General features: G+C 42.8%; 1 protein-coding gene and 1 long non-coding RNA gene across 3 annotated transcripts; both read left to right on the top strand.

The window, feature by feature from the left end:
• The first annotated feature begins 865 nt into the window (after positions 1-865).
• Positions 866-4,083, top strand: LOC113618679 (uncharacterized). The gene is made up of 3 exons (XR_003432085.1): positions 866-1,062; positions 3,679-3,773; positions 3,947-4,083. It is a non-coding gene; the product is annotated as an uncharacterized LOC113618679 (long non-coding RNA).
• A 14,282-nt stretch (positions 4,084-18,365) lies between these two features.
• Positions 18,366-41,466, top strand: CHRNA9 (cholinergic receptor nicotinic alpha 9 subunit). Of its 2 annotated transcripts, none has more exons than XM_027103109.1 (6): positions 18,366-18,456; positions 26,638-26,757; positions 27,044-27,189; positions 28,443-28,597; positions 37,088-37,620; positions 40,745-41,466. In XM_027103109.1, exons 2-6 carry the CDS (start codon positions 26,694-26,696, stop codon positions 41,287-41,289), a joined length of 1,443 nt encoding a protein of 480 aa, XP_026958910.1. In that variant the 5' UTR covers positions 18,366-18,456; positions 26,638-26,693; the 3' UTR covers positions 41,290-41,466. The 2 variants fall into 2 exon arrangements, with proteins under 2 accessions (XP_026958910.1, XP_026958909.1); XM_027103108.1 differs by having other exon boundaries at positions 18,370-18,492.
• The last annotated feature ends 16,450 nt before the right edge of the window (positions 41,467-57,916 follow it).

Below are 57,916 nucleotides of genomic sequence, written 5' to 3'. Positions count from 1 at the left end.
TAATACAACCCTGTTTGCAATTGAGTCTGTAGCACTTGGCTTAATTGGAATTGAGGTATATAAAGGAAAAGAAAATGTATGATTCTGCAAGTTGTTTTTCCTTGTAAATGGAACCTATGTGGCCAGCATTTAATTGCAAATCAAATTTCACTGACAGCTGAGCTGGGACATAGTTTTTTTAATGGTTAAAGCAATATTGGAAAGCCCTGGCCATGTCTCACAGGCTCTGTTTGCAGGTGGTACCATTTTCTGTCTGTGGATGATTTGTCCACATGGCTCCTCAGGGGCTACTATATCCACAGCTACATGTCTCAGGTCCACAGGCTACATTCTCACCTCTTCTTCACCTCCACCTCGTCTTTGAAGGCCTCACTTGAGCAGGCAGCCCTCCCACCTTTTCTAGGCACTGCCCTCTGAGTGAAAGAGAAGTAGAAACTTCTTGGTTGGTACTGTTCTGGCTTCCAGGGGTCCAAGAGAGGCTTCTAGTAAGTGTGAAACCACTGAGGATCCTCACAGTTTTGATCTGAGCAGACCCTGCTGTATTATGTGAGGGTAAAGGGCTGTTTATGAAAATGATGTATGACAAAAAAAGAACTTACTACTCCCCAGAGGCAGGTGCCAAAAATGGCATGTTATTGTGTCCTTTAGAATGATGAATGAAAGTACTGAATGAAATTTGGGTAATAATAATGCCAAACTATTTAGTTTTCCTGTGACGGAGGTCTCCAAACTGGGACTATTTTGGGGAACAGAACAGGAGAAGAAAAATTATTGATTAATGAGCACTTAATGTGCCATAAATGTTATGTACATTTTCTCATTTAATTATCTGAAAAATCCTATGAGGTAGCATAACTCTTTTTTTCTTAAAGCAGAAGTGCTAAGAAAAGTTAACTTGACAAAGATCACACAGTTAGGAAGTAAAAAGCCAGAGTTTTGACTCTCTGGTGACCTATGTTCATTCCACATCATGCAGCCTTATGGATGCTCTAAGGCTGACCTGATCAGAAAGAGGAGATAAGCGAGATCATGGACCAAACTGCTGGGGACGGAAGTATCTGGGTAAGGAGGGTAACCTGTAATGGAGGCAGGAAAACAAGAAAAGAAAGTAGGAGAGGGACACGTTGAAAAGACTATATACCTACATCAGATCGTCCTAAGGCCTCCATGCTGTACAGAAGATCAGGATGAGTGCAACTCTCTGGGGAGGGATTACCTGGCAGCAAGATGAGAAAAATCTGAAAAATAAATTTTACTACGCTCTTTACATTGAAGGATATTGCTGATTAATTGGTTGGTGTGATATGGAGTAGCAAAGGAACTACAACTTAATCGTTAGCCAGACAGAGGAGTTAAAGTTTCTACTTATTGAAAGAACTATCCTTTTCCCACACCTGGCAGATTCTTTTGTTTGGACATATGTATCCTTGTTATTCTTTTATATGGATGCCTCTATGTCCATTCACACTGTTCTGCAAGATCAAAGGGGGAGATAATTCCCAAAGCAATGTTCTGGGACAAGTAATGCCATCAAACGTGAAGCAAAATTGTATCATTTTTCCTTTTTGTTTAATGACCTCTTACCTTCTGCCTCTTCAGAGAAATGGTTCACCTCTATTCACATTTAGTGGTAAAATATTTTCTAACAGCATCAGCAAAACCCCATTCAAAGTCAATGACCAGCTTTTTAGACATAAGACACATGCCAGTTCTGTTTGGCACAAAGTAACTACTAACAGATCTAATGTAGTTCCTTCTCTCTGGGCCACTGACGGGTGTCTGACAGCTCCAAACTCCCTCAATATTAAGTCAATTAGTTAGATGGATAAAATCCTCAGAAATGGAGAGGTTGTCTAAGATGTAGCTGTTTACATTTCAGTGGTGGTGGGGTCCCAGCCTGGGGTCCCATTCAGGCTGTAAGGAGAATGGTGTCCTCTCCCCTGTGTCAATCAGGCTCTTTCTACAGAATGAGTCTCAATTGACCGAATACCATTCTCCAGACAGGAGCAGGGAAGGATATAAATAGAAACATTGAAATGAAAAATGCATTCAATACACCTAACCTACTGAACTTCCTAGCTTAGCCTAGCCTAACTTAAATGTGCTCAGAACACTTCTTTTAGCCTACAGTTGGGCAAAATCATCTAACATAAAGCCTATTTTATAATGAAGTGTTACATAGCTCATGTAATTTATTGAATACTGTACTGAAAGTGAAAAACAGAATGGCTGTCTGGATACAAAATGGTTGTAAGTGCATCGGTTGTTTACCCGTGAGATCGAGGGGCTGATGGGAGCTGAGGCTCGCTGCCCATGCCCAGCATCACAAGAGGATAATGCTACCCTGGAAAATATCAAAATTCAGCATTTGAAATTACAGTTTCTACTGGATGCGTATCACTTTTGCAACATCATAAAGTTGAAAAATCATAACTCGAACCATCGTTAAGTCTGGGACTGTATGTAGCTGGGAACCGGAAAATACATTGCCTCACCAAGCTCTCTGACTTAAGTCTCTTGCCTGCCTTGTACTGATAAAAACAGAAATGCAACCCTCAGGTCCATGGACAACAGTTCTCCATCACCGTGACCCTGACCTAGTGGAGAGGAAGTGAAACTAATTTGGGCAAAGACATGTTCCGTCTGTCCTGTCCGTTCTTCCTGTGTGGCCCTGGGGTAGAAGCAAAGGGTTTTGCATGTTGGGCTAGAATACTAGGGAAAGAGGAAACAGTGTCTAAAGAGGGACTTTGAGGTCAGGGATAGTTCAAATATAAAAATTTCCTTTTGCTCTTTCACCTCACCTTTTCTTTTCTTTTTTAAAGTGAAGTTTCCAAGTAGAAAAGGCAATATTTGCCAAGTGTTACAGTTTACTTTATGCTGATTCGGTTCTGAAAATGAAGGCCCTCTTTACTCTGGCAGTAATTTAAAATAATAATAATGGTAGTGTATTTTAGCACTAGGTTATAGGGTCCTCATTTAATGCTGTGATAACCCTCTGAAATGGGGATTGTTATCCTCTCTTACGGATGGGGAAACTGTAAGCTGGTCAGTGGCAGAGTCTGGGGTTTACTCTTTCTACCACACCTGTCACCATAATTCTCAGGTATGAGCAGCTACTTCGTGTTAAGGTTTCTATTCCCAGCAGTCCTCGGGGCTCAACGTGATAAGCACATGTTACTCTGCTTCCCACAGGTGTGTTGTGAGGCTCCCCAGAAACTTCAGTCCCTCCTCTCTCCTGGTGCAGGCAGAACTACAGACAGCTGAATTTCTTTATCATTACCTTAGATACGATAAAAATTCCCAAAGGGAATTTTCTTCCTGACGTGGAGTTGGCAGCCTTTATTCATAAGGGATGCATTGGAATGTTCTGTCTTGGTGAGGAGACATTCTTAGAAATTGAAGACGAAGAAGAAAAGGGAGGAAGTGGGGGGAGAGCTGAAGGGAGGATGTTCACGTAGGGCCGGGAGTCTTGGCTCTTCTTCCTCCTTCTCTTTAGCTTTAAGGGTCTCTGCCTTCCTTCTCTGGGGAGAAAGCAAGGACCACTGCCTTTTAAATCAAACAGACCTTGGTTCTGTTAAAAAAGAGACAACAGGCCCCAAATGGAGTCACCTGTGCTAAGCCCACGTCATCAAACTGAAACTTAATACCTAACCTAATTGCAGTTTCAATATCCCCCAGGAATGTCATCTCAATTCCAGTTTGGGATTTTCTGGTCAGCACCAATGAAGTAATCTGCCAAGTAGACCCTTTTTCATTCCCCAAAGGAAGATGAGGTAATTGCTCTTTCCTTATCCCTTCCCTGTCCTGCCTGTAAAAGTCTTCCATTTTGTACAGCTCCTTGGAGCTGCTTTTTATTTGCTAGATGGGATGCTGTCTGATTCATGAACTGTTGAATAAAGCTAATTTGATATTCAAATTTACTCAGTTGAATTTTGTTTCTTAACAGTTCAAATCTCAGCTCTGGTGAAAACTCTTGAGGAAGCTATTTAACCTCAGTTTTCTCATCTGTAAAATGGGCTAGGGACTTCCCCCGTGGCTCAGTGGTTAAGGATCTGTCTGCCAATGCAGGGGACGTGGGTTTGAGCCCTGGTCTGGGAAGATCCCACATGCCACGGAGCAACTAAGCCCATGTGCCACAACTACTAAAGCCCACGTGCCTAGAGCCTGTGCTCTGCAACAAGAGAAGCCACCGCAATGAGAAGGCCACGCACCGCAACGAAGAGTAGCCCCCGCTCGCCGCAACTGGAGAAAGCCTGCACACAGCAACAAAGACACAACGCAGCCAAAAATCAATAAATAAATAAATAAACTTAAAAATAAAATAAAATAAAATGGGCTAATATTTGTATCTTCTTTGTTGGGTCATTGGGGAGACTGATTGCAATGTTTCTCTAAGCACGATATGCATATGGTTTTTCTGGTGATACATTTTTTAATGTAATAATTAAGCCACGTATAGATAACTATCACGCCAAACGTGTCATTTCACGGGTCGTATTGCTTAGGGCAAGGCTAAGTTAAAAAAGCAATCCAATTTAAGTCTATTTTGATAAAATATTAAACGTGTGATGTGGAGATGGCAAAACGTGGTAGGGAGGGAACCCTGGGCCAGTATGAAAGCTGCTGGGAAGTGACTCCTTCCCCACTCCTCCTGGTTAAGGAGGGCTACTTTGGACAAAGAAAACCTGGGAGACCCAGGTTGAATGGGAAGGCTGGGTTACTCTGGGGCCCTGGAGTTAGCTGCCCTGTGGAGTCCCTGGAATTTCACCTCCCACTGCTGCCCTCTCTTGGTCGTGGGCTGGCTCCAGTGTCCTGAGTACAAGTCAAAGTTGACCCAGGGCGATCTAGCACCCAGCACCCATGCACTGCCCTTTCTGGCCCCTTTCTCACCTCTTCTCACACTGCTTCCGAAACTCCCCCACCCCCATCAGTCCCACCCCACCTTGGCCTACCCTCCCCAGTGTCACTGTCTCCCCCAGATAGTCACAACAACTGCCCTTTCCCAGACTCCTTACAAATCAGCAGAGGACCTTCTGATTCTCAGGTGTGAACCACCAATGAGCTTAGCTTTCCCAGGCGACATTTGTTTTAAAAGAGGAACTGGTTTAAACTAAATGAAGTCAAATTGACAAGAAGTGCAGTGGCTGTATTTTGGGGATGGGGATCCTTCTTTGGCTCTCACCTTTCTTTATGAAACATACCCTTCTCTTTAAGTAGGCATCTAGATCCAGGAAATGAAATCCGTTCATTTCTTTCCAAGAAATTCTACAAGCTTTCAAAATAGTTTTACTGCTGGTGTAAGAGTTACATTATTTTGCTTGAGACTAACAACCCGAAATAACACTGGTTTAAAAAAGATTTTAAAATATTTCTCTCTTATGTAAATAGAGGCAACCCAGGGCTGGTATGGTGGGTCCCTGAACACCAGGTTCCTTCTATTTTGTTTTTTCACCCTCTTCAGTGTGTGGCTTCCACCTTGTGGCCCAAGATGGCTGCTCCAGCTCCAGACCTTGGGTCGGCATTCCAGTCACTGGTCAGGAAGGACGGTCCAGAGAAGGGTACCCTCTAGCCCTTTAAAGCACTCACCACCTTCCTTTACATCTTGCTGGCCAGGACTCGGAAGTGAATTCATCGTAAAGCATACTAGTAAATGTGACATTTTTTCCTGAGCACCTATGCCCTGCTAACATTTGGTATTTTATTACTGAAGAATGGGAGACTGGGTTTTGGAGGCAATTAACATCTCTTCCATAAGCCTATTCCTAGGGTTGTGAGAAATGTTCAGACCCAAGTAGGAATGGATCCCAGGACTAAAATTAGGCTCTCACAGTTCTCTTCTGCCATTGTGAAAATGCCACTGGTGCAAGGGACAATGCTTTAGACCACAGCCAGGTCACCGAGGGTCTAGTTCCAGCTCTGCTGCTAGCCAATGTCATGGCCTTGAGAGAGAAGTCTAACATTCCAGGGCCTCAGTTTCTCTAAAATAAGGTTACATAATTTGATCTCCAGGGTCCCTTCCTGCTCTAATATTATGATTTCATATAACAGTGTCTTGATGTCTGTAACCAAGCAGTTAAATAGAAAATAACATATGCTTTTTTCTTTTGTCTGTGATCATTAAATGCTGTGGGTAACTAAGGGTAGATTACCAATTGTTGGCTCCCAGGTATCCTTTTTTTTTGGCGCGGGGTGCGGTACGCGGGCCTCTCACTGTTGTGGCCTCTCCCGTTGCGGAGCACAGGCTCCGGACGCCCAGGCTCAGCGGCCATGGCTCACGGACCCAGCAGCTCCGTGGCATGTGGGATCTTCCCAGACCGGGGCATGAACCCCTGTCCCCTGCATCGGCAGGCGGACTCTCAACCACTGCGCCACCAGGGAAGCCCCCAGGTATCCTTTTAACCTTGTCATCCTTCCACAAGACTCCTTCCTGCAGGAACTAGCTTGAGATGGAGTTGCTGGCCAGGAGACCCACTTTATTTTCCATTGAGTTTTGGAAGCTGGAGAGCTAAAGCCACCGACAAGGAAATTCATGGTTGTAAAGTTTCTGTTTATATCCGGTAGTAGTGGCTGAAATTGCCCATCTCAAACAGCTGGGACAGGAAGCATATGCAGCCAATTGATAAAGAGGGTATCTGCTGTAAGCATGCTAATCTTGAGGAAATGGGGATCTCAAGGCACCTGGATTAGCCACAGACCAGAAAGGGGCCCTTTTAGTGTTCCTTTCAGTTGCTAAGACACACACTATGTTTGAAAAAACACCTCCTCCGCCACCCAGATGGAGAAAAACATAAGCTGCCATTGCTTAACTGCCTTACAAATAACCAACCAACACTAGCATCTGTGCCTTAATACATGGCTAATCTGCAAACAAAAATGCCACCTTGTCTGCTTCTTGGGGCCAGAAAGTGGACCAGTTCACTGGCTGGTCACCAGGGCTATGAGATATTACTTTTCTAGCTCTGTGTGACATAGTGGATGAGCTATACATGGCGGCAGGAAGAGGACAAAATTGGAGATCCAACCAGGAAATGAGGCACCAGTCTACATGCCTGTTGGACCGTCAGCCCCAGGGAGCCTTGCTCCTGATTTGAGAGAAACTCCCCAGAGACTGGCCTGTCTCATGAGGAGGACGGGCACTCCCACATGTAGCATCTGGAATCACATCTTCCTTTTGACTAGGATGAAGGCTCAGGGTTAGGAAGACAACTTTGCATATTTGGTGAGCAGGACTCTAAGAGGGGCCAGCAACACTTCTCTTCCGTTTGGATCTACATATCTGTGTGAAGCGTCTCTTCCTGCAATGACAGTCCTTAAAATCAACCACTGAAATAAGCTGAACCCCAGAATAACTGTAATAGAAGATGTTAAGCTAATATTTTTAAATATAATGAAGCATAGTCAATCACATTGCTCTTATCAAAAGAGTAAAATGGGGCTTCCCTGGTGGCACAGTGGTTGAGAGTCCGCCTGCCGATGCAGGGGACAGGGGTTTGTGCCCCGGTCTGGGATCCCACGTGCTGCGGAGCAGCTAGGCCCGTGAGCCATGGCCGCTGAGCCTGCGCGTCCGGAGCCTGTGCTCCGCAACGGGAGAGGCCACAACAGTGAGAGGTCCGCGTACCGCAAAAAAACAAACAAACAAAAAACCACAGTGAGGGACTTCTCTGGTGGTCCAGTGGGTAAGAATCTGCCTTCCAATGCAGGGCACTCAGGTTCGATCCCTGGTCGGGGAACTAAGATCCCATGTGCTCCGGGGCGACTAAGCCCGCCCCCCACTACTAGAGAAGCCCATGCGCCGCAACAAAGAGCCCGCGCGCTGCAACGAAGCAAAGACCCAGCATAGCCAAAATAAAAACAAACAAACAATAAACAACAACAAAAACCTCACAATGAGATGTCAGTTCACGCCTCTTAGGATGTTATTTCAAAAAGACAATAGGTAACAAATGCTGGAGTGGATGTGGAGAAAAAGGAACGCTTGGGCACTGTTGGTGGGAATATAAACTGGTGCAACCACTATGGAAAACAGCATGGAGGTTCCTCAAGAAATTCAAAATAGAACTACTGTATGATTCAGCAATCCCACTCCTGGGTATATATGCAAAGGAAATGAAATCATTATCTCAAAGAGATATCTGAACTCCCATGTTCATTGCAGTGTTATTCACAATAGCCAAGTTATGGAAACAACCTAAGCGTCTGTTGATGGATGAGTGGATAAAGAAAATGTGATATATACATATATATATATGGATTATTATTATTATTGAATATTATTCAACCTTTAAAAAGAAGGAAATCCTGCTATTTCCAGATTCATCCCAGGTATTATGCTAAGTAAAATAAGCCAGACAGAGACAACATGGTATCACTTATGTATGGAATCAAATAAATAAATAAATAAGGTCTCAGAAACAGAGGGTAGAATTGTGGTTGCCAGAGCCTGGGGAGTAGGGAAAATAGGGGAGGGATTAGTAAAAGAGTAGCGACTTTAGGTTTAAAAAAAAAAAGAACAAAAACAGAAATTCTGGAGACCTCCGTAGACCATAATACTAATTCCAGGGGTAGAGCTGTTGCTTTTGTCACCATCTGTTCCCTCTGCCAGCAAAGGTATGATGTGAGTGTAGCAGTGTAGATTCAGATCCACCACTGGGAGCCCAGCTCACTGAATATATAAGAAGTTCTGTTCACAACAAATAAGTGATAGTACGTCATCTAGTGGAATATTATCAACTCCTAAAAAGAATAGATCAATTTAGGTTGATGTAGAAAGATGTCCAAGATACAATAAGTGAAAAAAGCAAGTGGTAGAACAATGTACCGTGTCAAATAAACAAACAATATATATGTTCTTCTATATTCATAGAAAATTTCTGGTAGCAGTGGTTACCTCTAGGAAATGGTACTAGACAGAATAGAGACAGAAATTTATGTTTTAATGTACTGTTTAAATGTTTTTAAAAAAATCATAAATAGGGAGTTCCCTGGAGGTCCAGTGGTTGGGACTTTCATGGCTGAGGGTCCAGGTTCGATCCCTGGTCCGGGGAGCTGGGATCCCACAGGCCACACAGCGGAGCCTAAATAAATAAATAAATAGGGCTTCCCTGGTGGCACAGTGGTTAAGAATCCACTTGCCAATGCAGGAGACACGGGTTCGAGCCCTGGTCTGGGAAGATCCCACATGCCACGGAGCACACAACTGCTGAAGCCCCGGGTGCCCTAGAGCCCGTGCTCTGCAACAAGAGAAGCCACCGCAGTGAGAAGCCGGCGCACCACAACGAAGAGCAGCCCCCGCTCGCCGCAACTAGAGAAAGCCCACACGCAGCAACGAGGACCCAATGCAGCCAAAAATAAATAAATAAATTTATAAAAATAAACAAATAAATAATAAACCATAAAAGGTTCAATTTTTTTTTTGGTTCAATATTTTTAAAAAAGGTTTTAAAATGATCAGGCTTCTTGAAACTCCTTTTATGATTTTATCCTAAGGAAATACACAGTAAATGTTTTATACTAAGATGATCATGACAACATTTATTTTAATGGTGTAAGACTGGAAATAACCTAAATGTCTAGCATGAAAAGAATGGTTAAGTAAATAATAGAAAATGGACTGTAATATAATGCAGTCATTTAAAAAACAAATTTTCTGAAAATTTTAGCCAGATGGGGAAAGGCTGACACTATGTTAAGTGGAAAAAAGCAAGTTGCTCTGTGTAAATTCAGTATTGTATCAATGACGTTACAAATGCATAGGAAAAAAATAGCCTGGAAGAAAATATTCCCAAATGACAAGAGTGATTGCCTCTGATAGTAAGATTATGGGGGATTTTTCTCTTTCTGGACCTTTATATTTTCATATTCTTCTCAATTTTTGTGCAATGAGCATGCGTTATTTTGTAATGTGGGAGAAAAAGAAAGTAAAATACTGAGAAAACCATTACATGCATTCCTGGCATGAGTCAGGAACTGAATTTTCATGTTTAAATTAGCTTCAGAAACACAGGAGTGGTTTCTAGGCAACCTGCTTGGGAAATCATGTTCCTTTCCATTGTTGCTGGAGTGTGCATGAGTGTCTCAAAGAAAATGTAAGAGATGAACCCTTGCGAAAGCGGTCTCCTTCAAGGAAAAACAAGCTTTGTCACCGGGGCTTGAGTAATTGTGACCCCAGTCACATAGGGATCTGAGATATTTTGGGGTTTTTTTCTGACGAATGAGTGCTTGATTTTAATGAGGATTGCCATAGGTAAGTAGAGTAGGATAGCTATTCAAGTCTCTGCAAATGGTGTGGGAAATTGGGGTAGGGGGTGGGGGTGGGGAACAGGAGCCCAAACCAATAACCCCAGGTAGATGGCTTTCCTAAGAATCCAGGGCTGTGGATTCAGACAGTGGTGAGGCTTTACAAGATGGATTGCAGCGCAAGATGTGAAAAGATTGCCTCGTCATCCGGTGAGCCATTTACCGTCATTATAGACAATCCTGCTGAGCCAAAGGGCTTTTAATCAGGAGGAAACACTGAAAAATGGAACCAGAACTAAGAAACCCTTGGCCCATCAGACTGGGCTGAGTCAAGAATGATTTTTTAGCTTTAAGGGAGCCATGTTCTTTACAAAGAGTTTGTACAAGATGCAGAAAGTACTGTTCTCAGCCCACAATGTATGCTTTGTGGACCTCAACTACATTTTTCAGCAAGAAAACAAAAGGCATTCTGCCTGCTAAATGGGATCAGAGCTCAGTTTCTTGCTCCTACACCCCCTAGTGGTTGCCTTTTGTAATTACAAAAATTAAGTGAGGAAGTAAATAGCAGGCATTTGGGGTAAGGAGAGCAGTTGACTAAGGGTTAGTGCCTTTGACCTTGGCTCCCTCTAGATTTCATCAAAGCTCAAGGGGGAAGCTGTGGCCTCAAGAGGTACAGATGCACTTCCTAATAGAAGGTGGGACCGGAGGGCAGGAATCCTCCACAGAGGATGTTAAGAGCTTATTTTGTCTCCAAACTTGTGAACCCATGTCCTGAATTCCACCTAGTTGTGGTCCACTGGGTCTGGCCACCTCTCCTTTAAAGTGACAGATACCTGGAGGGTAAAGGAAGAGGGGGACTAATATTTACCTACCCTTCCTCATGTGGTAGCCCTTGAGGGCAAGACCCTTTTCTTTCTGTCTTTGTACTCCAGGGCTTAGCACATGTGTTTGTGTGAAATGTTTGTGGTCTTGAATGCTATATGTAGCCCATGAGGTAGATAATACTACCCTTGTTTTTCCAGTGAGGAAACTAAAGTGCAGAGAGGTTCAAGAATGCCTGAGCTATCTATCTAATAAATAGCAGAATAGAAATTCAAACCCCAAGTTCCAAAGGACCTGCTCTTTTCTTTCTACCAAGATGCCCCCTCCTGACACCTCATGCCCTCTGTCTTGCTGGTCCAAACTGTCAGGTGAAAGCCCCACTGTCTCTCTCCTTTGAGTCAGTCCACCCTGGGGGGCCAATGTCTTCCTTCTTCTCTGAACTTCTCATTTGTCAGTGAGTCACCCCTTTAACTCTCTTACTATCATTCAACTTTCCTCAGAAGTTTGCTTTTTTCTCCAAACAGTCCATAAGCATCTTGAAGGACGGGGTAATATATTAATTTTTCTGTAAACTCTCTGCCCAGCATTCAGTAAATATTTGCGGGAAGAGTGAATTTAACAGCAGAGTGTTGGTCAAAATATACCTCCCAGGGCCTGTTTGTACTAGGAAACTAGCAAAAAATTTTAATTTTTATCTGAAAACATTTATTCTCATCAAAAACACCTAATTAAGTGACTTTTTACCCCCCACCGAGGGGCTTGCAACCTAAGATAAATTAAATGCAGGTCTCTTTCTCTAGGAGCTTAGAATCTTGAGAACATACATAACTGGGCTGTTACAACACTGGATTTGGGTCAAAGGTGGAATCTAAATTCACTTAGACTCTTCTGTTCTAACTGGAATCTTTTGGTTCCCAGGACAAATACAGGGTCCTGCTCTGACAAGCTGGGACACTGACGGACCTGGGAACAAGTAGCTGGCTTCCTTGCCAGATGTATTTATTGCATTATGTACTGCAATATACCCAGGTTTGTTTCATCTTCCTCCTACGGCTGCCCTCCAGGGAGCCATGCCTGGTACAGGTACATGCACAGTAAGATTAAGACCCAAAGCACTCAGCTCCCACTGTCCTCCCACAGTTGACATCTGACAGTGCCAGTCCTCAGGGGAAGCAGGCCAAGACTGCCAGGGGCAAGTGTGATGTGGGGGGATGTCAACTGTTATATATTTCATGAACATTTATTGGGCACCTCTTTTATGCCAGACACTGGGGATATGGTGACAAATAGGGCATTTTAGAGGTGCTCAGTCTCATTGCAGGGGCAAACATGTAAACAAACGATTGGTTACATATTAGAATAGAAGTGCTTACGAGAAACCTCAAGAACACAGAGGAAATAGTACAGAATTCTGCCCCAGGAGGTTGGAAAAATCTTCATTGATTAGGTGACTCTCAAAATGTCTTGAAAGAGAAGTTGTTCACTGGTTGGCAAAGGCGGGATGAGTGTTCCAGGCCCAGGGAACAGCATGTACAAGAGCAAGGAGGCAGAAGGAGTGTAGGAAATCCACCTTGTTATGAACGCTACACGGAGGTGGCCCGAGATGAGTCTGGTGGGGAAGGCGCTGAGAATAGGAAGGTTCTCATCTATTTAGGGTGGGGCTCTGGCTCCGTCCTATGGGTGATGGGGGAACCTGGAAGGATTTCAAACCACAGGGGGTATAACACAGATTTCTAAATATCTACATAATGTGAGGGCAGGACTAGAGGAGGCAGAGCCTGAAGTAGAGGGACCAGCGCGAGGCTGGCAATCACAGAAATCCAGGCCGTACTACTCTGTGCCAGGAGAGATAAGAGAGGCCATGTGGCCTTAGCTGATGGGACTGATGAAGCCTGGTGACAGATGGGCTGTGGTGGTTTGCTGGGGGGAGTCTAGGACACTCCCAGTTTTGGCATGGGCAGATGGGACTGGTGGCCCCATTCACCAAAATCAGGAACACACGGCTGGGGTCGGAGAAGAAGGTCAGGGGAGCGGATGAGTTACATTTTGGCCGTGTCTAAAATTGCATGTGGGACGTCCAAGCAGAGCTGCCTAGTAAGTGGTTGGTATGTGGGAGTCTGAGCTCCAGGAAGACGCTGGTTTCTGAGGGAAGAAGGCTGGATCAGGCTTCTCTCTCTGCAGACATTCAATAAACATTGTTTTGAGAAGCTAATTAATGATTACAGGGCACTGGGAAAACAGAACGATGTTGCAATGTAAATGTGGATGCTCTTACAGTAATGGACTGGTGGTTGCAGAAAAGCTCAGGCTAAATAACACTAATTTTTTCCAGCTATAAATAGACCTTCTTCTGCAGTTGGGGTTTTCAATTTCACAGTGAAAAGAAATGCAGCAGTGGAAGCGAGAAAGAGGGGCAGAGAGATGGCATCTCGTGCCTACTGGGTACACATGTTAGCAAGGTCCAGCCACAGTGGATAAGGCAGGGATCTGATCTGGTGCCAAAGAGCTTAGAGTCTAATATCATAGGTTCAAGTACTGATTCCTCAACTAACTGGTTAGGTGTCTGTAATAGATTATCAGATGTGTAGTAGATGTTTACTAACTGCTTTTAGAGATATAGTCACAGTTTTAAGCTCCTTCAAATCTCAGAACAGCCTCATGGTAGGTCCTTTATTAGGCTTCTTTTGGGGATGAGTAAACTGAACACAGAGAGTTTAAGTGACTTACCCAAGCCCACTCAGCTAGAAAGTGGCAGTTCCAAGATTTGAACCCAGACAGTCTGGGGCCAGAGTCCTTTCAGAGGCAATTAACTACTGTGTTATGCTGCCTTGCCATGTAAAAAAGTGCTTTGCAGAACTTTCAGTTTCTTATCACTGCATGGATTTTGTGAAGGGAAAGTTGCATAATTTACATTAAGGCCTAAATCATAGGTAAATGTTTTCACTGTGTTCTCCCATAATTGTTCCTTCAAGGGAGAAGTGTTCAATGATTTGTCCCCGATCTTCTTTTTGGAGAAAGCTCTAGGGGTTCCTGTCATTGTGTGACTTTGTGTTCGCAGACCACAGAAGTCTCCCTGACCAGCATTACCATTCAGCAGTAGAGACCGCTGTCTATTAAATTCAGCGTAATCATAATGGTCATGGGCTCACGAGTCAGAGAGACTTTGGCTCCATCCCAGCTCTGCCACTTGGGTGTGTTACTTGAAACTCTCCAAGCCTGCTTCCTCTGTCTGTTCATGGGATAATACTAATAACTCCTTAGGGCTATGAGGATTACAGACAGTGGTAAGGAGATCACTATCTAGGGTAAGAGTCATTAAGTGCTCTAAGACACAAATAGACATGTGAAATGGGGGAAGCACACATTCTAGGAGAAGGGAACTGCAGAAGTCTTGCTTTGACAGGGAACTCGGAGTGGCTGATACACTAAAAGAATCAGCAAGGGGACTTCCCTGCTTGTGCAGTGGTTAAGAATCCACCTGCCAATGAAGGGGACACAGGTTCGATCCCTGGTCCAGGAAGATCCCACATGCCACGGAGCAACTAAGCCCTTGCCCCAGAGCTACTGACCCCGCGTGCCTAGAGCCCGTGCTCTGCAACAAGAGAAGCCACTGCAATGAGAAGCCTGCGCATGGCAACGAAGTGTAGCCCCCACTCGCTGCAACTAGAGAAAGCCTGCGCACAGCAACGAAGATCCAATGCAGCCAGAGGGGAAAAAAAAAAAAGAATCAATGAGACTGTCTCGTAAACTTATTAAGCAATTAGCAATTCTTTTAATTCTTCAACAGTCAGTATTTCTCTCTCTATAGGACGTATATAACTAACAAAGCAAAACTTATGACTTTAAGAAAATAATTTTCCCTAAACATTTAAGCATTGATTCCAAACCTAAATTAAATTCTTTCATCCATTTAATTAAAATCACAACATGACACGCTGGATTTTCATAAATGCGTCAAACGCCTTCAAAAACTGACAAAACACACACTAAGTATTGTAATGGCTACAGAAATAATCATGTACAATTTATTTAAAAATTGCTATCATCAAGGATTTAAGGTTGTTTGTTCTCATCTCCATTGTTAGCCGTATTTTAATTTTTATTTTATACCTTCCTGGAATTTCTATACCAATTTATGGTGGCAATAATCATACACCTCACCCCTCCCCTACCAATACCAAAAAAAATCAGACGAGCCAAAGTTGCAGATTCTGAGTTATCACATGATTGATTCTTAGTGAGGAAACTGGACTAGCAACTCAAACCCTCACAGTTAGTCTTTAGGTCGAGCCTTTTAAAGACAATCAAGTCTCATTTCTGATGTCACGGAACTTTTAAGTCCCTTTTAAGTTCAAAGGGATTCTGAGTTTTGGAGACCAGAAGCACTCATTCTTTAAAATGTTCACAATCAATATTCCCCATCCCATAATTCAGCCATTATAATATATTGATCTGGTCTGTTGCTGTAATTGGCAACTTAGGCATGTTTTATATCTAAAGCGTATGCACTGTAATGATGCTCATTATAATGATAGCATCACCTAGAACCTTGCTACTTAAAGTGTGGTCCATGGACCAGCAGCATCAGCATCCTATGGACAAAGAATCTCACTTCAGACCAGCAGGCTTAGAATCTGCATTCTAACAAGACCTCCTTCTACCTTGTGATTTGGTTGCATTTTAACATTGAGAAGCCCTAATATAAAGAATTCATCTACCTGGAGATGATGGATCAAGCCTGCAGTTGGCACTCCTCTTTGGGTCATGTAATTCATTTATCCTCCTGAAACCCACTATTGCTCCCCCTCTTTTCTTATAGTTTGAGACTTTATTTTAACTGCTAAGATTTCTACTACATTGACCGAGAGAAGTGGGCCTGGGACTGAATCTGAGGAATCCAATATTGAAGGAGCGGGGAGATGAGGACAAGTTGCCCAGAAATCTAGGAAAAAACCAACAGAGTCATGGGAAAGGTCTTATCACACTGAGGAGCATGTAGTAAGCCCTCCACAAACATTAGACATTGTTCCTGTTGTGCTTATTAGTAGTAGTAATTAAAAAATGAAGAACAGGGCTTCCCTGGTGGCGCAGTGGTTGGGGGTCCGCCTGCCGGTGCGGGGGGACACGGGTTCGTGCCCCGGTCCGGGAGGGTGCCGCATGCCGCGGAGCGGCTGGGCCCGTAGGCCGTGGACACTGAGCCTGCGCGTCCGGAGCCTGTTCTCCGCAACGGGAGAGGCCGCAATGGTGAGAGGCCCGCGTACCGCAAAAAAAAAAAAAAAAAAAAAAAAATGAAGAACCGAGGCTATGTTGGACAAGCTGAGGAAACCCAAGAAGCATCATCACTGAGATTTCCCATAAGAGCAATATTTCCGGACCCTTTGAGGAAGGATCTATGGTCCCTCTAGGGTGTTGAATGAAGAAGGGCTGATTTGTAGAATAAACTCAGAAAAAAATTAAGGTCAGAGGAAATAGTCTGTTCACTGGAGTGTTTACATTTCTTTCTGAGGGCAGGGTGAGTGGTGTGAAGGGAGAGGATGATAACATGTCTAAGTAAACTGATTTTTAACAAATGGCATGACTTTTCCACCACTTTGTTTTCTGGACCTTGACCGTAGCATTTCATGCATTTTTTAAAAACATAAGCAAATGGTTTGAATACTGTTTTCAAAATTCCCTGCCCAAAAGAAGTGAGATATCTAGTCCTACAAACCCCGTGAAGAGTTAGTTCCTCTGAGACCTGATTGTGCTCTGTTAGAAATTGATCTGGCTAAGAGATGAGGACAGAATAACGCAGGAACATTCTAGAAAGTATATTGATTAGGACACACTAACTCTAATAATCTACTTCATAGCTTAAATCTATTGGTAGGCTGTAGTATCATAAGCATTTAGCTATTAGTCAGAAATCCTAGATAAACGGATGGATCTCTAAAGAGTTGGCATTTGACACTGTTACATTTCAAGCTGTTTTTTTGTGCCATCTCTTTAGAGCTGGTTAAAAACTAGATTTCGGTCATGACGTCATCTTCAAGGCCCTGTGTCAGGACATGCGGGGAGTTTACAGCGACACCTGGTGGCTGGAAAGGTGAAGTACCCTGGCTTTGTTAGAAAAGGATAAAGGATAAATTGTGTCTAAAATTTGGTTTATTTTTGTGGTAGAGAATTTCATTCTTTGTTCCAATTCTTTTTGTAGGATTGCAGTTACGTATTTAAAAAATGGACTTTGATTCTTTTAGATTATTTTTATAGCCTCCAGCCTTTCTTTCCTAAAGAAACCATCAACCAGGTGAACTGACCAGTACTATCAGCTGGTCTAGATCTACCCAAGGCCAGGACTAGGGTGATGCAAATTTAAGGAGGTGGTAAAAACGTCAGTAATGAGTATAGATCACATTCTAATGCAGTAATTTAAAAAGTCAAAATTAATGCCAAAAATTCCTTATAAACAAAAATATCAAAATCGTAAATACAGGATCAGTATTATTGATTTTCCCTTTTGATCCCATGCCCTAATACGGCTCCAAAAGGCCTGAAAAGAGGCAATGAACTCGATGGCCTAGCACCTGACAGGGCTCACACATGTTCAATGAATGCACAGCCACCACTCCCACCCCGACCCATGGTTTCCCTGTCCTTCCTGGGTCTCTCCCTGTCTCCTCTCATCTTGGTCAAGAGTAAGGAGCCTAGGTCAAGGGCAATGATAGAGAAGAAGAAAAAACAGAGAATAGAAAACTTAAATGTGGCCCTGGGGAAACAAATTGGGAATGGACTCTTCCATTTCTCCTGTTTTCCTTTTCAGCACCCTCCTTCATCTGCTTCTTCCAAAACCTGCTTCTCAGGAACAGGGCCTAAATTACTCATTCATGCCTAGCGGCTCTCTGCTAAGCGGGCCTGAGCCGATGAGACTCAGACACTGAGGGCAGGTGGGAATGGAGATGAAGGAGGACATTGCGCTGGTGAGAAAGCCCCTCTCACCTCTTTCTGGGTTTAACACGGCCCCCCTAGTTCCCATGCACCAGGACCAGGGCAGGACATGGGAGTGGGCTTGTTGAGGATCTGGGACCTTGGGGCCATGTTGCTTCTCGGGGGTGCACGTCTGTGGAAGACGTCAGTAGCTAGGAGAGAGTCCCCCTCCTGCATCCTCCACGCTTGTCTTTCACCTAACTCTGCGCGGTCATTAGATAGACGGTGACTGCAAATAGCAGGAAAAGATTGTGCAATTGGAAACACACAAGCCGCTGTGAAAAGAGGAAATAAAACCAGTGGGCTGAGAACATATTGGGGTGAAAAAGGATCAGAAACTCAAGAACAAAGAAGAACTTCAAAAAAGCCCTGAGAAGCAAGTGGCCTTGCAAAGGAGGCTCAACGGGTCTCATGGATGGGGCTCCTCAGCACACAGTGAGTCGAACCCCCAGAATAAGAGGAATCTAGAAGGTACTCACCTTATACAACTGTGTAAAGTGTTATGGCTTTCAAATATACCCCCCTGGGGGATTTCAGGGAGAAGAGCATGCGCCCTCTGACAAAGCACAGACACCAGAGCCGGCCCCAGTCCCCAGATCCTTCGCCGGGACACATCGGATACCCTAGATCAAGTATCAGCCCAGATACTCCCAGATACTCTCCTGACCCAGAAAACTGCACATCCCTTATCACCTGCTTACGGCTCTTCTGCCGGCTACGTAATGGCTCTCTTTTTACCAGTAGAGGTTTTGCTGATTGCTGGAGCCCACGTGGTTCAGCAGGGGAATCATATTGACATTTATCAAGACCCTGCTATACACCAAGTATGTGTTTGGCACTTTATCTGTTTTCTCTTTAATCCTCACAATAAGCCTTTTAAGTAAAGGTTACAGTTATCATTTTTACAAATGAGAAAACTGAGACTCAAAGAAGTTCTGTGACTTACTCAAGCTCACATAAATAGTGAGTGGTGGTCCCAAGATTTGAACCTGGGCCACAGGACTCCTTCTGTGTCTTTACGTCCTTTCTGTTGCATTAGGTCAGCAGAGACATGGGGGAGATGCCTCCCTGCCCTCCTCCTGCATCCATGGCAGATGCTGCTGATGACCTTGGTGGTTGTTCCCTCTGATCCAGGATTATGTACAAGGCACAGGCTACATATAGAGAAGTTATGATCCATGTTCTCAAGGAGTTTGCTTTGACATAGGTTAAAATATAATACGGCAGTAGACTAGGAATGTAAGGCTGTAAATAACACAAGTGCTAAAAAGATTCTGGTAAGCTTATAAATCATAGGAAATATATTCACCATCCTTTGTCTGAAAGCTGACCTTTTCCCTGCTTTCTAATTCCTTGGATTTCTTTTCTCATTCTAGATATTACTCATTTATTCAATCAAAAAGTGTCTTCTCTGGGTCTAGGAGTACAGCATAAAACAAGACCAAGCCCCCGCTCTCAGGGAGCTTAATCTCTAGTAGGAAGACAGACAAGAAACAAGCAAGTGCACACAGACATGCACATACTTCAGCTGGTCACAGTGGGATGAGACAGTAAAGCAGGGAAGATGAGTAGATTGGAGTGGAGTGTTGTTTTATGTACGGTTGTCTGGCAAGGGACTTCTGATAAGGCGGCATTTGAACTGAACCAAGAAGGAAGAGAGAGAGGGAGCTGAGAGGATATGGCCAAGGGCACCGCAGGCAGAAGGAACAGAGGCCCTGAGCAGGGGTGGCGTCGTGCTTGTGGGATGGCAGAGGCCAGCCTGACTGGAGTGCAGTGAGTGAGGGGCGAGGGTTAGAGATGGAAAGCTGGTAAGGATTTGGGCTTTTACTCTAATTGTCACTACAGGGAAGTGAGGAGACCTGTCCAGCCTCCAGACATCAAGCAGGGCTGCTGTGGACTCTCCAGTTCCCATGTGTTTCTGGTTCTGCAGGTTCTTCCTTTTATGTGGGAGAGCTCCCTCTCTGGGGATCTGTACGGGGCTCCCGGGCTCCTGCACTGGAAGACAGGTGGGATTTAATGGAACCAGCTGAGCTGCACTCAATGTCGGCCCTGGCCTCCCCACGCACCTGCCCACATCAAGCTTTTGCATCGTGACTCTCTTTTCCCTTCAGGCTGTGCTCTGTCTTCATCTGGGATGCTGACCCCTATTGCAGTGCTTGAGCCTGGTTAAGTGGATTTAAGGGTTTGATGACATATATCAAGGGTCAGCAAACTCTGGCCAGCCACCTATTTTTATAAAGAAAGTTTTATTGGAACACAGCCATGCCTATTCATTCACATATTGCCTTTGGCCGCTTTCACAACACAACAGCAGAGAAGAGTGGTTGCTACAGAGACCATTTGGCCTGCAAAGCTGAAAACATTTACTATCTGGCCCTTTACCTAAAGAGTTTGCCAACCTCTGTAATAGATTTAGATCTGCTAACTCTCACAAAGCAGAAAAGAAGATATTAAAAGACTGCTACAAAAATATGTAAGTAATTAAATCCACAGCGGATTGACAATAATATTAATATTGCAGTGAAAAAGAAGACAAGACAATGGCAGGACTGATGTTCTCCCACTCATAGTACAAACTGCTTGTCAGATAAGATAATAGCCTCTAATCAGTTCTGTCAAGAAGTTGGTGGAGAGAGAGAGAGAAGGGCAGGGGGCAGGGGGTAGGAGAGAGAAATGGATAGATAGATAGGTAAATGGTGGCTACAGGTTACATGCTCAAGTTTTAATGCTGGGGTTGCATTTTCCCCCTTTAATCATCAACTTGTTTAGCACTTTTTATGGTCACACACTGTTCTTAGGGTGTTACCAAGCCCATTTTGTATCTGCTTACCCAACTCAAAGCAGAGCCAATCTACTGACACAGGGTTGTGCTGAAGAAATGTTTAACGTTTATTGCAAGGTGTCAAACAAGGAAAATGGGCAACTGATGCTCAAAAGACCTAAACTCCCCAATGGCTTTCAGGGAAACGTTTTTAAGAGCAACATGAAGGGTGAGGGTTGCGGGATGCCTAATCAGCTCATGGACATTCTTCTGATTGGTTGGTGGTGAGGTAACTGGGTGGTATTTCAGAAGTCAGCATCATCAGCCTTCTGTTTCCAACCAGTCTGGGGTCTGTGTGCTAATGTCTTCCTCCTGGTAGGGGTTTCAGTACCTGCAAAACAACTCAGAGATATGGCTCAGGATGTTACCTATAGCCCTTGAGGAGGAACTAAAGATCCTTGACTTTGTTTTATGGCTAAACTTTGTCTTGCTTGATTTCTTTCCTTTTTTCCTCATGTTCTCACTTCTCTCATTAAATTTGCTCTTTGGAACTCATGGAAGGCCTAGAAGGCTATAGCTTTTCTACAAACAAGAGGTGGGGACATAGTGGGGGAGCATCTATCCCTGGGAAGGCCCTGAAAGGTACTGCTTGGTTTCAAGGGTTTCACATATGTTAACTCATTTAGTTCTCAAAACAACCCTAAGAGGCAGATACTATTATAATTGTCCCCATTTTATAGATGGAGAAACAGAGGCACAGAGAGGTTAAGGAATGTCTCCAGAGTTACACAGCTAGGAAGTGGCAGGAAGGCTTGAATCCAAGCAGTTTGACTCCAGAGTTTATGTTCTTAAATTCTACTTTATACTGCTTTTCTTGATTATGAAAACAAAGACAAAACAAACTGGAACATGTTCAGTGAGTATAGCCTCAGTGGGTAGTAGCCCTTTTGGCATGATTTGACATCTTAGCTACCAGCCCTTATCCCAAACCTTGGTGCATGGTAAAAGAATTTGGAGATTACTCCTTTAAAAAAGTTCTGATTTTTTAATTTCGAGACACATGTCCAGGATGAGTCCATTAGAAAGTAGTGTGAAATAGGGCATCAGAAGCCCATCGGGGAACCTCCTGAGATTTCAGTGAGTTGGGAGGCATTGGTTAGCAGTTGCCACAGCTCTGAGCACCCAGGACAGCTCTCCTCTGCTAAGAGCTTGGGCTCCTAGGGAGGCTGAGGGTCTCTGGCTTGGCTCTCAGTGGAGAGTTGTCATCCTGTCCTGTCTACCCCCTCTCTGGGTGGACCGCAGACTTTTCATCTGTAAAACAAGGGAGATCAGCTAGTTGGTCTCCATGAGCTTTTCAAAGGTTAAAAATATTCTGATTCTAGATTTAATGAAATGGAGAAAATATCCATGCCATATTAATTTGTAGGGGGGAAATCCTTTACAAAGCATTATGTTTGATTTTTGCTAAAAAAATACATGTAACAGAATGAAGGTATTTGTGCTTTTCACTCCTTTGTCTTTCCCCCTCCCTCCCCCTCTGCTACTGGGGAGAAGGTCTTTTTGCAAAAATTTCACTAGGATTCTCTGTCAGTCAGGAGCTCTATTCCAAACAGCAGAAGCACTGCCATCCTTCTCCTGGAATGGAGCCCTAATTTCCTGCATTTATTTCTTTTGCATTAGTTTTTGTAGTGAAACATTTAAATTCCTTTCTCATTTCCTTTTGTGTATATTATTATTATTTTTAGCCATGCCTCACGGCATGCAGGATCTTAGTTACCCGACCAGGGATCGAACCCGTGCCCCCTACAGTGGCAGCACAGAATCTTAACCACTGGACGGCCAGGGTAGTCCCTTGTGTATATTCTTTAGCTAATTTTTTTGTGGTTACCATGGAGATTACATTTAACATACTAAAGTTAAAACACTCTAATTTGAATTTATATCAGTTTACCTTCAATAACACATAAAAACTCTGCTCCTTTCACAGATTTGTTCTCACCCCTTTCAATTGTTGATGTTACAAAATTATATCTTTATACATTGTGTGTAATGGTTATTTTTTTACTACAAAAAGAAACTAACAGTTGGAATAGGCAATAAAATGAATAAATCTCCAGAGAATTATGCTGAGTGAAAAAAGCCAATTGCAGAAGGTTACATACTGTATGATTCCGTTTATATAACATTCTTGAAATGACAAAGTTATAGAAATGGAAAACACAGATTAGTGGTTGTCTGGGGTTACAGAGGGGGTAAGGGAGTAGGGAAGTGGGTGTGGCATCTGGGATGCCCCCAGAAGGCATGAGCTCAATGGGCAAAGGGTTCTCAGCAGCTTCAGCCAAAAAGGGTTGAGCTGGGACCCTGAGGGAGGGAGAAGGTAGGAAAGGATGGGAAACCATTCAAGGAAGATCCTGCGTGAACTACAATGCAACACCATGAGAACAGGAAAGGAGTGTTTAGAAGCACCCTCCGCGCTTCTTTGTACTCATAATCTTCATGGAGTGAGGCAGAGTTCTGCTACTGACCTGGGTCCCTCCAGATCTCACAGGACATGACAACACAGTTCCGTGACCATTGAAAAAGGTGGCTGCCGCATGAACACTGTCTGTCTCTGCCTGGTTGGATTCTTCTGGGTGACCTTTCTTTTCCTTCATTGTGCTTTTCTATACTTCCTAATCTTGCTACACTAGACATGTATTTCTTATACAACAAAAATTGTGTTAAAACATATTAAGGGGCTTCCCTGGTGGCGCAGTGGTTGAGAATCCGATGCAGGGGAGGCGGGTTTGTGCCCCGGTCCGGGAAGATCCCACATGCCGCAGAGCGTCTGGGCCCATGAGCCATGGCCTCTGAGCCTGCGCGTCCGGAGCCTGTGCTCCACAACGGGAGAGGCCACAACAGTGAGAGGCCTGCGTACCCCCCCCCCAAAAAAATTAAGATCTTACAGAATGTCTCTAATAGCCTAATATTATATTTTGGGAATAGACAAGTCCCTCAAGATTGGTCCATAGAGGAGGATTTGGCTCCCAGCGACTCTGAAATGACTGGAATCCTTTATTGTGGCAAGGAAGGCTGCTTCTCAAAAGGTGCAGACATTGAAAGGGTTATTGTGTTCTCTAGAAATTTTCTGAATTGTGGGTCCCTTTTTTCTGGCCAGAATATACTCCCTCAGATAGTGATACCACACAAACTGTGGTGAAATGCTGCTCAGAATTTCTACCCATGAGCTGGGGGAAGGTAGCTGCTGGCATGAATATCGTGAACTTCCCAACTTATTTAGGACTCTGTGAACCTGAATTAACATGCCAACAGATATGACCATTCCTGTTAATGGGCTCTCAGGAAATAGGGTGTACTCTGGAGGTTCCAAATTTCTAGATGACTGAGGTTTATTCAGATTATTTTCATTGTCTGAATCCGTATTTTAGAAAATCAGTCTAAAGCATATCTGCCTGCTTTTTAGCCTTATTGAGCTCTAAGTGGTGAACTCAACGGATTACTTCTTCCATAATTTTCCTACAAGCTACAGGACCACTATGTTAAAGGTCTCTCTCTCTCTCTCTCTCTGGTTTTTTTTTTTTTCTTTCTTTCTTTTTCTTTTTTTTTTGCGGTACGCGGGCCTCTCACTGTTGTGGCCCCTCCTGTTGCAGAGCACAGGCTCCGGACGCGCAGGCTCAGCGGCCATGGCTCACGGGCCCAGCCGCTCCGCGGCATGTGGGATCTTCCCGGACCGGGGCACGAACCCGTGTCCCCTGAATCGGCAGGCGGACTCTCAACCACTGCGCCACCAGGGAAGCCCTCTGTTTTTGTTTTTGTTTTTTGGTGTGTTTTGGAGCTAAGGGAAACAGTAAAAGTGCACCGGTCCCAGGGAAAACACCTAGTGGTTGTTTTTAGAATGAATTTGAGAATTCATTTGAGAATTTGAATTCTCAATTCAGAATTTGAAAATTCTGAATGAATTTGAGAATTCATTCTATACTTTCTAATTTCGAAATTTCAAATTTTGAAATTTCTAATTTCAGAATTTCAAAATTCATTCAGAATTTTCCCCCCAAAAGTATTGGTTTAATTTGGTTTGTGTTAACATTGACAGGTGAGCATCAAGTATTACCATCTTTTTTTATATTTAAAGTGACCAACTGAATGAACTGAGTTAATCAAAAGCAATCAGACTACCAGAGATGATTACTTTCGAGGCAGGTTTCAAGCAGCAGCTGCAGTAGCTAACACCACGTGTTCACTGAGCACTTATTCCCAGGGGCTGTTCTCAGTGATGTGAGGCATCAAAGACACATAAGACAGAGCTTCTCTCACCATGAGAAGGAGAGGCTGCACTAACGTGGGGAGCACATCAGACTGGTGTGGGTGGCCTGGAGTCTGTCTCCGGCCAAGTGCTGCTGGAAGGAAGCCATTCGAATCTCTAGACATCAGTTTCCTCAGGAGAAAATGAGGCATTCAACTCAATTTCAAAAGGACCTTCAGCCTCTGAGATTCCAGAGCCGATGGTTTTTGGGAGGAGGAAGGCCTGTGCGTGGGCACTGGGAACTGTGTCATGTGATGAGTGAGTCAGACTCAGGGCGTCAGAAAAATAACGTCTTCACAATCAACACAAGGGCATAGGCAATTAGGAAACGCACTTAGCTGAGGCTTGAGTGTCTGTTCCATTCGGAAGATATGTTCCTGAAGAGGGACAGGGTGACTCATCAGAAGGCTGTAACTTGATGAAGTACAGCTATCCAATTTCCTTGCTCTGATTCCAGGCAACTGAATGATCTTAATTTGGTTTCCCAAGGCAGTTTCCCCAGGCAAGAGAAGGGACAGGCTGTGGCAACTGGAAACTGACATTCTTTTGTGTGAGCAAAATTAGATCACATATGAGAAATGACTGAAATTATAAGAAGTAGCATTCAAATGCAAAGCATCCTTAGTAATTTCATCACCAGTTATGAATCATTTTCATGCTGATTTGGTTAGCCTTTGTAACTTTTTTTTTTTAAGAGCTAGTAAACACTGGGTGACTTGGTAAATATAGAAATTCTGTATCTGCAAAGCTGATCAGAGGTGAAAATTACTAACATTTACATAGTGCTTTACAATTTACAAAGTGCTTCTCTATACAGTATCCCAGTAGCTCTGGGAGACAGGGGATATTATTTTCCCAGTTTCTAGTTCAAGAAAGCTCTGTATTGTGAGGGAGGATTTGGGCTGGAAGTCAAACCTAGGTCCTGCACTGCTAATCCAAATCATAGTGCCGCTGCTTCTGAAGCAAGCGAATGCTCTTCTGCCCCCCATCCACCTGCATACACACACACACACACACACACACAGACACACCTTCCTATACAAGATCTGTGCTCAGTGGGACAACGGAATGAGTGGTGAGAAGCAGAAGCACAGAAGAAACCCAAATGCCAGTCTATTCCGGAGATTGTGGAACTGCTTCTCTTTCCCTCTTCAAAAGCCACTCCAAGTGCATAGGGCCTTTCCAGAGTCCCTGCTTTTCTTAGTCCCTGCCTGAGTCTTCTTGCTGCAGGTATAGAAAGTGTCCTGTCTGCTTAGGTGGAATCTCAGGGAGTGTCAGACTCCTATCTCTCTTCCCCTGAATGTTTGGTCTGGATATTCCTGCTGAAGGTAGCTAGGGATGCTCAACAAGGGTGGCTCCCCAGAACAGCACTGCCTGACCTAACACACCTGGGGCTCCTGACTTCTCAGCTACTGGAGCTGCCAGTCTCAGATTACCAGTGGGGAGGGATCTCAGGACCTAGGGCCCTCCGTGCACTGCAAGCCTGAGCTCTTTGCTGTGCAGAGACAGTGGCAGAGTAGGTGCTTTGTGACCAGACCCTTCCCATTCACAGAGAGAACTGGAAGACCGCACTGCCTGGCTGGGAATTTACAGAGGCTTAGGGAAAAGATGAACTGGCCCCACTTCTGCATCTCCTTTTGCTGGATTTACTTTGCTAGCTCCAGACTGAGAGGTAAGAGGCTGGTGGGCGTGTAACCATTGTCACTCATCTGGGGCCACTTCTTTGGGTTTTAGGGTGGGCCAGGAAAAAGAACAAATGTTCTAACTGCAAGGAAGTACTTCGTCTTCTTACTGACTCATACTAATCCTGTAGGGTGTGCCAGAAAAATAACTCCCGTCAACCTAGAGCTTGTCCCCAGCTGATGCTAGGTTATCCCCAACGCTAGTCCTTGGACTGTTGTTCTTTGCCTTGAAATATACATGACACTGAATGTTGATCAGGTCCCTCTTTTGAGCAGCTGGAGAAACAGCAGATGGAAAATATGCTCACAAGTTGTTTAATGACATTTTTGAAGATTATTCCAATGCTCTTCGTCCAGTAGAGGATACAGATAAAGTTCTGAATGTCACGCTCCAGATTACACTTTCTCAGATTAAGGATATGGTGAGTAACATAGTGGTAACTCTGAAATGTTTAGAATGAAAGTAACAGTGCTTTCCAACGGGAATGTCTGAACTGGGAATTTGAGAGAAAGTGAGAACAGAGAGCTCTGTGTGCAAGCTGATGGGAGAAGGGAACTCCAGGGGAAGAAAGCTTTCTACAAAATTAATTTCACTAAATTATGTAATCCCGGCCATTAACACTAACAGTCTTAGATCATCTAAAGAAAGTTGATTACACATTACATGTTCCATCTCTATGAAATGTGCAAAATCAGCAAAACCATAGAGACAGAAAGCAGAGTAGGGGCTGTGGGAATAATGGGGGAATAGTGATAGACTGCTTGATGGTCATAGGCTTCCTCTTTTGGGGTGAAAAAATGTTCTGGAAGTAGAGAATGGTGATGGTTCCACAACATTGTGAATAAACTGAAAGTCGCTGAACTGTACACTTTAAAATGGTTTAAGTGGTGAGTTTCATGTAATGTGAATTTTATCCCCAGTTTTTAAAAGGTGGGTTTTTTTTAAATTAATTAATTAATTGATTTTTGGCTGCATTGGGTCTTTGTTGGTGAGTGTGGGTTTTCTCTAGTTGCTGCGAGCGGGGGCTACTCTTCGTTGCGGTGCACAGGCTTCTCATTGCGGTGTCTTCTCTTGTTGCGGAGCATGGGCTCTAGGCGCACAGGCTTCAGTAGTTGTGGCTCATGGGCTCTAAAGCGCAGGCTCAGTAGTTGTGGCGCACGGGCTTAGTTGCTCCACGGCATGTGGGATCTTCCTGGACCAGCACTCGAACCTGTGTCCCCTGCATTGTCAGGTGGATTCTTAACCACTGCACCACCAGGGAAGCCCAAAAGCTGTTGTTTTAAGATGACTTACCTTATATAATGCTTATATGTGTTTAATTACATGAAGTTATGAAACTTGAAAGACTTTTCTTTAGTACATTATCGATGTTTGCCGACTTTTTCATTCAAAAGAATCATCGGTTGATCTATTTTCAGAGAAATTTGGGCAGTTGATCCATGCAGAGATCTGATGATTTAAATATTTGTCCACTTTACATTCCGAACACTAAATCACAGAAAAAAACATTTCCCTGGCAGTCAGTCAAGGGGATAGACTGGAAAAATTCTCACTTTCTTATTGGAAATAGACTAGTGCTCTTGGAATTCCTGTTTTAAAGATGAGTGTTCTAGAGACAAGTGCATTCGGTTGAGGTGTTGATGGGATAAAGTTGTATCTGGGTTAATTGTGCAGGATGAAAGAAATCAAATTCTGACTGCCTATTTGTGGATCCGCCAAATCTGGCACGATGCGTATCTCACGTGGGATCGAGACCAGTATGATGGACTGGACTCCATCAGGATCCCCAGCGACCTGGTGTGGAGGCCAGATATTGTCCTGTATAACAAGTAAGTGCAAGTCAGTAGTTTCTCAGGAATGAATTTATTGATGTAACAGAATGTAAACATAATGGAAAAGGAATGTTTAAAACTTGCATGAGGTTAAGTCTATTCATGTTCCTAGTCCCTGAAGTGAAGGTCATAAAACCTCAGATAATAAAACAATAGGTCATAAAATCTTAGAGTTACAGCCCCCTTTTCAGATGAGAAACTGTATTAGAAGCCGTGTTAGTTTTCTAGGCCTACTGTAACAAAGTACCACATACTGGGTGGCTTAAATGACAGAAACTTATTGTCTCACAGTTCTGGACGCTAGAAGTGCAAGATAAAGGTACTGGAGCTTCCCTGGTGGCGCAGTGGTTGAGAGTCCGCCTGCCGATGCAGGGGACACAGGTTCGTGCCCCGGTCGGGGAAGATCCCACATGCCGCGGAGCGGCTAGGCCCGTGAGCCATGGCCGCTGAGCCTGCGCGTCCGGAGCCTGTGCTCTGCAACGGGTGAGGCCACAACAGTGAGAGGCCCGCGTACCGCAAAACAAACAAACAAACAAAAAAAGATAAAGGTACTGGTAAGGTTGGTTCCTTCTGAGGCCTGTGAGGAACACTCTGTTCCCTGTCTCTCCCCTAGCTTCTCAGGTGTTTGCTGGCAATCTTCAGTTTCTTGACTTGTAGAAGCATCCCCACAATCTCTGCCTTCTTCTTCACATGGTGTTCTCCCTGTGTGTTGTCTGTGTCCATATTTTCCCTTGTATAAGGACACCAGTCTTGTTGAATTAGGGTTTACACCACACCAGTATGACCTCTTCTAGACTAATTACATCTGCAATGACCCTGTTCCAAATTAGGTCACATTGTGAAGTGCCAGGGGCTAGGATTTCAACATACGAAGTCTTCACAGATGCAATTCAACCCTTAACAGTGGTGCTCCCTTGTCTAAGATCATGTATCAAAAATACATGATACGAATAAGATTAAATCAGAATGGGCCTGCTAGAAGCTGGCCTATGGAATTTGGACCTTGTATGGAGTGGAAGATGAACTAGATCATAAGATCACCAGTTGGCCTTTTCCTGGTCCGAGAGCAAGGGGCCTTGGTGAGTGGGTAGGTAAGGTTTAAGTTTCTCAAATTGTAAAGTGTGCACGAATCATCTGAGGAGGTTTTGCTCAAATACAGATTCTGATTCAGTAGGTCTGGGGTAGAGTCTGACGCTCTGCCTTTCTATAAGCGCCAGACGGTACTGCTGCTGTTCCACGGATCACACTTTGAGAAGGAAACAGATAGCTGTCTCAATTCAGGTTCAGATGCTCCACCTGTTGTCAAAGGGGCTCCTCTCTCTTTTTATTCTGGAACTCAAGTTTCTCAGGGCTGGGAAAGGTTCCTCTGAGCAGAGCCATATGAATGAGGAGCAGCTCAGGGGGACTCTCCGGAGAGCTCAGCCTTCTACTGGACGTGTTTCCCTTCAAGAAGCAACTGGTAGGTTGCAGCCTGGATTTTAGTCTCAGTCCTTACTCAGAGAGCTTGTCCGAGGGTCATGACCTCATGAATCATAGTCCTGATGCTGCTGTCCATTCCCCACTCTGGAATGGCAACTCTTCCATACCCCTTCCCAAGCAAGATCACATCCAAGTGCTGGTGCTTTAGTACTCTGGTTCACACCCCCCTCAACACACACACACACACACACACACACACACGTACATAACAGGCAAGAGAATGAGCCAGGATGTCCATTACCTCGTCCCACACACAGGGTGCAGGAGAGTAATCAGAGGATACACTTTACATAGAACACTTACAGCATTCTATAAGTTCAAAATTCTCCCTGGAGGAAAACAGAAGGCTGGTTCTCCTTTTCCTCCTGCTTTGATTGACTGAAGCAGTGCCCAGCCCTTACCGAAACACTTCTTTCCGAGCTGGCATGACCTAAGTTAAGCCTATCCCAGTCCCCCTTTATCAGAGAAGCCAGCTATGCACTCATGAGCTCACACAAGCCTGCTGTGTCTTTGGTAAATTTTGTCCCCGTTCTCCGTCCTTTCCTCCCGAGATCGCTGGCTTTGAGAAGTGTGAGTTCTGATCCCCTTTTCTTTCACACACAGACCCTTTTCACCACACTGATTCATCAACTCTTTTCTTTTCCTCTGGATTGACTCTTTAGTCTTCTTTCCCCTCCTATCATGGACAGTTCTGTTTTGGATCCTCTATTTTCCTGTGTGTTCTCCTTCTCAGTAACATCAGAGTTTTACTATTCAGAGGAAACCCTAAATGGACTTATAGTTGGATGTCATTTGCATTCCTTTAAACAACTGAAATGAGAATAGAAGAGAGTTAGAGGACCAGGCAAAGGAGAGACCCCAGTCCTTTGGGGTCCCCAGGAAGGACCCTGACCCTGGTCCTTCTACCTGAATCCCTGGACCTGCAGAATCTTCTGCTCCCTGATATAATATAAATACTTCTCAGAAACTGGTACAGAAACTTGTAGACCACAAAATGGGCTTCCTGAGTGGTGGTAGGGAGAATAAAGAGGGGTATAAGGCAGGTGATCCAGTCATGTGTGATAGAGTTAGTTTGGGCAGGAAGATGCTTAACAGCTAGATTCGCCATTGGTGCCTGAATCCATGGGTTAGACTTGCTGAGGATTGATGAGGATGGTCCTGGGCCTGGAAGCTATTTCATATGAGGAGCAGTCGAATTTATTGATGCTTAGTTTGGAAGAGAGAGGTCCTTAGGAAGACTTGATGGCTGTCATAGGCAATCATAGGAAAAATAAGGTAGAGAAAAAAGAGAAAATTCCTCCAGAGGACAAAACCCAAAACACTGAGTAGAAGTTAAAGGGTTTTTTAATTGCATTTTAATGCAATTAAAAAAAAACTAATAATTTGAATAATGAATTTTCCCAAGAGGTAGTGAGCTCTTTCACAATATAATGACTCAAGCAGATATTGGCTGTTACCAAGTCAGTAAAGGAATAAAGTTCTGGTGGGGTTGTTTAGTATAGGTATATGGCCAATATAATGGTTAGTATAAGAGGGTGCAAGGATTCCTGACATTTTTAGGTTAGGTAAAGAGTGGATTACAGAAATTTCAGAAGTGTGTTTATTATGAGGGAGTTTTAATGGTTGGATTTTAATGGAACGGTTTAATACTTGGATTTTAGACCTGGTGAGAAATTGGGTACCCTGTTGTACTCAGAAAGATTTGTCTACAATTTAGCTTTAAGTTCTGCTTAAGTAGCTTAGAGAATTGAAAGGATGGAAAAACTGTAAGATGAGATTGGATATACATATGTCAAATTTTATGAGATTGTATACCTTAAATGTATGCAATTTATTGTATGCCAATCATACATCAATAAAGTGCCTTAAAAAGAAAAAAAAGATGACATTGGAAATAAAGGAGGCAGAAGAGGAACAGGTTTGGAGAAAAAGATGATGAGTTTGGTGTGAGACCTGTTCAGTTTGGGAGACCAAAGGAACAGAGGAGACAACCAACAAAGAGATTGCAAAGGCAAGTTTTCAGCCTGGAAAGAAGGTCACGGCTAGAGCTATCAAAAGCCCTTTAAGCCCTTATAGAACTGCTCAAGGAGGGAAAGAAAATGGCTGAGGATAAAGTTGGAGAATTTCTTCACTGAAGAAATTTACAGAGAACATTCAGAAGAAATGGTTAAAGGGGTAGAAGGAGAACTGAGAGAATTGCCTCATAGAAACCAAAGGAAGAAACGATGTCTAGGAACAACTCAAAGTGAAGTGCTTGGGAAGGGTTGACAGACTCTTAGAAGAGTCTTTAGATTTGCCCATTTGCAAGTCATGAGTGACCTTTGAAAGAGCACACTTTGAAAGCTGGGAAGAAGCCAAATTGCAAGAATACAAGCAAGATGGGGAAGTGAAAGCAGCAGGCACCAATTACTCTTGAGAGCGGTGTGCAGAGAGGAGAGAGGTGGGAGGGGCCTGGGAGGAAGGGAAGTTGGTAGGGAGACTTGGGAACAGAACTGGGAGGGGATTAGAGGAGCCAGAGAGAATAAGAGAGACCAAGAGAGGCGAAATCCTGAAAGAGACTTGGAAGGAAAGAAGTCACAGTACAAGAAGAGAAGTTAGCCTTGAAAAGAAAGAGAAGGACCTCTTTTTTTTTTTTTAATTTATTTATTAATTTATTTATTTTTGGCTGCGTTGGGTCTTCATTGTGGTGCGTGGGCTTTTCATTGCGGTGGCTTCTCTTGTTGCAGAGCACGGGCTCTAGGCGCACAGGCTTCAGTAGTTGTGGCTCGCAGGCTCTAGAGAGCAAGCTCAGTAGTTGTGGCACACGGGCTTAATTGCTCCGTGGCATGTGGGACCTTCCTGGACCAGGGCTCGAACCCGTGTCCCCTACATTGGCAGGCGGATTCTTAACCACTGCGCCACCAGGGGAGCCCGAGAGGGACTTCTTTTTGACGTGGAAGGGAAGATAAGGGGGACACACGAAAGACGGAGAGACTGGAGATAGGAAAAAGGGTGGATTGTGGGACTGAGTAAGGAGACAAGCCTATGTCGAGGTTCCAGGCACTGTCTGGTACCAGAAAAACTGGCTGATTCTCACTGTTCTCTCCTTCACCAGCCCACACTTCTCCAGTTCTGGAGATCTTGCTTCTTACAGCCCCTGCTGGGAAAGGTCTTTCTGCTCAAGTGCGAAGCTGAAGTCAGCTCAGTCTTTGATCAGGGGAGAAGGGACTGCGTGAAGGGCACTAAGGGTTGGAGGAAAGGGAAGGTAAGAGGAAAACAATTTAAATAATCTCTTAGGGTCATATTATTGAACGCTGCCCTCTCGACCTCCATTTTGAAATTTTGTCCCTGTAATTTTTTTCATTTTCTAGTTGGGAAAATAGAACACAGTTAGAAACAGAGGGAAGGGAAAGAGAAGAAACTCATATGTATTGGACACTTACTGTGTGTCAGGCAGTGAATTGGGGCTCTACATAGTGTGGTAGACAAAATAATTGCCCCCAGAGTGTCTCCATCTCAATCCCTGAAGTCTGTGAATATGTCACCTTACATGGCAAAAGGGACTTTGCAGGTGTGATTAAATTAAGGATTTGAGAGGAGATTACCCTGCTGGGGCCAATGGAAACAACCTTACAAGTCCTTATAAGAGAGAGAGGTGGGAGAGTCAGATGCCACAAAGGAAGCAGATATCAGAGTGATGGAAGGAAGGAGTCCTAAACCGAAGAATGCAGGCAGCCTCTAGAAGCTGGAAAAGGCAAGGAAATGGACTCTCCTTTAGAGCCTCTAGAAAGAACGCAGCCCTGCCTAAACCTTGATTTTCGGATTTTTGACCTCTACAACTGTAGAGATGCTAAATTTGTATTATTTTAAGACACTTGGTTTGTGGTAATTTTTTACAGCAGCAATAAGAAATTAATAGATTAATTATTTACTTAATATCACATTTAAAAAGAAACCTTAAGGTATTATAGCCTCTACTTTTACAGGTGGGTGACAGAAATGTTACTTGCTCAAGGTTACAGCAACTGACCAAGATTTTAACCCAAATCTCTCTGTGATATTTCTGTGATGTCGTTGCTACTTTCTAAAGGAGAATGAGCCATATTGATCCAATCAACCCACTTACCTTTCTTTGTTAAATCCTTCTTCTGCGCAAGGCATTCAGTCATGTGTTGAGGGGTTAGGATTTTAAGACTCAGTCTCTGACCTCAATGAACAGTCCAATAAGAAATGTATGTAAAATGTAAGCCCCTCATAACACAGAAATAAAGTACCAGAGCCCTTCAAAGGTGAAGGGATTTCATCAGACTGGAGGGGCAGGCGGGGCTTCTCAGAGGGGTAGGCATCTGAGCTGTCTTGAAGGATGTATTAGATTTATATTTGCAGAAAGTGGGGCGGGTATTATAGATAGAAGAAAGAGTTTGAGTAAAGGAGAGACAATCACAGGATCTGTTAGGGTTTCAGTCTTGACTGGTGGTGTGCGAGTGAAGGAGACCAGTGGGAGACATCAGAGACCAGTGGGAGGCTACAGAGTGGGATGGGAGTAGATCATGGAACGTCTAGGACACTGAACTTAGGAGGTTTGGAAGTATTTGGTCGGCCATAGGAAACCAGTGCAAGTGCTGAGCTGTAAAAAGATGTGATCAGAGAAACCAGGGAGATAAAACAAGATATTGGTCATGAAGTAATTAAATAGTAATGTCTTTAAACTCCTCCTGAGTAGCTGGGGTGATGTTTTCAGACAGTGGGCTCCTTTGCCCTCTGGCTTCTGGTTGGGTTGGGTCAATGAGAAGCACCAGTGAGCAATTGGAGGGAGAAAAGGGAGTGAGGTTAGGGCATGTATTCCCTTGCTCTCTTCCTATAGAGTTATTATCTTTGGCTTGCTGTGTCCCTTGACAGAAAGGTATAGCTCCTGTCATGGTGACCCTCTTAAGCAAGTCTTTCCTTCCAGGTGTTGGTAACTGCACCTTCCCTTCACCTCTTTGGGCCCAGGAATGGTAATAGCTCTGCTGTTACTAGCCCTGGAGTGGTTGCCCTACACCTTATCCATACCTTTGTAAATAGTCCCTGCATTAAACACTCCTCAAATTATCTAATTTGAGTGGGCCATCCACTTTCTGCAGGGACCATGACTAATACAATTATTCTAGCTCCAGATAGATTCTCTCTGACCCCGAGATCTCTTACACCAAGGAAGGTAGGATGGGTGAGTTCCCATCCTCCAGTTCTCACTTCTCGTATAGCTAACTATATATATTTCTCATTGTTACAGAGGGTAGGTTCAGGCATTTTCAAAATATTCATTTTGTTCTCTTCACAAGACCACGTTAAAGATCCCCTCTCTAGACCTCCATTAAAAATCGAGTGCCACAATTCAGCTGTAATGCTCTGATTAGAGTGGACCCAATCAGACCATTACAGTTAACATTGTGGTACCTAAATTTTAATAAGTAGGAAAAAAACTTTTAAAACATGCCAGTTCTTTGATCTAACACACCCTCTTCTAGCAATTTAACCTAAGGAAAGAGTCAGTGGATAAACGCAACAATTTGACTACAGAGATGTTCACTGCGGCATTGCTTGTAAATGTAAAAAGTGGAAACAACCATAATGTTGAAAATAGGTGAATTGGTTAAATAACTATGGCACATCTCTATAATGGAATGTAATTGAATACCATTTAGCCACAAAAATAAAGTTGCAAAAGAATATGAACAGATGATCATAAATGTTTTTAAATTGTCTCAATGTTATTTTGTAAATTAACTTTTTTATTTTGAGATTATTTTACAGAAAAGTTGCAAAGATGGTACAGAGTTCTTGTTTATTCTTCACCCAGTTTCCCTTAATGTTACATCTATGTAACCATAGTACATTTGTCAAGACTAATACAATACTATTAACTAAACTACAGACTATTTGGACTTCACCAGTTTTTCCACTAATGTACTTTTTCTGTAAGAATCTAATTCAGCAAACCACATTACATTTAGCCATAATATATTTTGTAGGGAAAAAATCATAAGGAACACTTGGAAAAATGTGCATTAAAATATTAACAGAAACATACCAGTTAAGGCTGTAAGCATTAGAAACTGACTTTGTCTACCTTGTGACAAAGGGAATCTGTTGGAAGGATATCGTACAGCTCACTGAATTAAAGGAAAAAAAATCAATGACCAGGTCTTGGAAAGGACAAACCAGGACTACTCTACAGTTCAAGACAGTGGGGAATATTGAGATTTTTTTAAACAAAATAATAATAATTAATTGACTTTTATAGGGAGCCATCACCAGTGTGAGTCTTTTTGGTCTTTGGGTCACTCTGCTTAAGATCTAAACTGCAGGGAGAGTGAATCACTTGGACCTAGCTCAGGTCACACAGCCAGCCGCTGGCCAAGGGTGGCTGAGGAACCTTGATCATTGTTTCATCTGCCTTACAATGGTCATGGAGAAAGAGTCATTCCCCAAAGTGAAACAGAAATTCTGTACCCTCAAGATGTAAGGCATAAATGTTGATAAAGCAAAAAGAAATTATATCTAGAATAAATTATTATCTCTTAGATTATGGGTGAATAATCTTTTCTCTGTGTTTTTCAAATGTTCTACTGTAAACATGTACAACTCTTTCAACAGCAACAAAAAGTTACTTTAATATTCTTGTGCCCACAGTTAACAAAATCAGGTAAGCAGAGCCCCCTGTTAGATTTTAGCCTCGTTCACTTTTTGTCTGGGTGTCTGAATCATTATACCTGGACCAAGAGAGTGGCACTGGGAATGGAGAGGAAGGGACGTAAAGCAGAGATGCTTTAAAGAAAGAATCCAAGAGAACTCGGCCCTAACTATTCACAGGAAATGGAGAAGAGGGCAAATTAGAGTTGATTCCAGACTTTCAAGCCAGGGTGACAGGAATGGTGATCCACTACCAAGACACTGAAGTGATGGGCACAGGGTGCTGAGCTATCGGGGGTAAGGAGTTCGGTGAGTTGTCCTGGCGAGCAGCTCTCATCTTCCTCCTCTGACCTCCAGGGCTGATGATGAATCTTCTGAGCCTGTGAACACCAACGTGGTCCTGCGGTATGATGGGCTGATCACCTGGGATGCACCAGCCATCACCAAAAGCTCCTGTGTGGTGGATGTCACCTACTTCCCCTTTGATAACCAGCAGTGCAACCTGACCTTTGGTTCCTGGACCTACAATGGCAATCAGGTGGATATATTCAACGCCCTGGACAGCGGAGACCTCTCAGACTTCATCGAAGATGTAGAGTGGGAGGTGCATGGCATGCCTGCTGTGAAGAATGTGATCTCCTATGGCTGCTGCTCTGAGCCTTACCCGGATGTGACATTCACTCTCCTTCTAAAGAGGCGGTCCTCTTTCTATATCGTCAACCTCCTCATCCCATGTGTCCTCATATCTTTTCTGGCTCCCTTGAGTTTTTATCTCCCAGCAGCCTCTGGGGAAAAGGTCTCCCTGGGAGTGACCATACTGTTGGCCATGACTGTATTTCAGCTCATGGTGGCAGAGATCATGCCAGCCTCAGAAAATGTCCCTCTGATAGGTGAGTTCAAGTGTCTTACACTTTGAGTCAGCACTGTGGTAACTGGGGTTGTATCTGTATCTTTAAACTCCTAACAATGAGGTCAACTTCAGACTCAACACAGGCTGTCACATACTTCATTTGGTGTCTTCAATTGGCATCTTTGAAAAGAGATGTGGCTGTTGGAAACAAAGCTGGTCTTGTTGTCTCCAGGTTCACCCAAAAGAGGAATGAGAACAATGTGGTTTAGAGCAGTGGTTCTCACAGTATGGTCTTTGGACCCACAGCATAAGCATCATTTTAGAAATGCAAATTCTCAGGGCCCACCCTAGATCTACTTAATTAGAAACTCTGGCCGTAAAGCCTGGCAAAATGTTTTTAAAAGCTTTCTAGGTGATTTCGATGAGCTTTTTGTTCAAGTCTAATAACCACTGGCTTATAGATTAAGACCCTGATTTTGAAGTCAAAGAAATCTGCGTTTGAACTCTGACTTCACCACTCATTCTTTGATCAGCCTTAAGAGAGTTACTTAGTTTTTGAGTCTCTACTTCATCATCAGCAAAATTTGTGTAATTGCTACCTCATTGTGCCACTGTTTAACACAGAGCCTGGCATATGGTGAGGACTGAGAGAAAAGTGACTATTATTATCACGTTACAAGGGATTTCTTCTTGGGAAGAGTGATAAACGTGTTGAAAATGATGAGCTGGATTTTTAAGCCTGACGTCTACCCTTGATAGAATAATTCTCAACCTTTACTGGGTATAGTAGGTGTGGAAGAGCTTGTTAAAAATGCAAGTTCCTACACCCAAAGAGGTTGTTTTTCTTTTTAAGCAATCTTGGGCAAGATTTGGGAATCTGAGGTGATTCTCAAGTGGAACACACTTTCAAAATTTTGCAATAATGAAATGTCCCTCTAAGGGAAGGAGTGTAGACTGTGGCTGCCATCCCTGCTTCCCCTTTCCTTTACCTCCCTTGTTCTGAGATCCTTCCTAACACCTTTAATACCTACTTCCTGCCACCAAGGATAACACCCAGATCAATACGTCTATCTCAATGACTTGCTGTTGTAATAGATGCTTATGAGAATCAGAAGCTAGACCTAATTTTTAGTTCTTTAATGTAATCAATGAGGAGAAATTTCAGAACACCAGGAGACTTAGAAAGCAATATAAAAGGGGTATTGTACTGCCCTTTTACCCTCTCCTGTATCCAGTATTACCCAGTATTTAGACGTTACTACATTGGTTTCTCTGTTTGGAGATCTCTTCCTTGTTACGTCTCTCCCAGCAACACCTCCCCCCCCCCCCCCCCCCCACACACACTCACGTACACCTTTTTGAGAAATAGACACAGAAGGTTCTCTCCTTTCTCACCACCACTAATAAAGAGGAAGACGTTTATTGGTACTTTTATCACCTCTCCTGAGGCAGAAATGATTGACAGTGACAACATCTAATAATAACCCTGTTTGAGGCAAGATCAGTTGACAGATCCCTCTCTCTTCTTTAGAAGTAAGATTCAAAAGCAAGTTGGATCAATTTCTAAAGAAAGATGTCTCAGAACATGTCTCAAGAATTTTACAAGCATTACTTTTTCTGTGTCTGTGATAATATGAAATGTATCTTTTTTGGAAGGGTGTACACAGATCTTGAGAACTTTATTAATTGTCACAATTTGTTATTGTAGCACCTATGAAATAGAGTTACAATCCCATAGAAGTGTGTTGAAGTTTCCTGCATCAAGTGTAGCATTTGATCCAGGCTTTTGGCCCACAGCCTTGACAATGTTAAGAAAGATTCCATTTATTTTTAGTTTACTCAAAGCTTTTAACAAATAATAAACAGATGATAATCATTATCAAATGCATTGTCTTCATCTGTTAAGATGATCGTGTGAGTTTTTTTCTTTTCCCCCATTAAGTTAGTGAATTATATTACAGTTTTCTGATGTTGAACTAAACTCTTCTTTATCATGATGAATTATCAATTAAAGACACTGTAGTATTTAGTTAGCCAATGATTTTTATAGGACTTTCTCAAATGTGTCTATGAATGAAATGGCCTTAATATTTCCTTTCTTGCTACTTTTGGAACCAAGGCTGAATTTACTTCATAAAATGAGATTTTCTAGGCAGTTTTCCCACTTTTCTATTTTTGGAACAACTTGCATAAGATATGAGTTATCTGTTCCTTAAAAATACGGTGAAACTCACCTGTAAAACCTTTTGGCTCTAGAGCTTTTCGGAAGGTGGGTGGGTAGAGGTATTTGGTTAATTCCTATTTCTATTTAAGTGTTCTTTCTTCTTACACTAAATTTGACATCTTATATATTCGCAGAAATTTCATCTAGGTTTTCAAATGTATTATCATACAGCTATTTGTAATATTATTTTATTGTTTTCTAAATTTCTATTCTCTTATTTTTTTCTTTTGCATCCCTTTTTCTTTCTTTCTCCCACCTCTATTCCATGAGTGGCCTCATCAAAGGTTTATCAATTTTATTACACTTTTCAAAAAGCTTGCTTTTGGTTTTGTTCAACTTCTAGGTTCTTTGTTCTACATTTCAGAAATTTGTACCCTCATCTTTATTGTTTCCTTCCTTAATTTTCCTTTTTCATGAATATTTGCTTTACGCAATCACATGTTAAAGACTGAGAGTGACGCAGTCTCCTTTCTTCCCCAATGGTAATGAGCTTTCATATTAACAAGGTCCAAAGACAATTCTGAAAACTGACCAAGATCATTCATTGTTTACTTATTTGTTCGTTGAAAGTGGAAGTTTTTCACAACATGACCTCAGCAAAAATTTACAAACCTTTTAACTCAGGGCAGGGGACAGTGCTGAAAACTTTTCCTGTGTTTTCTCAGTTAAGCCTCGTCATAGTCCTATGAGTTAGATACTAATATTATAGTCATTTTATTAAGAAGGAAGCCGAGGCTTACCAGAATTATATAACTTGCTCTAGGTCACAAGTCTAGTGATGACAGAGCTGGGATTTGAACCCACTTTTATTCAAAAGTCTATAATAGTATATAGCTTCCTTAGAAAAGGTGTATATAGCTTCCTTAGAAAAGGTGTTTGTTTCTTTTTGAGCCAAACACAAGGACAGTTTTAAGCTAACTTGGTTGTTGTTATTTTCCAGGCAAATACTACATAGCCACAATGGCCTTGATCACAGCCTCCACTGCCTTGACCATTATGGTGATGAATATCCACTTCTGCGGGGCTGAGGCCCGGCCAGTGCCACACTGGGCCAGGGTAGTCATCCTGAAATACATGTCTAGGATCTTGTTTGTCTACGACGTGGGTGAGAGCTGCCTTAGACCCCGCCAAGACAGGGAGGAGGACCACCTCACGAAGGTTTATGGCAACCTTCCAGAGGCTAATCTGAAGACGACCAGAAATAAAGACCTTCCCAGAAAGAAGGAAATGAACAAACTCTTAAAGAATGACTTGAGGTACCAGGGTGAAAACCCTCAGGATGTTGACAGTTACTGTGCACAGTACAAAGTGCTGACGAGGAATATCGAATACATTGCCAAATGCCTCAAAGACCATAAGGCCACCAATTCCAAGGGCAGCGAATGGAAAAAGGTTGCAAAAGTCATAGACCGATTCTTCATGTGGATTTTTTTTATTATGGTGTTTGTGATGACTCTTTTGATCATAGCAAGAGCAGATCAGTGAGCATTTGGTATGTGGGGATAAATCAATAAAATTCCCCTGTGATCGACTCTAATGTTCTTCCAAATTAGAAATACCTATATCTATATATACACAGATATATATAAATTAGGATTTATGTTGTCTTTACTTTTTGTTTTCAACTTCAGATCAATATTATAGCTATCTGTCAGGTTAAATCAAGCAGGAGGTCCAAAATTTCAAGGGCAGGAAAACGGAGGAAATAGAGAAGGACCCCTTTTATAACCTACCAGAGTGGTAGGTGTCTGGCTTCTAGATCACACAGTTATTCTCTCCTTTAGCAGTACAGACAAAAAAAAGCACACTACATTCCATTTAAAATTCAAAGAAAAACAAAAGAAACTCATTTTCCCCTTAGTCCCTATTAGAACATGCTTTTTTTTTTTTTTTTTTTTTTTTTGCGGTACGCGGGCCTCTCACTGTTGTGGCCTCTCCCGTTGCGGAGCACAGGCTCCGGACGCGCAGGCTCAGCGGCCACGGCTCACGGGCCCAGCCGCTCCGCGGCATGTGGGATCTTCCCGGACCGGGGCACGAACCCGTGTCCCCTGCATCGGCAGGCGGACTCTCAACCACTGTGCCACCAGGGAAGCCCTAGAACATGCTTTTTAAAAAAGGAAAATAGTGATATATTCCTTAGTATAATGTAAGTCTCACTGTTACCTTTCTCAGGCCTGGTGCATTTCAAGCCATATCTCAAATGATGGAATAAAAAATGTTGTCCCATATAAAGAAGGTCTAAGCATCAGTGACTTAATGGGGAAGAGAGTTTTCTTTGTAATGATGATGTCATATATGTTGGTTATATTTTATATAAACCTTAAAGATGAAGTCATGCCTGCATTTAGTCTTGGATTTAAATAAGATCATCAGCAAACTGGGCTTATTTATTCATTCGTTCAATTATTCACCAAACATTTATTTTCTCCTACATAGAATAAAGCTGCATGATTCACGTCTGCAATGGGTGTCATAGCAAATCTTATGTGTAAGTCTGACCCTCTTTGATCTTCACTACAATTCTGTGAGCTAGTGGGCAGGTATTTCTAGTTATCCTTCTCAGAGGAAGAAGCTGGGTCAGAGGAAGGTGGGTGTAAGTGACCTACCTCCACATCCAGCTAAGTGGCGTACAGAGCTGGGAAATAAACCCTTAGCACTGTGAGTTCAGGCCAGGTGTGCCAAAACCACACTGCTTTTGGCCATGACAGATCATGATTTAGGATAGTTGTGACTGAGGGATTCTCATTCTTAATTCTGAATTTCTGCCCTCAATTTCTTCCTGTACTTCTCCACTTTCTTCCTACTTTCAGTCAAATGTCTTCAAATTCCCTTACTCCCATCTTGATTAAAATGATCTGAGTACTACTACCCATTCCCTAACTTCCAACTCCTCAACTATTCTTTTACCAATTAAAACAAATAAACAAATGAACAGAAGTGGAGAGAGGACAAGGGTTAACCTAGAAAAGAGAGGATGATATTTGGTTTAAACATATAGACATTGTTTTCTACTCTTTTGTCTACTTATTCATAAAATATTTATTGTGTACCTACTATATACTGAGTGCTAAGTCAGCCTTGAAGGAAACAAATATAAAACATGGTTTCAACCCTCTGGTTTCTCATATGGTACTTGTAGTTCAGTAGAAGAGACAGTCAAGAAAATAGAAGAATGTAGCGTAAAAGTGCTATCATAGAAGCATGGACAAAATGCCACAGGAACAATGATGATTAATCTGTTTGAGGGAAAGCTTGGGAAAGACTTTGTACAGGTGTAACATTTGAGCTGGGCTTTGAAGGATGAGTAGGTGTTTGCTAGACAGAGAAAGAAGTGAGTATTTAAAGGGATTAGAAGGAATTGGGGAAATGTAACTTAGAATCAGATGATTTTTTCTTTATTTTAATTATAGAAGTACTTTTATAAATTAGAGTTGCATTTGGCAGCAAATAATAGAAAACCCAATGGACCATGACTTAAGCAGATAGAGGTTATTCATCTACACAAAAATAAATCCAGAGTTACAAAGTCCAGGGATCTTCCCATCTTTCCTTTGTGTTGTTTTAAGGCACTAAATTCTAAGTTTGCAGTAGTTTGTTACAGTAGCAACAGAAAACTTATATAGTATACAATGAGTGATTTGACATATATAACTTCTTCCATATTTTAGATTATTTGTCTGAGATAGATTTGTCTATAGCCAGAGAGAGGCAGTCCTATTGGGCCATGTCAAAAATTTGGAATTTTATCCTAAAAATATTTGGTAACACAAAAGGGTTTCAAGCAAGGGAGTGATAGATTCAGATTTGTTTCAGAAATAACACTGTGGTGGCAGTTAGAAGATTGTAGAGAAAAAAGAGAAGAGGCAGAGTGATCAATTGGAATTTTTTTTTTTTTTTTACCAATTCAGGGAATTGATAATGAAGGCTTGACCCAAGACGGTGGGAATAAGAAAATGGATCACATAGTATTTATGACCTAGACTAGACAGGACTTGGTGACCAGATGGATGTAGGGTTAGGTAGAGGGTGGCATTGAGAATGATTCTGAGCTTTCCATCTCAGACAACTGAGGCAAAGAGTAAAGGAGGACCAGGTTTTGGTGTAAAGAATTTAAGACATCTGAGTTGGAAATGCTTATGGGACATCCTGGTGGAGAAATATAGGAAGTAACTGAACACGTATTTGGAACTTTGGAGAAAAGTGAAAGTTTAAAAAATTTACACTCAGGTTAATTGTTAAAGTATTTATTAAATGATTCCAGTGGGTAAGACATATGTTACAAACAGTGCAAGACTCAAATGAACAGAAATGCATTCTTTGCCCGAATTCCATTAGTTTATAATCATCCTGCATCACTAAAGCAGTTACCTTGTTATGCTGTCATTTTTCCATTCACAAGTCTGCTTCCCCAAACATACTGAGGTCCTCTCTAGTCCTAAGGCCCAGTAGCTCGGTCATTATTCTCTTTTTATCCTTTGCAATAAGGATATTATTCTCTTTTATTTTCTGTGTGCAATAAAGGGCGTAGTACGAGGTCATTAGCCATTAAATGCTTATTGAAAGAATGAGTGAGTGAAAGGAAGTGCTTAAGAGGGTCTAGCAAAGTGCTAAGAAGTTTAGACTGTGAAAGAGGCCTCATCCTATACAATATACAAAAATAAATTCCAGATGAATTCAAGACTTAGATGTAAAAACAAAAACTGGGACTTCCCTGGTGGCACAGTGGTTAAGAATCCACCTGCTAATGCAGGGGACACAGGTTCGAGCCCTGATCCGGGAAGATCCCACATGCCACGGAGGAACTAAGCCCGTGTGCCACAACTACTGAGCCTGCACTCTAGAGCCTGCGAGCCACAGCTACTGAGTCCACGTGCCACAACTACTGAAGCCCACGTGCCACAACTACTGAAGCCAACACGCCTAGAGCCCGTGCTCCACAATAGGAGAAGCCACCGCAATGAGAAGCCCGCACACCGCAATGAAGAGGAGCCCCCGCTCGCCATAATTAGACAAAGCCCGAGAGCAGCAACAAAGACCCAACAGCCAAAAAATAAATTAATTAATTTAAAAAAAAACAAAAAAAACCAAAAGGCTTGTAATAAAATCTAGTTGACTTTCTGAATAAAATTCTCCACCTCCATAAATTTTAAGATGTGGCGACTGCTTTGAAAAAGGAGTCCAGGGCTGCCTGACGGGGAGGAACCAAGGGGATGGGTTTGAACTCGGGTGGTCGGCCTGCTGAGGAAGCGGCCTTGAAGATGAGCTCTGAGCATGAGAAGGAGTTAGCCAGGATGAGACTTGGGGAGAGTGACAGGTTGCAGGCAGTGGAAAGGTCAGAATTCAAGCTCAAGGGCAGAACAGAGCTTATTATTATTTGAGAAAGAGAAAGGAGGCCCTTGGGGCAGAGATGGAATCAGCGACCTGCAAAAGACACGAAAGTGGAGACTGGCAAGGTAAGCAAGGCTGGGTCACGCAGAGCCTGGCAAAATTTACAAAATACCAACAACTTTGTTCGTTGTCTGACTGCCTTGGTGCAATGAGGGGTGCCTGGGTTTGCTGAGGTCCCGATCTTTGTTCATTTTCCTTCTTTAGCCTTTGTGTCTACTTTTCTATCAGCTCATTGCTCAGACCAACACTTGCCAGCACAACCATGGGCAAACCTGTCAAATGGACTGTTCTTGGTCAAACTGGAAACACAGGATCCAGAATGTCTCGAGCAACACCGGTGAGGCCACTTGTACTGTCATCAACTCCAGAGGCTAGCAAAGAGCTCTCTGCCTATTTCTTCCTTCCTCTCAGATCACACCTTTGAAATAGGCCCTGGCTGTTAAAATTCCATGAGCTTGTCAGTATATCCAAAGCTCTCTAACCCTTAAAAAATAAATCCTGTGACAAAACCTCCCTTGTCTTTGCATATTTCTATCTTTCTACCCTTCCCAGCCAAGGTTCCCCCCTCATCATTCAGGGTTCCAGCAGAACACAAATGGTGTGCTCGAATTTGGATAGTTTGAGGAAGGTTTAATAAAGGACTATTTACAAAGGTGTGAGCAGGATGTAGAGAAACACAAGGGGTGGTAGAAAACCCTAAGACCAGTAAAGCAGAGCTATTACCACTCTGAGGCCTGAGAGGAGGCAGGAGGGAGTGGTTACCTGAACCCAGCTGGAGAAGGCTATGAACTATGGTTGAGTGAATGCAGCAGACCCCGTAGGGAGGGAGTTGGGTGAATATATATCCCCACCTCACTCTCCTTCTTCCCTTCAATCTCCTCCCAAGGCTCACCATTGGTCAAACTCAACAGAGTCAAGGGAACATATTGATGTTACTGTATATCTGGGACAAAGAACACAGTGGTGAAGGGTAGAGTGTGGATCTGGACAGACAAAGGGGAGACATCTGACACATTCTCTCCCTCTTTGACTTCACTCTACATTTAAAAACTGACTTCTTGGGCTTCCCTGGTGGCGCAGTGGTTGAGAGTCCACCTGCCGATGGCAGGGGACACGGGTTCGTGCCCCAGTCTGGGAAGATCCCACGTGCCATGGAGCAGCTGGGCCCGTGAGCCATGGCCGCAGAGCCTGTGCGTCCGGAGCTTGTGCTCAGCAATGGGAGAGGCCACAACAGTGAGAGGCCCGCATACCGCAAAAAAAAAACAAAAAAACTGACTTCTTTACACCCCACTCAACTGACACTGCTTTCACCAGGTTCACCATTTGGTAATTGCCAAATCCACTGGATACTTTTCAGGCCTCTCTGCTGCCGTCAGCACAACTGACCACTTCCTCCTTCTTTGTATTTATTTATTTAATTTTGGCTGCACAGGGTCTTTGTTGCTGCAGGCTGGCTTTCTCTAGTTGTGGCAAGCGGGGGCTACTCTTTGTTGTGGTGCACGGGCTTCTCATTGCAGTGGCTTCTCTTGTCGAGGAGCACAGGCTCTAAGCGTACAGGTTTCAGTAGTTGTGACACCTGGGCTCAACAGTTGTAGCTCACAGGCTCTAGAGCGCAGGCTCAGTAGTTGTGGTGCACGGGCTTAGTTGCTCCGCGGCATGTGAGATCTTCCCGGACCAGAGCTCAAACCCGTGTCCCATGCATTGGCAGGCGGATTCTTAACCACTGTGCCACCAGGGAAGCCCCACCTCCTCCTTCTTGAAGCTCTTCTCTCTGATCTTCTGTGCTATCACTTTCTGCTTCTTAAATGGCTGGTTCTCAGAACCCCTTGCTGTCTCCAATCCCCCCTCTGCTGGTAAATGTTGGTGTCCCTCACTGTTCCATCCTCAGGTCTCCTCCCCATGGCTTTTACTACCACATATATCCTGGTGATTCTCAAAGTCACTTGTCCAGTCTTGCTCTCCCTTTAGCTCCAAATCCACTATACTCTTCATGTCAACCAAGTATTGCCACTTGAATGTCTCACAGACTTTCAAACTCAACGTGCCCCCAAACTAAGCTCATAATCTACACTGTCATCCAAGTCTACTCCTCCTCCTGTGTTGCTGTGTCATTTAGCTGTACATCATCCTCTCTGCCACCCAGGCTAGAAATCCAGCGGTCATTCTGGATTCTTATCTAACCCAACCTCAAACCAATCACTGATCCTGTCCATTCTACCTGCTGAATGGTTTTCACATCTGTCCTCTTCTCTCTACGTCCCTGGCAATTGCCTTATTTCAGGTCTTTGTCATCTCTGCCTGGACTGTTGCAGTTGTACCTTAACTGGGCCTCCTGTCTCTGGTTTCTTTTCCTTGTATTCTGTCTTCTTCACTGCTGCCAAACTGATCTTGTGACTCTTGCACCTAAAACTTTTAAATGGCTAACTAAATACACGTTGAATAAACGCCAACTTCCTTAATATGATACAGCAGAGATTAAAAATGTGTGTTTTTTCTTTTTTGTTGCTCTAGTAATAGATGTTCCTTTGTTCACCCCAGGAGTGTAAATTATCTTCTTGGCATAGAAAGCAACCACCTTGCTATCTCTTGCAAGAGAAGTTATCAGACTTTTTCTGTTGTGAGAGTCTGAGATCCCTGGGAGCAATCAAAATAAGACCTTTGGTGTTTGATGGTTAGAAAAGAAGCAGCCAGACTGGCTTCCCACCCTGGGCATGTGACTCAGGCTGTGCTAGACATGTACCCCACCTGAGACCTTGATTCCTAAAGTTTATATGGGAGATTGAATACTAAATATCAATAGCCAAGAAAAATATGCAAAAGGAGACTGAAGCGTGCTTGCTTGAGAAGACATTGAAGGTAAATAAAATTGGGATTAAGCTAGGAACAGACGAAAACAAGCAAACAGACAAACAAACAAAATCAGTAGAAATGAGCTGAGGATCCAGAAATGGATCTCAGTGTGTGTAAGAATGTAATATATGATAATGAGGGTCGTTCAAATCAGTGGGGAAAGACTATCCGTTAAAAAAAATCTTAGGGCTTCCCTGGTGGCGCAGTGGTTGAGAGTCCGTCTGCCAATGCAGGGGATGCGGGTTTGTGCCCCGGTCTGGGAAGATCCCACATGCTGCGGAGCGGCTGGGCCCGTGAGCCATGGCCACTGAGCCTGCGCGTCCGGAGCTTGTGCTCCACAACGGGAGAGGCCACAGCAGTGAGAGGCCCGTGTAACGCCAAAAAAAAAAAAAAAAAAAAAAAAAAACTTAAATAAGATTAAAGACACGTGTAAAAAGCAAAATAAAAAAATATAAATTCTGTAAGAAACTCTGGAAGGACATCAGCAAAATGGTGAAATAGGAGGTCCCCCACTTATATTCCCCCTCAGTAACAATAATTTGGCAGCCTTTCACAGACAAAAGTGCCTGTGTGGGAGTCCTGTGGGATCCAGAGAGGAGACTGTGAAACGCTGGTGGAGCCCGAGGCGGAGGAGACCCATTTGAGAAGGCAGGCACGTGTCCGGGTGGCGGATCGACCAACTGTGGTCCTGGTTACAGACCTGGAAACAACCTGTGGACTCAGCTACAGCCCCATTTGGCCTTGATCCTGCCATCAGCACCATCTGACAAGGGACCTGGCAGGAGACATGCCCATCTGTGTCCCTGTAGGTAGGCCTATCCACCTCAGTCGGACTACAGATGCTGAAATGGCCTGTATCTGGGCTACAGCCCCTCTCAGCCACGGGCCAGGAATACTCCTGTCTGCCCAGAGGCCCACCAGGAGACATGCCCCTCTGTGTCTTGGAGGTAGGCCTGCAGACCTCAGTCTGACTATGAGCCTGAAGCAGACCTATGACTCGGTTCTTGCCCCTTTCAGCTGCAGTCAGGAGCAGTCCTGCCCACTCAAGACCCAGTGGGAGACACACTCCTCCTGGACCCACCAACCAAAGGTAAGCCCACCAACTCTGGTCTGACTGCAGCTTCTGAAGCAGCCCTGCGACTTGGTTCAGCTCCTATCAGCCATCCTCAGGGGCCAACCCTGTCCTCCCAGGGACTTTACACCTTCAAGGAACTAGAAAAAGAAGAAGAAACTAAGCTCAAAGTTAGTAGAAGGAAGGCAATAAGAAAGAGTAGAGCAGAAATAAGGGAAATAGAGACTTGGGAAGCAAAAGCAAAGATCAGGAAAACTCAGGATTGGTTTTTTGAAAAAAGAAACAAAGTTGACAGACTGTTAATTAGATTAATCAAGAAAGAAAAAGACAGAGGACTCAAATAAATAAAATTATAAATGAAGGAAGAGACAGTACAACTGATACCACAGAAATACACAGGATCATAAGAGACTACAATGAAAAATTATATGCCAACAAATTGGATACCTTAGAAGAAACAGAAAAATTCCTAGACACATACAACCTACCAAGACTGAATCCTAAAAAAATAATCTGAAATGACCAATAACAAGTAAGGGGATTAAGTCTGGTAATCAAAATACTTCCAACAAAGAAAAGCCCAGGGGGCCAGCTGGCTTCACTGGTGAATTCTACCAAACATATAAAGAATTAATACCGATTCTTCTCAAATTCTTCCAAAAAACTGAAGAGGAGAGAACACTTCCAAACTCATTTTATGAGACCATTATTACCTTCAAACCAAAGCCAGATAAGGACACTACAAGAAAATAAAATTATAGGCCAATAACCCTGATGAACATGAATGCAAAAATCCTCAACAAAATATTAGCAAACTGCATTCAACAACACATTAAAAGGATCACACACTATGATCAAGTGGGATTTATTCCTGGGATGCACATCAATAAACATGATACAACACCTTAACAGAATGAAGGATTAAAATCATTATCTTAAGTGTTCTAGTCACACACACAAAAAAATAGTAACTATGTGAGGGGATGGATGTGCTAATTAACTTGATTGTGGTATCATTTCACAATGTGTGCATATACTAAATCATCACTTTGTACACCTTAAAAAATCACATTGTACTACCTAAATATACATAATTTTCATTTTTTAACTATAATAAAGCTGGGAAAAAAGAAAATTTAGGAGGCTACATGTAAGTGGCAGAGGAGGTTTGTTTTTTTAATTGAGTTATAATTGATATACAGTACTATATTAGTTTTGGGTGTACAACATAATGATTCTAGAATTATATATATTGTGAAATGATCACCACAATAAATCTAGTTTAACATCTGTCACCATACGTTGTTACAAATTTTTTTCCTTGAGATGCAAACTTTTAAGATCTACTCTCTTAGCAACTTTCAAATATACAATAGCACATTATTAACTCTAGTCACTATGTTGTATATTACATCCCCATGACTTATTTATTGAGATCTTTCTAACATAAACTAGAAATCAGGAGCTATTAAAAAAGAGATAGACATAGTTGATGATATAACCAAAAATTTTATGACAAAGATATGATAAATATAGTGAAGGAAAAAAATCAAATGATAAATGGTAGACTTGGATATACCATTAATACTGGTAATAATCAAAACACTCTTAAAAACTGATTAGAAAGAGTAAGCAACCCAATCAAAACAATGAACAAACAATATGAGAAGACAATTCAAGAAAGCCAAATTGATATGGCTAAAAAACACATAAAAAGTTGCTAAAATACACAAATAGTCCAGAAATGCAAATTAAAGTAATGCTGTCATTTTTTACCAAGCTGGCTGGCATATATTAAAAAAGAATGGGGCTTCCCTGGTGGCGCAGTGGTTGAGAGTCCGCCTGCCAATGCAGGGGATGTGGGTTCGTGCCCCAGTTTGGGAGGATCCCGCATGCCGCGGAGCGGCTGGGCCCGTGAGCCATGGCCGCTGAGCCTGCGCGTCCGGAGCCTGTGCTCCGCGGCGGGAGAGGCCACAACAGTGAGAGGCCCGCATACCGCAAAAAAAAAAAAAAAAAAAAAAAAGAATGGTATACTTACAGGATGGAATATTATACACTCAGTAAAAAGAATGACTTAGAGCTATATCGATTGAAATGGAAGAGTTTCTACAAGGTTTTGTTGAGAAAAGAAAGATACATAAAATATCTACAATATGATCACATTTTTATAAAATAAACAATGACAACATATATGTGTGTAAGAATATGATTGATTACCTAAGCTTGGAGAAAAATATGAAAAAATTAATACCAGAGTATTAACAAGGTTAAGTAGAGTAAGGGAGTGCTTACTGATATGGGTTGAAAGGGGAGGATAAAAGGAAGGGAACCAAACAAAAAAGAGAAAAAGGATTCACTAAAAAGGCCAGTGTTTTTGCATATAAAAAAAATTAAGAATTTTTAAAATTCACATTTTTTACAAAGCTTCTCCTGTATTCCCTCCTTTGTGTTGTCTCTATAGCATGTACAGATTTCTATATTCACACTATGAAACACTAACATTTTGTAATTTAAAAATGTCCAGAGCTGTGTCTTCTCTTAGATTGTGAGGACCTTGAGGAGAGGAATTGTATCTTATTTATCTTTATATAGCTCATCATCAAATTGGATGTTGTATTAGTGTCCAAGGGCTGCTGTAACAAAGTACTACAAACTGGGTGGCTTAAAACAAATGAAATTTACTGTCCTACAGTTCTAGAAGCTAGACATAAAAAATGAAGGTGTCGGCAGGACCACGTTCTATCTGAAGTTTCAAGGGGAGGATGCTTTCTTGCCTCTTCCAGCTTCTGGTGTTTGTCCACAATCCTTGGCATTCCTTGGCTTGCAGTTGTAGCATTCCAGTCTCTGCTTCTGTCTTCACATGGTGTTCTCCCTCTGTGTCTCTGTCTCTGTATCAAAACTTCTCTCCTCTCGTAAGAACACCAGTCATGGGATTTAGGACCCACCCTAATCCAGTATAACTTCATCTTAACTTGATTACATCTGCAAAGACCCTATTGCCAAATAAGGTCACACTCACGCGTATGGGGGTTAGGACTTCTACATATCTTTTTGGAGACACAATTCAACCTATAACAGGCATGTAGTACATACTTGATAGAATAATGTTTTAATTTAATTGAAGTCACAGGCTCTTCATATTAAAGAAATATTCATAGCACAAGCAATAAAGTTCTAGTGATCCAAGGGAAAGTGTAATAAAAGCAAAATGTGCACTGATGTGTAACCAATAATTCATGCCAACTGGGGGTAGTGAAGCAGTAAAAATAAAATAAGTAGATATGAGAAAAGCAAGGGTGGAGATTATGAAAGATCTCTTTCTTTTGTACAGGTTTTCTTACCCAGGTCACCGAAATTCAAATATAATAAAATTTCTACTTTACACAGTATGTACCTTATTCACATTTAGAAATAAATGACTCACCTCAGGCTGAAAGTGCAAGGATTAGGATTATTCAAGACCAGAACACACATTCTCAAATCGGGGATGGGGCACTATCTCCAGGGCACATAGCAGAATGGAGAAGTGTCTTTGGTTCAGAAAAGATTATGCCGTATAGTTATTGTTTTCATTCATCACACTACAGGAAGCAAAACTGACTAAATCTTGGCTGGTAGGGATATAAAAATTTAGTGTGAGAAAGCTCTAAAGGGGGCCTGATTTAATTTTTTTTTTTTTTAATTTTCACTTCTTTCCTATTTCTGTTTTTTTTTGTTGTTGTTGTTTTTAAAGAAGATGTTGGGGGTAGGAGTTTATTAATTAATTAATTAATTATTGCTGTGTTGGGTCTTCGTTTTCTGTGCGAGGGCTTTCTCTAGTTGTGGCAAGCGGGGTCCACTCTCTTCATCGCAGTGCGTGGGCCTCTCACTATCGTGGCCTCTCTTGTTGCGGAGCACAGGCTCCAGACGCGCAGGCGCAGTATTTGTGGCTCATGGGCCCAGTTGCTCCGGGGCATGTGGGATCTTCCCAGACCAGGGCTCAAACCCATGTCCCCTGCATTAGCAGGCAGATTCTCAACCACTGCGCCACCAGGGAAGCCCCTGATTTAATTTTTTTAAAAGTTGAAAAACAATTTTTTAAAAAGTTGAAAAGTTGGGCAAGAATAATTCAGAATCATAAACTATAAAACAGTTCAATATTTTCATGGAGACAATGAAAGTCAGGTTCTTCTTTGAGGTTGGGGGCAACAGCATTTTGACAGACTCTGGCAGTGAGGTCTCCTTTCTGGCTATAAACCGAAGAGAAGTTTTTTGGCCCTGTGTCTGGCCTGAAGCCTGTCATTGGAGCCTGATTATTTTAGTCATTTATAGACTAACTCCACTTGCAGTTCCCAAGTTTAGAAGGTTGATATTTAAACCCAAAGCAGTGAATTGCCTTGTTTCAAGATCTTGGAGAGTTGAAATGGGGCTCTTCGCCCACCCCTGAGGGTCTTGGGCTGGGTTGAAATGAATTCCAGGCCAAAGTTGTTGCTATAGTCCTTGGTTTCTTGATAATTTAATTAATAAGTGGTGTACAACTGCAGTAGCAACTAAACAGTGGCAAGGGCCTAAATGTAGCCCAGAGGAGTCCCTGGAATCCAGAAAACCTACCTATAGAGATTTGTCTTATTCTGCACCAGCTACATTGAATTCTTAATGGCTGGTTTTGTGGGAAGTTATTTAAGCCATAAGCCTATCTGAGCCTCCATATGTAATTCGTATGTAATTTAGCTGTAGAACATATAGCAACTGAGATTCCCATATTAGATAACTGGGCCCATGTCCAGAGACCAGGCAGAGAGCTGGCTGACATCCAGGTATTCTTTGTCCCTAGGAGTGGACTCCAAGCATTGCAGACCCTGCCCCAACTACTGTAGGGTGAAAGCTATAGAACTCCAGATATTCTATCCCTTCAGGGAGAGCAGTTTTATCACTGATTCAATGCTTACTAGAGAATTAGGCAGTAACTTACACTATTTTTTTAAATGTTCTGCAAAGGGAACAAGTAGTATAAAACTTTTTGCAAAGAGAAAGAAAAATAAGTAGAATAGCTTTCCCTACTTTTATCAGGTAGCAAAATCTTTCCCAGAAGCCCCAGCAGTTTTCCTTGTACATCTCATTGGCCAGAACTTGGTCACATGTATACCCCTAGTCCAATTACTGACAGAGGTTAGACCACACCTTTGCATAACTGGTTTTAGAACAATCAGATTTTTTTCCCTGCAGCTGGGGGAAAGGTACACTTTCCCTCACCACATTGCTGCACTCTCAATACTGAACAACAGCAGGGCTGCATTGCCAAGGAAGATTTAGGTTCGGTAGCCAACTGTGTGGACCACAGCAACGTTGGGAAAAAATAGAAATAGGGCACCAATTAATCCAGGTATCTACATACCATTCTTTATGTAATGAGGACAAATTTAAATTTGTCCCTATCTTACCAAAGTAGACAGCAACCTGGAATGAGAAGCAAAAACTCTGCTCTGGGTCCAAGTATGTTGCAAGTAGCCCAATTAAAGACCTCACGAATTCTGAGACCAATCAGTTGATAGTAATACAAAGTTGGTTCCTAGAGTCAGCTGAAAGTCTGAAACTTAAACCCTTTACTAGTTTTTCTCAGAATTTGTCTGGTTTGATGAATTGAAAAAGAACTTTAGAAATGAAGGAAATATTATGCCAACATGAAAATCAGAAAAGAAAATAGAAACAAACATAAATGTTGAACAAGACTTTGAAACTACATCCATTAAGTCATCCTTAATGACTGTGAATGACCAAATACTACCCAGTTATAAGTGACAGAAGTAATATAAAATGAAAGACACTGCCAAAGAGGTTAAAATGTTAGGTGCCATTCAATGCAAGGGATTCATTCTACTTTTTAACATAAAGATATACGTGCCAGGTATGTATAATTCTATTAACAGGAAATCTATTTCACCTGCCTCCACTAGAATAAACAACATATATTTACTGAGCATTGCTTTGAAGAGGTGCCCAATTTTTACCCTGTCGAGAGCACCCCGTGTGGCTCTGTCAGGGAGACGGTGGGTGTGAAAGGGGCTATGGCATTCAGCAAGCTGGTCCTGAACGCAGGCTTCACACATCCACCTCTGTGAACTTAAGTGGGTCCTTAATCTCGATGATGCTCAAATCCTGAGTTGAAAATGGGAACAACCCCTCATAGTGTTGCTGTACTTGTCAAGTGCCTGATTCGTAGCAGATGCAGTTACCTTTAACTCCTTATTAGGAGCCAGGGTTTTCGGTATGTGGTACCCAGACCAGCAGCGTGGCATACTTAGGACTGTGCTAGAAATGCAAATTCTGGGGTTCCATCCAAGAGCTACTGAATCAGAAATTCTGAGGTGGGCCCAGCAATCTGTTTTAACAGGCTCTCCTGGGATTCTGATGTGCACTCATGTTTGAGAACCGCTGGTGAAGAGCATTATGGGCAATGAGCCAGGCTGCTCTCGTTGAAATCAGTTCGACTACTTACTGGGTGATCGTGAGTAAGTTACTCAACTTCCCTGTGCCTCAATTTCCTCATCTGCAAAATGAGGATAATGGTTATACCTGTCCTCATAGAGCTGCTGTGAAGATTGAATGAGTTAATACATAAGAAGCGCTTAAATGGGACCTGGCCCACAGTAAGTGTTTAATAGATGACAGCTGGTATAACTAATTATTAATAATCCCATTATAGTTCTTACTCTACAACAAATATTTTCAGGCCAACGGTCATTTGGGGTGAGGTGACAGGCCCACGGTGATGATGTTTTAGCATCCCTAAACCTTCCCCCGTTCTGGAACTTCTGCTCCACTCCCATCCACAGTGGTTTGAGGGAACTTGGGAGTGATAGGAATATACAAAAAATGTGTCTTTCCCAAGAAATTGCTAGGTCTTGTCCTATTGAGACATTGAGGGAACAGATTAAATCATGTTTGAACTGTTAATTGCTGTGATCATGGGGGTTCAACCAAGTTGAACTGGTTCTCATGTGTCCAGTCTTTTTTAAATTAAGAAGTAATTTATAAAAAGAACAGATACTGTATGACTCCACTTATATGAGGTACCTAGAGTAGTCAAATTCCTAGAGTTGGGGGGAGGGCAACAGCATTTTAACAAACTCTGATTATGAGGTCTCCTTTCTGGATATAAACCAAAGAAAAGTTTGCTTTGGCCTGAAGACTGTCATTGGAGCCTGATTTTACTTTAGTCATTTACAGACTAATAACTCCACTTGCAGGTCCCAAGTTTAGAAGGTTGATACAAAAACTCAAAGCAAGTGAATTGCCTTGTTTCAAGATCTTGGAGAGTTGAAACAGGGCTCTTCGCCCACCCCTGAGAGTCTTGGGCTGGGTTGAAATGAATTCCAGGCCCCAAATTTTTATGTCCGTCTTGATCTCTCCCCTGAACTTCAGATTCATAGATCCAACTACCTTTTGGATGTCTAACAGGGATTTCACATTTAACATGTCCAAATACCAAACAGAGATTCTGATATCACCCCTCCCCCTCTGCTACAAAACCTACGTCTTCTTCCCCGATCAATAACCAGGAGCTGTTTTCCTAGTTGTTCAAGCTAAAATCCTTGGACTCCTGTTCCTCCTACCCAGGATTCAGTCCATCAGTCGAACCAGTCAGCTCTCTCTATCCTCAAAATGATCAGAATGCAATCCCTTTTACTACCTCTGTCACTATTACCTGGTCCCAGCCACTACTATCTCTTGTCTGGGTTGTTGAGATAACCTCCTAACTGGTCTCCTGGCTTCTGCCCTTGGGAACCTAGATCTATTCGTAGCCCAACAGTGAGAAAGATGCTGTTAAAATGTAAATCAGTTGTTGGGGGCTGAACTGTGTCCCTCCAAATTAATATGTTGAAGATCTAACTCCCAGTACCTCAGAATATAACTATACTTAGAGATAGAGCCTTAAAAGAAATGATTAAGTTAAAACAAGGCATCCAGGGGGGCCCTAATCCAATTTGATTGGTGTCCTTATAAGAAGAGGAAACCTGGACACACAGAGAGACACTAGGGACGCACACACACAGAGGAAAGACCATGTGAGGACACAGCAAGAAGGCAGCCTTCTGCAAGCCAAGGAGAGAGGCCTCAGCAAAATCCAGGCCTGCCCACACCTTGATCTTAGACTTCCAGCCTCCAGAACTGAGAAAATAAATTTCTCTCGTGCAAGCCGCTCAGTCTGCGGTATTTCGTTATGGCAGTCGTAGCAAACTGAAACATCTCATTACACCCTCCTCTCCCCACACCTTCCGGTGGCTTCCCATCTTATTACAAGTTAAAGCTGAAGCTCTTACAGTGACCTACAGGGCCCTGTATCGTCTGGCCTTCACCCCCTTTCTCTAACCTTACTCCTGTTACCCTCTCCCTTGCTCATTCTATTCTAGCCACTCAGCCTTCCTGCTGTTCCTTGAACACAGCTGCCACATTTTGGCCTCAGGGCCTTTGAGCTTTCTGGCATCTCTACTGAGAAGCCCTTTCCCTAGATAGCTGCATTCCTCACTCCTTCATCTCGTTCAGTTACTTACTCATCCCCGGCCACCCTGTCAAAAGAAACACTCGTCCCTCCCCACCGTTAAGGCTTTACTTTTCTTTTGAGCACTTACCACCATCTAACATACTATACATTTTATTTTATTTCTTTGTTTATTTTCATCTGTCCCTCACATTAGCATGAAATCTCCAAGAAGGTGGGATTTGTGTATGCCTTGTTCACTGCTGAAGCTCCAGAGCCTGAACAGTGTCTTGTATGTAACATGTGCTCAATATTTATCTTTTGAAGAAATAATATATATATAT

The sequence above is a fragment of the Aethalodelphis obliquidens genome, unplaced genomic scaffold (genome assembly GCF_003676395.1).
Source record: "Aethalodelphis obliquidens isolate GAN/ISIS:26980383/991018 unplaced genomic scaffold, ASM367639v1 scaffold6, whole genome shotgun sequence".
In the NCBI taxonomy this organism is placed as follows: domain Eukaryota; kingdom Metazoa; phylum Chordata; class Mammalia; order Artiodactyla; family Delphinidae; genus Aethalodelphis; species Aethalodelphis obliquidens.
This window is presented reverse-complemented; position numbering and strand designations above follow the sequence as displayed.

Bases quoted from the DNA above. Each gene is read 5' to 3' on its own strand.
- CHRNA9 (XM_027103109.1), top strand. From the start codon at position 26,694: ATGAACTGGCCCCACTTCTGCATCTCCTTTTGCTGGATTTACTTTGCT. The intron at 27,190-28,442 runs GTGAGTAACATA...TTAATTGTGCAG, and splicing joins TTTCTCAGATTAAGGATATG to GATGAAAGAAATCAAATTCT. The intron at 28,598-37,087 runs GTAAGTGCAAGT...TCTGACCTCCAG, and splicing joins GATATTGTCCTGTATAACAA to GGCTGATGATGAATCTTCTG.